Source organism: Vigna unguiculata, chromosome 9 (assembly GCF_004118075.2).
Source record: "Vigna unguiculata cultivar IT97K-499-35 chromosome 9, ASM411807v1, whole genome shotgun sequence".
Taxonomy (NCBI): domain Eukaryota; kingdom Viridiplantae; phylum Streptophyta; class Magnoliopsida; order Fabales; family Fabaceae; genus Vigna; species Vigna unguiculata.
In genome coordinates this window covers 11847484-11919572 of record NC_040287.1, presented here as the reverse complement: position 1 = coordinate 11919572, position 72089 = coordinate 11847484, and the positions used below count along the sequence as shown (strand labels likewise).

The 72089-nt window shown below is 32.8% G+C and overlaps 6 protein-coding genes across 6 annotated transcripts in view; 4 read left to right on the top strand and 2 right to left on the bottom strand.

Moving 5' to 3' along the window:
* LOC114162761 overlaps positions 1–425 on the top strand; it is a 3184-nt gene extending 2759 nt beyond the window's left edge. Inside the window, exon 8 of the mRNA XM_028046733.1 lies at positions 28–425. Within this exon, the coding sequence (XP_027902534.1) occupies positions 28–145 (118 nt within the window). The 3' untranslated portion in view covers positions 146–425. The remainder of the gene's footprint in view (positions 1–27) is intronic.
* Positions 426–14865: 14440 nt separating this feature from the next.
* On the bottom strand, positions 14866–23676 carry LOC114163084. The gene is made up of 5 exons (XM_028047161.1): positions 22136–23676; positions 20568–21551; positions 19664–19889; positions 15865–16007; positions 14866–15338 (listed from the first exon to the last, which is right to left on the bottom strand). Exons 1-5 carry the CDS (start codon positions 23492–23494, stop codon positions 15036–15038), a joined length of 3015 nt encoding a protein of 1004 aa, XP_027902962.1. The 5' UTR covers positions 23495–23676; the 3' UTR covers positions 14866–15035.
* Positions 23677–32035: 8359 nt separating this feature from the next.
* LOC114163450 lies at positions 32036–32497 on the top strand. The gene is made up of 2 exons (XM_028047760.1): positions 32036–32320; positions 32369–32497. The coding sequence occupies exons 1-2, from the start codon at positions 32036–32038 to the stop codon at positions 32495–32497; spliced, it is 414 nt and encodes a 137-aa protein (XP_027903561.1).
* A 174-nt stretch (positions 32498–32671) lies between these two features.
* LOC114163449 lies at positions 32672–33292 on the top strand. The gene has a single exon (XM_028047759.1). The coding sequence runs from the start codon at positions 32672–32674 to the stop codon at positions 33290–33292; it is 621 nt and encodes a 206-aa protein (XP_027903560.1).
* A 10889-nt stretch (positions 33293–44181) lies between these two features.
* Positions 44182–47017, bottom strand: LOC114162466. Its single transcript, XM_028046371.1, has 6 exons — positions 46456–47017; positions 46257–46370; positions 46023–46103; positions 45386–45558; positions 45189–45285; positions 44182–44482 (listed from the first exon to the last, which is right to left on the bottom strand). Exons 1-6 carry the CDS (start codon positions 46726–46728, stop codon positions 44363–44365), a joined length of 858 nt encoding a protein of 285 aa, XP_027902172.1. The 5' UTR covers positions 46729–47017; the 3' UTR covers positions 44182–44362.
* An 11957-nt stretch (positions 47018–58974) lies between these two features.
* LOC114164058 (triose phosphate/phosphate translocator, non-green plastid, chloroplastic-like) lies at positions 58975–62541 on the top strand. Its single transcript, XM_028048533.1, has 9 exons — positions 58975–59322; positions 59754–59876; positions 59957–60109; positions 60556–60641; positions 60762–60846; positions 60948–61067; positions 61174–61242; positions 61911–62040; positions 62147–62541. Exons 1-9 carry the CDS (start codon positions 58975–58977, stop codon positions 62221–62223), a joined length of 1191 nt encoding a protein of 396 aa, XP_027904334.1. The 3' UTR covers positions 62224–62541.
* The last annotated feature ends 9548 nt before the right edge of the window (positions 62542–72089 follow it).

Here is a 72089-nt window from a genome sequence, read left to right as displayed (position 1 = left end):
TACTAATAAGTTATCATTGCTATGCAGGTACTTTGCAGTGGCATTACTGCACATTCCATGCTATGGAATTTTCGCTTTGTTAATGAAGCTGAAACACCATGTTTTGTCAACTCGGTTCCCAGACTCTTATCAATGTGTCAAATGAATTCAGCCTAGGACTACCTTCGATCTTCTTACTCACAATACAAAGAAGGATAAAGAAGTAAAGTGTTAGATAAAACTGTTATTATTTACTAATAAGATTTTACAAATAAAAGCATAATATACTTTCTTTGAGTAATTAGAATTTTGCTCCTACTCTAACTCTTGTCAAGTAGAGAACTCGGTAACTAATTATGAATATTATGAATTCATAAGCACTAAATCAAGGATTCATAAGTGTCGGTTTAAGTATTATAACTATGTGCAACCGACCATTATTATTGCAATCAATGTCCAAGGCAAGCTCTTCACTTTTTTTTTTCTTCTTTCTTTTGGGTAATATTTGCAATGTAAGTGCTTAACTAGTGCTATATAGGGATGGCAACGGGGCGGGGCGGGGACGAGTTTCACTATCCCATACCCATTCCTGTCAAAAAAATTCATCTCCATCCTCATACCCAAACCCAACGGGGTATTAAACTTTGGTCTCATCCCCATCCCCATCGGGTAACGGGTGTAATCTCGTACCCATACCCATACCCGTTTTCTTACTACTTTAATATTAATTTTAATTAATTTTTACAAAAAAATTACGGTAAAGGAAACATAATATTATTAAATATTCAATATTAGGAGTATGGTTGTTTCTTTGATATCAAATACTTTGAAATAAATTATAATTGTTTACATTTTAGATTATAATACCAAATAAAATTTGATGAGAAACAAAACATTTATTAAATTTGCAAACATTAATGAAACCTAGTTGATAAATTTTAAGAATATTTTTTTTAAAAATATAAAAGGAAAAAAATATTTAAATTAAAATATATTTTAAATGTTTGTTTACTTCAATTTTTTAAATTATAATGAATCTATTTTTTACACACTAATAAAAGTTATAATGCGTCACTTGATCAAAATGACGCAAAGAACAAATAATAAATATAATAATAAAATTTTAGCATAGATCTTGTATCTTTTGAATCACAATATATGTTGGATGGTGGTAAAAAAATATTCATGGCAATTACATTAAATTTTTTTATTGTAGTAAATAAAAATTATTTATACAACTTGTAACACTCCATTTAAATAATAACATAATTAAATGAAATCTTACATCGGATAATATAAAGAGCCAAGTTGCGGAATATAAGGTCACTCCTTACAGTTATTCAAGGTACTTAAAAGAAAATACTAAAGCTCACTACAATGCCTACAACCCAAAAGGAGTACGAGATAGCCAGTATTCAATATAAAGCCTTAGGGACAATACACGGGCCTTAGCCCTAAAGAAAAGCCCAAATAAAACGTGAAGTCCAGCCCAAGTAGACTATGCAGCAGAGTCATCTCTCTCTTGTTGACCATGAGTACCTCTCGCATATGCTCCCATCAATAAATTGATGATCATCGCAAAGGTAAAAGAACAACATACAAGGTAATCAAACAAGCAAAGGATAAGCTAGAGCCAAAAAGATTTCATCATGCGATCAGATATACTTTCACAGTCCAATATACACAAATCATCCAAGCATGTTATGACCTTCAAATCAATACACTAAGACTCGACTCGACTCATCCGGATACATATAACTTGGTCGGATTCAGCGGATGCTTGCACTTGTAGTGGATACCTCTGCTCACCCCCGAGCTATGTGTTACAAGTGTTATAATGAATCAATTCCCTCACACACAAGGTTAGCCCTTGATGAGTTTCAGGCCTCCTGCTACTCTCACCACAGGAGTCAGTCTGCTCTAAGTGAGACTAACTGACTCCTTAGAGTGTCAGGATGCAATCCTTACCTTGAATCCTTACCAAGTTATATAGATGGGGCACCACCATGGACACCCACTAATAGGGGCCATGGAATTATGTCCCGACCACTGAAGCACGACCAAGAAGTCTCACCTAGAGACTCATGGATTTACGTATTGACAACATACCAATCACATTCCAAACAAACAAATAATATTGATCATGCATTTAACACCTCACGCCATCCTTTGTAACTCATCCTCATTCATATTCCATGTTGATTTCATACCATCCCATTCTTCTCAATTCGGGGATATAGAACTTCACCTCATACCAATACCATGCCATCAATGTAACATTATTGTTCATACCGAATTCATGACCACATATATAACCAACCATTTCATTGAAATCGCATGCCAAGATTTATCCAAGTTCATCATTCACAATCCATGAATCACATCACTCATGCAAATTCATTTATCTCATACTTTATAAATGCATACCAAGACATACATATATCACAAAATAGTATTCATCCCAAATAAATGAGTGCCAACGTTTAAGTACTTGCAATTCCATACAATCAAGCACAACCCACAACCATAATTCTTACACCAAAATTCCCAAGAAAATTTATTATCACAAAACCAAAATCATTGCAGTAATACGTGACACATTTCTCAAGCTACAGACATCTAATCGACGATCTAACCGGTCAAACCATAAAATAGCATGTTATGAACCACATGTCAAAAGTTGAGCTCAATCCAACGGTTAATGAGTTGGGAAAGTCAATTTTACTAAAACTGCGCATATCAGAAAAATACACAGTCGCCCAACGAGCCAAGGAACTCGCCCAACGAATGTGCGACGCATCAGAATACGAGAAATGATGTCAAACATCACAGTTTCATTAATATTTGAACCTCTAACTCAGAAATATACCAAAACTAACGTTTTCCAATCATTTAAGCATAAAACAGAAACGAAAACAAACCACATGTTTCAAAAACGCGAAAAAGAACCTAGCTTCCCTTACATGGAAAAGGGCTAATATTGGACTTCGACTCTTAAGCCAGCGAAACCAGTAGCTCCAAAGACAAATCTATGAACTGAAACAGTGGCACGACAAAGGAGATTGGATTCACACAGTGAGTCCCGACATAAACCACGAAAACAACTTAGAAAGGCTAGGTTTGAGAACTAACTTACGTGAACGGGAGACGGAGGTTAAGCTCACTTGAACTTGGGTAGATCTCCAAACCCTAGCAGAGGTTCTATGGAGAGAAAATGGGTGAGTTAGGGCACTAATTTTTCTGAATGACTTGCAATTGAGGGACATTGGCTGCTTTAGAGGCCTTGACACCCTATGGGCCAACCCTTTTGGCCCAACAGTGTGACAGCCCTTAACATTAGGACACTAAATAAAAGTGGGTCTTACACAACTATAGTGAAAAAAATTAAAGTATGAATGTAGTGAGTTAGAAAATAAAAAATAATTAGATAAAATTTATCGAAATAGTATTCTACATGATGAAAATAAAAAAAAAATTAAAAAATTAAAAAATTAACAAATGTGTGTCTTATAAACAATTTGGAGACTATTGGAAGGAATCACACAACGGAAAACAAATATATAATTAATGGTATGATAAGATGAAAAATATCTTAGAGATCTAAGAAAACTTTTCAAATATCAACATATATACTCAATGGTTGATAAAAAAATGACGCAAAAAATAAATAATAAACATAATAAAATTTTATCATAGATCTTGTATCTTTTAAACTCCAATATATGTTGGATGGTGATAAAAAAATATTCATGGCAATTACATTAAATTTTTATATTGTAGTAAATAAAAATTATTTATACAATTATAGTGAAAAAAATTAAAGTATGATTGTAGTGAGTTAGAAAATAAAAAATAATTAGATAAAATTTATCGAAATAATATTCTACATGATGAAAATACACAAAAATAAAAATATTAAAAAATTAACAAATGTGTGTCTTATAAACAATTTGGAGACTATTGGAATGAATTGAACAAAGAAAAACAAATGTATAATTAATGGTATGATAAGACGAAAAATATCTTAGAGATCTAAGAAAACTTTTTAAATATCAACATATATATTCAATAGTTGAGAAATAACAAAAATTGTTTTAGCGAAATAAAAGATTTCAAATGAAACAAAAATTAATAATAATAAGTAAATAATTTTTTTTATATTACCTAGTAAATGAAATGTTTATCCTATTAAACACTTAAATTGAGAGTATTAAACATTCTCATGTGAAAGGAAAATATACAATAAATAAAAATATTAAAAAATAATAGAAATATTCAAATGTTAGACATAACTTTTTTTTTTAATTAACATACATCATTTTAACATAATTACATAAATGTTATGATAATATAAAAAATATATTGGAGATGCGAATGAGTTTCATGATAAACCAAATATTTAGAAGAAATAAAAAATAGAAAAAATATATATATATACATATATATATATATATATATGTATATATATATATATATGTATATATATACATATATATATATATATATATGTATATATATACATATATATATATACATATATATATATATATATATGTATATATATATATATATATATATATATATATATATACATATATATATATATATATATATATTAATTGTGAATATTTTATTAATTTAAAAGATGATGGAGATATGACGGGGACGGGTATTATGGCGGGGATATATTCATCCCCATCCCCATACCCAATCGAAAAAATCAGAGATTCCCCATACCCATATCCATATCCAGTCAATGCGAGGATTCCCCGTCAAAACGGGGACGGGTTCGGGCAATATCCATGGGGACGAGTTTATTTGCCATCTGCTATACCCGTGCACGGGTGTTGTGTTTTTTTTTAATTTTTTTTTATTTTCGTATTTGTAAAATAAAAAAATATTAGTTATATTTGTAATAAATAATTATTTTATGTATATCATTATACAATATTATTGTTTATATAAATAATAATAATAATAAATATTAAAGTTAGATATTATTAGAATTAGTATAGATCAATGTTACTTTAGAATTATTTGTTGTTATAGGTTTTAATGGAATTATTTAAATTTGGTTACAAATAACTTTAGATATTTTGTTACTTGAAATAAAAATATATTATATTCTTTAATAGATTACTTTAAAATTTCTTACAAAAATAATCATAGATATTTTGTTAGATGGAATAATAAAATATTATGTTTTTTAATTGCTTACTAATAAATAAATTGGTTACAAATATTATTATTATTATTATTATTATTGTGAGATTTATGTATTAAAATGTCACATGGTTATTGGTTATTATAATCTTTGAAGAGATATATTAATTAAAAGTTTAAATATAGTTGCAAAAGTGAGGAATTGTTTCTTTTTTAATATTTTGGAATACAAAATTACAAACATTGAAAGTAATAGATGGAAAATGATGTTTTGAGAGAAAAAAAAACTGTTTGGTGGATTTGTTTGTGTTCAAAGAAAAAGTTTAACTCTAGATGAGAAAGGAAAAGACAACTTCATAACTATATCAAGAAGATTGTGCACTAAAGAATTCCAAAATTCGTTACTTTGTTTCATCCTGGAAAGATAAGTTTTGTTTATATATAATATAAAAATTCGTTACTTGTAAAAAATATTCAAGAATTTTTTAACAAAATTACATTTTTATAAAAGTTATGGATATTAATTATTATGATTGTTATAATAAAATAGTTATGATCACCAATAAATATGTCAATATAATAATATGTATTTAATTAAAACTAAAAAAGAAAAACTTTCATTGTGATCAGGCATTTATGCTTTACTAAGTGATCAATGTTCTTTTCAAGTCTATAAACTATTTAATTTTATAGGAAAGAGTTCTGTTTTTATTATATGGAATGCATAAAAAAAATTGTTTAAGGATGTTAACTCCCTAAATAAAATTTAGGGTAAAATGATTTACCTATATATAAAGTAATACAAAAAGAACAACAATGTAACTTTATTATTCTCACTAAACAAAAAAAAAATCACATTTACTAACCTTGATATAAGGCAGAGCTATCTATGCTTGTAACCATCCTATATATAATAAAAAATATATAAATATATTAATATTAATATTAGGGTTAAATATGTTTTTAGTCTTTTAACTTTTACTGAAAATTGGAATTAGTCCCTCTTGAAAACTTTAAACCGATTTAGTTTCTCATATTTAGAAATGTGTGAATTTAGTCCTTTAAATCAATATTTTTAAGTTTATTTGACGTTTGAAACACGTTTCTCAGCTAATATTGAAACGAACACGTGTCAAATGGTGTAAACAAAATAAAATACTACAATGAGATGCGTTTGAAACGTCAAATAAATTTACTAAAATTTGGTTAAAAGGACTAAATCCACGCATTTACAGAATTGAGAGACTAAATTGGTTCAAGGTTTCCAAGAGAGACTAATTACAATTTTCAATACAAGTTGAAAGACAAAAACATATTTAACCCTTAAAATTAATATATATATATATATATATATATATATATATATATATAAACATATTTTTAATTAAAGGTAATAAAAAAAAAGTGAAATAAGTTTTTTTATAGATTTTTAAATTTTAATTTTAGCATATGAAAGAAAGGAGGAAGAACCCAATTTATTTTTAATTACAACATCACTTCTCATGATCCCAAATGTTTTATACATATCTTAACCCCACCCTTTCCTATTTACACTGCTATTTTAGAATCTCTCTCTGTTTGTAAAGAAGGGTAATGTGTTTTTATCATTACCAATTCCTTCCTTATATTCATTATAATTAAGGTTCGAGTTACGTTGGTTTTGCAATATGTATATAAATACACAGTTTGTCATATGAAAAACGACTGGAAACATAATTCTTTACACTTCTCTCTTTATTTCCCATCTACCACTCACATAGACACACATCTCTTTTTTACCTCTTTTGAGAGAAAAACAAAAAACTTACATAGAAGGACGCATGAAAAGAAGAAGAAGAAATGTAGTTGTAATGTAGGGAACAAAAGAATGAGATTGATAGATAAAGAGAGGAATTGAAAAGTTTAGAAGGAATGTCATTGTCGATTTTTTTTTTCTTTTAATTTATGCATTCCTAATTTTCATTATATTTTGTTTTAATATTGTACGCATTTATTATTTACACCCAAGTTTGGCTTTTTTTTTTCTCTTAAGCACATTATTTCACTATTTACAAATATCTTGTTCTAAAAGTTATAAAAAGAAAATATTTTGTCCCATTTATTTTAGTGTTTTTTCAGCAGCTGACGTCGCGTTAAACCAATTTTTAAATTTCTTATTTTTTAAAATATATAAAGAACTAAAAATAAAAATAGTTTTCTTTGTTTACTTTTTATGTCTATCCAACCTAAAGAAGAATTGGCAATGTAATTCTTGCTCCTTTATTGTTGGTGAAACCACAATATATATACACAAAGATTACATATCTAGCTACCTTAATCTATGCTAATTACATTTAAACCATTCCTCAATATAATATGTACAAGTTGTCACAATTATAACATATATTATGATTGTAGTAACAAAATCAATTATAATAACATAGAATATTTATGGAGAATATTAGGGAGTATCAACAATTATTAAGGGATATCTCATTACCCCCTTCAAGTTGGGCTATAAGGATTACAAATGCCCAACTTGGAAAGAACACATTCAAATTGAGTCTTGCCTAAAGCCTTGGTGAAGATATCTGCTAGTTGAGCATGAAAAGGCATATGACCAGTAAAAATAGATCCTCGCAAAAGTTTATCACGGACAAAGTGACAGTCTACTTCGATATGTTTGGTGTGTTCATGGAAAACATGATTAACGACAATGTAAAAAGCATATTAATTATCACAATAGAGTTTTATAGGGCTATGGTGATTGATTCCAAAACATGACAAGAGTTCTTTCAAAAATTTTAGCTCACAAATGGTAGTAACAATAGAACAATATTCTGCTTTTATGGAAGAACGAGACACGATGTGTTGTTTTATAGTTTTCCATGAGATGGGTGAATTACCAAGAAGAATAAATCAGCCAATATGAGATTTTCTAGTCAAAGGACAACCGGTCCAATCTGAGTCACACCAAGCATAAAGTTGTAAATCACAATAAGCACTTAACAAAATTCCTTGTCCAGGATTAACCTTCAAAAAGCGCACAACACGTAGGGTAGCCTCCCAATGTTCCTGTCAAGGATGTTGCATGAACTATGCAAGTGTATGCACGCAATAAGAAAGTACAGGCCTAGTAACATACAAGTAAATTAATTGTCCTACCAACCTTGATATTGTTCTAGATCTGGAAGAAGAACACCTTTAGCTAAAGATAGGCGAGGATCCATGGGAGAGCCAACCAAATTAGCTCCTAACAATCCTGCTTCAAATATAATATCCAACACATATTTGTGTTGACACAAGAAAATTCCAATAGAGATACGAGCCAGCTCAATGCCTAGAAAATATTTCAATAGTCCAAGGTCTTTCATATGAAAATAGGCACGCAAGTATGTTTTGAAGGTTTTGATAGCAACATCATCATTGCCAAAAATCACGAGATCATTCATATAGAACAACACATGGAGTTGCACATTTTTACGTTGCAATGTAAATAATGAATGATCGAATGTGAATTGTGTAAATCCATAGTGTTTCAAAGCACCAACAAATTTTGAAAACCAATATCGAGGAGCTTGTTTCAAGCCATACAATGACTTGTGAAGTCTACAAACTTTGCCTAAAGTTCCATATCGAAATCCTAAAGGAAGTTTCAATACACCTCTTCTTCCAAGTCCCCATGCAAAAAAAAAAACATTGTGAAACATCCATTTAATGAAGCTCCCATTTTCTAGCAATTGTAATAGCTAGAAAGGTGCTCACAATTACCATCTTTGAACAGGAGTGAAGGTTTCCGCATAGTCAAGTCCTTCATTTTGGTTATTTCCTAGTATCACTAGATGGGCTTTAAGCCGCTTAATCGAACCATCAAATTTATACTTGATTCGGTAAATCCATTTGCTCCCAATAGCTTTCGTGCTAGGTGGCAGCGGTTCTAATGTTTATGTCTCATTATTCTCCAATGTCTCTATCTTAGTCTGCATGACTTTCTTCCATCTTCCATCTTCCATCTTTCATGGATTTAGCAAATGACTTAGGTTTGACACTTGCTAGAAAATGTATGTGGTGTACAGGGAACTTGTCATAATTAACATAATGTGTTAAAGGATAAGGTGTACTTGAGGTGTGAGAGGTAAGAAACAAAGTGGGAGAGGGGTCTATGTTGTAGATGGCATCCGTCAAAAAACCTCACAGCCGAGTGGACGGTATTTTAGCACGACATTCGTGACCCAAAGGTTGCTCATCCACCTTACTGTTGGAGTCCCCCTGTTAGTTGTATCCTTCTCAGTATCAAGAATGTCAGTAAACAAGTTTTCTAGTTTTTGCGGAGAATCAACCTGCACAATCTCTATTTCATCAGTCTTATCAACATTGTTCATAGGTGTAAAACTACTTAGTTCTATGATAAATCCACCCCAACACCTTATAGCTTGGGCCAATGCCTCCCGATTTTCTTTATTTGCCTTTGTTTTTAATTAAATAAATGTTTATTCTAATTGGGCTTTTTTTTAAATGCAGCCCATTCTGATCCATCAACAAAGCAACACCCTATTTTCTTTGCAACACGCGTGTACAATTTTTTCAACATCCATGCTTTATTGAGTTGGCATTGGGGCTGAAATGTACATCCTTAAGCCCAATTTAACGCATCAATCATCGGCTCTGTTGCCTTGGTAAATATTGGCTTTCGTTCAAAATCACCTACGCGTACAACCAAATGTTGCCCAAACCATCAATGCACAAACCTAAAGTAAAGCATCTGTTTTGATTACACACCATCCGCTAGGTTTCCTCTCCCCACGCGTTGCCCATCCTCACTCCTTTCTTATGGCTCTACTAAGGCTCATTCCTCATGATAGGGTCACCGTCCGTTGTGATCGTAGCTTTCCTTGTTTAAGCTTGTTAGTTCTTTACCATTAACGCGTCACGCCCTTCCCTTAGTTAGGGTATTTGCTCATGTTTTCCCCCTTTCTAGTTGCCTTTCATTCTATAAAAAGGCAGGCCATTTCTTTGTAGTATTTAGTTTTGATGAATATACAAGTGTTGTTTATCCCCTTTCTCAAATCTCAAACTATAACCTTAGATAAGGTAATCACCTCGCCGGGTTGCCTACATAGTGCGAGTCTGAGAGACTCCATTAGTGGAACAAGAACGCTTCCAACAAGAATTTTGGTTTTCCATTGCGATTTGTCGAATTCCACCGAAGGATCGACTTTTGATGGCCTTGCGTGGAGTTTCCACCGATCAGAATATGATTCTGGCTATTCTTCATGAAGTGTCGCTCATCATTCTATGTCTGACAACTTAGATGCTAATGATTGTGTTTCAGCATAGGGAAACATATTTTCAGAGAACATGCATCTCTAGATGTTAAGAACACACCCAATTCTAAGTCATACACCCTCCAACCCTTTTTACCATACAAATATCTGAAGAAAACACACATTCGACTGCGACTTGCAAATTTTTCCCCTCTAGTGTCTTGGTTATGAACATAACACAAGCACCCAAACACGCATAGATGATTGAAAAATGGAGGTTTGCTATAAAGCATCTCATATGGATTTTTTCCATTCAATACAATTGAGGGTGTGCGATTGATAAAGTATCTTGCAGTTAGAACAAATTTGCCCCAAAATTTAATAGGAAGATCACCTTGGAAGCGCAATGCACAAGCAACATTGAGAATATGTTTATGCTTTCGTTCTACTTGCCCATTTTGTTGAGGAGCTCTTGTACAAGATGTTTCATGCACAATCTCGTGATTTTGAAAAAAATAATCCATGAAAGCAAATTCTATGTCATTATCACTACGCAAAACTTTCACTTGTTTGTTAAATTAACACTCCACCATAGCAAAGAATTGACACAAATGTGTGAAAACTTCTTTCTTTTCTTCTAACAAATAAATTCATACAGCTCGTGAATAATCATCTACAATGGTAAAAAAATATTGATCAACACAATAAGAAACAACCCGATAGGGTCCCCACAAGTCACAATGAATTAGTTGAAAAATATACACTGTTTTATTAATACTAAGAGGAAAACTTTCTCAATATTACTTTGCTTTAAGACAAACATCACAAGCTTTATTGCACAATGCATTATTTCTACTAACACCAATATTTGGAATAAGCCATTGTTCGCCTTTTAGTCCACCAACAGCAAGATCTATGGATTTTTCTGCAGGTTTTTCGATTGTTTCATCTATGAACCCAAACTTCTTCCTTGCTCTCAAGGCAATTCTTAGATATCGAGCCCATTCATCATAATTTTTCCCATTCAGTTGAACATCCGCCAGGAGGCTTCCTGGGTTGTTTGTAGTAGTTATATCATAAGGTGAGATTATCTTTCTCACCTTTGCTTCGTCCGTCATTTTGGTAATATCATAGAAGGCTCTGATACCATAAAGAAGAATTGACAATGTAATTCTTGCCACAATATATACACACAAAGATTACATAACTAGCTACCTCATATATGCTAATTACATGTAAACCATTCACAAATATAATTTGTACAAACTGTCACAATTATAACAGATATTTTAATTGTGGTAACAAAATCAATTATAATAACAGAGAAAATTTATGGAAAATATTAGGGAGTATAAGCAATTATTAAGGGATATCTCATTACAGCCACTCGCTTTGTGTGACACTCATTTCCAAATAATTCAAAATACCAAAAAAACAATATACAAAGGTTAAAATTATAAAAAAATAAATTAATAATTTTTCAAAAGGTCTTTTAGGAACTACGTCATCCCTAATTTTCCATTATGAATGGAAATAAGTAGGGGTAATATCAATTCTTGTCGGGTTCACCAACTAAAAATTAAATCATTTCTCACATAGGTTTTTTGATAAAGAACTATGTGGTCCTTGATTTTTCATTTTGATTGAAAATACGTAGGAACGAAGTACATCTTTGTCGGGCCCAAAACTTGAAAAAATATTTTTTTTGTTTCATTTTTAACATTGTTTTCGTATTTTTCTTTGAGAAAATGAAATATTTTGAAAAACACATATATTTTTGCACAATTAATTAAAGGTAGTGTCTTATGACAGACATTATAGGGTGTTGACACTTTTTTAACGTATAACTGATTCCCGAACCAAAAATTTGGTTTTTGCTGACCTTGTCTTATCATTTCGATTTTTCTGTAATTTTAAAGAATAAACTATGGCGACGACTCTAAACTTTATTTTTTTAACTTTATTTTTTTTAAACATTTCAAACTTTATTTTTTGTTTGCCACCTTGTTGCTATGCGACAGATGGTGACTTCGTTGGGATGCTAGAGAGTTGGGCCATTTAATTAAATGTGTAATATTGATGTGGTTTTTCTATATGTTTTTTCTTTCTTTCTTTTGTATGTATATTCTTGTCTCTTTTGATATTTGGAATAGTTGCATGTTTATATTCTGGTATTATAGAAGAAATATAGTTTTTGAAGAATTAAAAAACACCATTGAGCCGAAGAGAACAACTAAATGTAAATAATTCATGGTATCCTGGTATTCTCTACAAAATAATTTTTCCAAAAAATTTCATATACTTATCATAACACAACCCTTTTTATCACGAGATTTTTTGTCTTTTCTCTTCTTTCTTTTTTCTTTTTCCTGGGATAAGATCTTTACAAAAGCTTACCCTAAACTTATTAAATCTCATACCCTAGTAGGGTGTTTATACCCTACCCCAAACTGATCTGGTCTCATATCTTTATTTTACTCAACATGTACGTGTTCTCTTTGACTAAGGTGCGAGACAAGATATATTTTCTTTAATGGCTAAGGGTAAAAGAATGAAATATTTAGGCTCAAAAAAGGGTAACAATACACAATTAACATATATCAAGGTTGGCTATTTTGGCAGAGTAGCTTAAACATGTCAACCAAATGTCTTTATCTTTCTAACCAATTGTGTGGTTATATTAAAAGAATTAGTCAAAAATCAATTTCATGGCAATAACTGCTTTCCTTACTACTCTCTAAACTCAAGCTCACAACACTCGTATGCATTTAACACCCAAATATTTCATACTTAAATATCCAAAAATTTGGTCATGCTCTTACATTGAACAAGGACTAACTAAATATAAACATATCAAACTATCTCACAATCAAAGTACACCACAAGTTATCTCAACTATAAGCACAATTATGAAACAAGAAAATCATTGCTCAAACATATTCTAACTCAATTGACCATCCAAATATTCAATTCATATATTTTGAGGACATGATTAGAACAAGTTCAGAGAGAATTTAATAATTAAGCATTTCTTAAAAATATTGGGTTGCCTCCCACCAAGTGATTGTTTAACATCCAGTTAGCTTGACGCTTGATATTCATAGTTCGTGATTTGTCCTTCTGGTATTTTTTTAAGTCTTCTCTTTATAATGTTATTCCTCCAGGTTGTTCTTTCAATCTCAAGACCGTAAAGCAACTGATCAGCAAGAATCATGCATCTCATGCATAATAAAGAAACACTGGAAAGGACGAGTTAAACAGTAAAAAAATAATTATTTTTATTTTATTTTTTATAAAAATAAAACAAACTTCACCTAAATTGGTGAACAAATCAATTAGCTAAACCAAACTTTAGTCCTTGACAACAACACCAAAAACTTGTTACAAAATTAGCAAGTAACTAAATCGCACAAGTAATACAGTGGACAAGTTCAGATATTGTTTCCCACACAGACTAATATGATTTAAGATAATTGTTTGTTTACAAATAAAAAGTGAGAGTAACGAAACATTTTGAGTTATATAGAATGAATTCAAAATTAAGAAATAAAAAAATTCACATAATGGAAACAATTAATTGATTTAAGAAAATTATATGGTAAAGGCTTCACTAGAATTGGGTTTCATGTTTCCATTGAAAGCTAAAAACAACAAACAATATATTTTTACTTCCTTCTCTCACATTCATACCGTTTGTTGCAATCCTCAATTGTGTTAAGACAAGCCTAAAATTGAATAGTAAAAATTTTATATCTAAATTTTTATTATTAAGTTCGTCTTAATCAACAATATTTTTATATTAAGTTTGCATTAATCAACAATATTCTGATTGAAATAAAATGTTAATCTTTATCTATGAATCTATGCTACGAAAAGAACAAGAAGTTTGAGGTAATAGATCATGACTTACTCAACTGTTTCACTTTATCCCTTTCCTCTGGTTCATGAATTGTGCTGTTATGCTGTATTTTAGTTGTGCGTAGCTCTTCTCTTAAACCGACCAATATTACGTTACCTCTTGTTTAAATAATATTTTCTACGCAACACATACAATAAAAGGGAAAAAAAATATATGCTTTTCCTTAAACTTCATACACAAAATTTTGGAGAAGTTGGATAAGAGCTTTGATTAAAAGTTGTACTACCGAAGAAACAATTTAATTTAATTTCTTAATTTTTATCTTTTGAAAAATTTAATTCAAACAATAGAACAACAATTTTTCGTGTAACTAGATTTAATTTTAGATGCTTCAGTAGAGAATTTTTGAGAGAAATTCGTTGAAAAATTGGTGGAGGTTTTCAATCCAAAAGATTTATTGATGGATTACAAATGCATCAATTTAAGTTGTTAATGCGTTATAGACGATTTGAAGTAGTGATCCCAAATGTGTCATGCATGCATATAAGGGCGCCTAATAGCACTAATAGTATATTATCCTTGAATGAAACAAAAGCAAGAATATAGTAATCGTAGATAAAATAAAATAAAATAAGAGGTAAAACTATACATTAATAACATCATTTTACAAAGAATGACAAACCCAAAATATGACTACATGGGCAAATGCGTTTATTGAAGAAACATCCTAAGATGTAATAAAATGTATGGTATAGCTGATAAACATAAGAAATTGACAGTAATTTTGATGATCATAAAGATGTGGTTGGTAAGGAGCCCATTAAAATAATATTTTCGTCTTTATGGTCCCTAGTCTTCTCTGGTTTTTCTGACGTAAATAATCCAGATAAGAACCTTTGTGAGAACCCAGAAGTGAGTCCTCTGCCTAATAAGTCCAAAGCTCCTCTTGTTTCACCCCTTTGGCTTGCTCTGTTAGTAAAGCTCCTTGTCTCGTTCAATCTGAGTTGAGCACCACAGGGACAATTTGCAAGTTTTCTAAAACAATGCTTGTGGAAAACCAACTTGCAAGCTTTGCACCTTTCAATCTCCTCTTCCTGGTAATAATTTAGATTGTATTCAGACTTCAACTTCTCATTAATATTAAAAGAAATTGAAACTATGAAAATGAAATGGATAAAAAGTGAACCATCTTTACAATTAGAGAAAATCATAATTGGGATAGGATTGATTTCCTGGTCTTGCAGCAAACAACAGGAATGCTATATAAACTCTTTCATAAGACAATAGCATAATGCCCCCTATAACCATTAAAATTCCCAACTCCGGACTACGGGAAAATCCACGGAAAGTAGTAGACTTGGTTGGGTTTTGTAGTTCCAACATCATACAAAATATTACATAATCTGAATACAATATAGACAATGAAGAAACACAATGTGATTTTCTATCAAATAGTCATTTTTCCTTTAGAATAAATTGCTTTATCAAGCAATTTATTTGCTACTGTGCACCAAGCCACTATGGAGCCCGATTAAAATTCGAAAAAATCATTACTCTTCTAATCGATATTATCTAATACAATACTACAGAATCTTATCTTAGCTATTGACAGCTACACACCTGAAATGGGAAAATGAGAGAAGATGGGTCACTGCAATCTTGTCGGGCATTACAGGGGTCTCCCACATCACAACATACAAGGCATTGGTCAGTAATGTGTTCCAGAATTGTCCTTGACACAGTTTCCACCATCACAGGAAGTGCTGCAAAAAAGTTGCTCTTTGTCAAGAACACTAGATATAGGGAATGCTACAACTTCTAAATAAACAAATAGTCAGCTCCGGATTGCATAAAAACAAAGAGAAAAGAAAGATACAGTGTCCATGATAGTTCTACTCTACATAGTTAGAGAGGTCATTTCCTCTGGTTTGGTTGTCACTTATTTTGTTTTACAGTTGTAGTTTGTTACTGTTGGGTTTTTAATAAACTTAAATGTATTAACCACTATAGGTAACTAGCCGTTGTGAGTGGTTAATGCACTAGCCGTTGGAGTCTAGGTAGTTAATCAGTTAGCCGTTTATAGCCGTTTATAGCTGTTTATAGCCGTTGAGAGTACAATGGTGAGAAAATGTGGTCTATAAATATAATGTATTGTAAGAACAAATATAACACAAGAGGTGAATAAAGTTTTTTTCACAAGATTATATAGTTGTTGTCTAACAAAGTGCTAACAAAGTGGTATCAAGAGCCAGTTAGCTTAAGTGTTTGAGTGGAAAAGAGAGAGAGCTAGAGAGCTTGAGTGCTTGAAAAAAGAGAGCTAAGTGTTTGAGAAAAAAAAGAAAGGAGATGGCCAGTCTTACAAATAGTATTTCTCTGCCCAAGTTGACAAAGGCTGTCAATTATGACAATTGGAGTCTCAAAATGAAGGCCCTTCTTGGATCCCAAGAAAATTGGGAGGTGGTTGAAGATGGTTTTGATGAACCAGCCAACACTACAGGTTGGTCAAATGCCCAGCTGAAAGTGCTGAAAGACGCACGTGTGAAGGACAAGGCAGCTTTGTACATCCTGTACCAAGCTGTGGACGAGTCTGGCTTTGAGAAGATTGCAAGTGCCAAATCTTCAAAAGAAGCGTGGGATATTTTTGAGAAGGCGTATAAGGGAGATGACCGAGTGAAGCAGGTGCGACTTCAAACACTTAGAGGCGAACTAGAAAGCATGAGGATGAAAGAGACCGAAGGAGTAGCCGAGTATATTACTCGGGTTGAAACTGTGGCGAATCAACTTAGTAGAAATGGAGAGACGTTGCCCGCTAGCCGAGTTGTGGAAAAGATTTTGAGATCTTTAACGGATGACTTTGAGAACGTGGTGTGCGCGATTGAAGAGTCCAAGAACTTGTCAATGCTCACGGTTGAAGAGCTTGCCGGGTCCCTTGAGGCGCATGAGCAGCGGAAGAAGAAGAAGGTTGAGCCACTTGGTCAATTACTCCAAACAAAGATGTCAATTAAAGATGAGAAAGCTCAGAACACTCAAGGTAGAGGATGATATCGAGGAGGTATAAGAAGCGCTCCTGGTGGTAGAAGCCGAGGACAAGAGAAAGAACAATCCGGTCAACAAAATTGGCACGGAAGAGGACGAGGTCCATGGAGAGGAGGTCAATCAAGCAACTCAAATGTTGAGTGCTTCAAGTGTGTCAAGTATGGCCACTATGCAAAGGAGTGCTACTCGGGCAAGTGTTTCAGTTGTGGTAAGTCTGGACATTTTGCCAAAGATTGTAGATCTGAAAGTAGAAATGAAGAGATGATCAACCTCACAAAAGATGTTGAAGAAGAAGCAACATTGTTGATGATGGCGTGTAGCTCGGGAGCTGAGCATAAGCAAGTGGTGAACTCGGCAAGAAGACCAAGTAGAATGGAGAGTTCAGCAAGAAGGCTGAGTATCATTGTTAACTCGACAAGACAGTCGAGTAGCGTGGATAGGTCAGCAAGACAACCGAGTAGGTTGCATAGGCTGGTGAGACATGCAGATAGCCCACACAGGGTGGTGGAGCATGTAGATACCCTGGACACCATGGTGGAGCATGAGGCCAACTCGATTAACTTGGTCGAATGCCTACATAGCTCGGATAAGTTGGTGGGGCAAGTGGATTACTCAGATAGCTCGGTGGGGCAAGTAGATTACTCAGATAGCTCGGTGGAGCACGTGAAAAGCATGAATAGCTCAGAATTTGAAGAAGAAGAACTTCTAATCCAAAGGTTAGAGATTGCAAAAGGAGACTTGCAATAGAGTATTGAAAAGGAGGTTAGAGACAATTTAATTCTACAAGAAAGTGTAGACAGAAGGAAACAGGCTTTGCAAAAGCGGCGCTTGGAATTTGAAAAAGATGTTTCAAGTTTGCAAGAACAGTTACAAGTTGAGAAGGATCTGAGAGCTGCACTAGAGGTGCAAGATGAGAAGTGGCGACTTGAAATGGATACGGAGATTGAGGAGATTAAGCACAACAATACGTGGGTGTGGTCTGATCTTTCAAAAAGAAGTCGGCCTATTGACAAGAACTCAATTAACGACAAGTTGGTCACAAAGACAAAGAACCCAATGAGTAACAAGTCGGCCAAAGAGAAGAACAAGTTTGCCAGTAAGGATGCAAAAACTGAGAGAGCAGAGAACAAGTTAGTCACAGGGAAAGCGAAGTACAAGTCGACCATAGATAAAGTGAAAGGGAAGTCAGTCATGAAGAAAGCGAAGAACTTAACTACTCATGAAAGGGACAAGCACAATGTGAGGAAGAGTTATTGCACATTGGAAGCCGTGATGAAGAATAAAGGAACAAAGATGGAGAATAAAAGAAGCATTTAAGTTTAAGGGGGAGTTTTGTTGGGTTTTTAATAAACTTAAATGTATTAACCACTATAGGTAACTAGCCGTTGTGAGTAGTTAATGCACTAGCCGTTGGAGTCTAGGTAGTTAATGAGTTAGCCGTTTATAGCCGTTTATAACCGTTTATAGCCGTTGAGAGTACAATGGTGAGGAAATGTGGATCTATAAATATAATGTATTGTAAGAACAAATATAACACAAGAGGTGAATAAAGTTCTTTTCACAAGATTATAGAGTTGTTGTCTAACAAAGTGCTAACAGTTACAACCGATCTTTCTTTCCTTTGCTTTGCTCCTCCATCCATTTATATATATTGGCTTTGCAAAGGTTCACTTTCTCTTAGTAATGAATTCCATTTCTTGTTAGTTTCAATACTCATTATGACGCCCACCTCCAAACAAAAATATGTCCGTTACCAGAGTACATATTGGATCCCACTTTGAGACAGACTACTGCCAGAAATCCCACATCATAATTTGCAGGTATATCCACTAAATAAATTGTCAAAAACTGACACAAGCCACATCCCCGAAGGTCTTATTAGCCATAATTTTAAGATGCTTATTATTGTTGTTACCACATAGTTTTAAGATGTTATTATTTTAGATACAATATGCCTTTTAAACAGATAGCATGAAAGGCATATCTGTTTAAACAGTTAATCAAGAACCGATAAGACTGGGTACCATAGGCTTGAGAGAGCTTCATTGGACCAGATCCAAAAACTGATGTTCTCCAACCACAATTAATTCCTAAACTAAAATAAATCAATCTATATTCACCACACCATGAACATATATTCGACATACATAATGAGTTATAAATTCACCCCATTAGAAAGAGAAAAAAAAATCAGTAATACATTCTGACTGATCAAATTATGCATGTCTACGATCCATCAAAACTGGGTTTTAGATATCATTGAGCAATCAAACGAAAGTGAAACACATGTATGTGGAAACTAATTGACAAAAAATTTCATTTAAAGAACAAATAAACAATAATAATAATAATAATAATAATAATAATATTAATAGAAACTAACCAGCAAAGACTCCTCTGGAAAGATCAATCAAATCTCTAAGAGCAAAAAAGTCATTGCTTTCGAGAAGATATCTCCTGTTTCCAAGTCCTCTGTTAATGGCCCTCCGAAACGGGCAGCGAACATATGGAAGCATTACACCTATCTTTTTTCTGACACTCATAATATGAAGCAGGGCTGGGACCTTTGACAAGAGGAAGGGATTAACTGCAGTGACACAGAGCATGGGCTGCAGAAGAAATTTAATTAATAAAACGGCAAAGTGAATGGTAAGAATATTATAAAATATACAATGGCAAAAAGGACTCGGGGGAGGAAAAGAATAAGATGCATCTAGTATAAGAAAACACAGCACAAATTTCACCTAAACAAATATTTCAATGTCCATTCCCAGAGTTGCGCATTATTTTCTACTTAGAACACTTCCTGAGGACTGCAGGAAGGAAATTTGATCCAAATCCAAGTCAATGACTGGTAAACAATGAAGCGAAAATAGAAAGGCCGATTAAGCTACAGCACTAATCAAGAAGAGCATGAAATTTAGATATTAATATTTAATGAGCCAACAAGATCTTAACAACACACATCAATATGCACAAGTTATTTCGCATCACCTCACGATCTATATTCACAATGCTAATTGAAATTGCAGAAAACCAGAATTTATTCAAATTAGTAATCCTATATCAGCATATATCCAACCTGCAGGAATAAAGAGTTATGCAATGGTAAATAGAACTTTTCAATTCAGAGATTATGTCTCGAAACTTTCTCACTTTCTATTGTGTCTTTACTTTCTCAACCACACAAGTTTTTTTCAAATATTAACTTGGAATATAAACATTCACATAAAAGATTCAAAGGTAAAAACAACATTATAAAGGACAAACATTAGTGTTAAATTTACCTGTTCATATATAGAATCTAGATAGGATTTTGCCAACTGAGAAACATGATAATGAGTAAAATCCCAGTGATGTAAAATTCTGGCTGGCAAGACTGCAGTCTCATTTGTGTGGCAAGAAGAACAAAACAACTGGCCCGTGTATTCACAAAGTCGAGGCTTCCGCCATCCAAATGTCTGTACAAAATCCCAAATCAAAGTTCTTCCATCATCAAAATGTTTATGGCATCCAGCACAGGTGTGATGCTGTGCTTCTAACAATTGTTTGATAGATTTGTTTGGTGGAATTTCAACAATGAGTGAAATTGTCTTTCCTAAATTGGAAATGTTTCGAAAATTTTGCCAGCCTGTAAAGGAAGACTGAGAAACCGGTACATTTGACACAGGTGAAATAGGATACGAATCTTGATGGGACAAAAACCATATCAATGCTCTAGGAGGAGAGGACCTGGAATGGATAATAGACTGTAAACACTCTTGTATGAGAACACTTCTTTTCACAATAATATCTGGAGATGCACTTCTAAATATCTGGGTTTCCTTTTCAACAGAAGACCATGGCAAAGGTAGTTTCCAGCCTTGCTCATTAAATAATGCTTTCATGCAACGATAAAGAGTGAAGAAATCACGATATCGCCTTTCAACCTCCCACTGGTCCTTGCCACTCCACACTTTAATTATATACACAGTGTATTCCTTCACTCCAACCAATCGTTCACTGAAAGAAACATCCCCTTTCTTCTGCCTCGCACCTACCACTTCAATCCTATCTATTCTTCTTGGACGTTGAACTAGCAGGTAAGCATCATCTGTGCTAGAAGTAGAAGCAGTCAACCCACCATCTCTTGAAGGCATAGAAAATTGAGGCTCAACCAATCTGTTACCCATGGAAAGCCTGGCCCGAGGAGAATCCACAGATTCGAGTAAAATTTCTTCCATTTCCTGAACAACCTCGTCATAAAATTCATTTAGCTCAAAGTCTTCTGTCTGCAACATTTAGTGAAACGTCCAATACCAAAATGTCAAATCAAGTATATGAGAAGAAAAAAAAATGAGTTGCTTCAACAATGAGTTTATGACAGCATTTATCATCATCTCTTTTTATGGTATATGGGCATAATAGCAACCTCTCTTGACATAAATAAGTAAATGATAAAGCCAGTTAAATCACACAACCAACCTTTCAAAATTCAAAAAGTAAATTAGATGCTAGGTTTTAGTTTCAATTGCATACATCTTATAGAATGAGTAATAAACAATTTCACTACTCAGCCAAAATAATCTTCGTCAAATGTCAACCCCATGGGTTTACGCAACGCTTTAGATGCTGGACACCATTTGATCCAGCCACTACAATTTGGTTGTAGCTATCACAACTACATCACACTGATAATTCTCCATATTGGCCTACAACAGTCATATTGAAACTATGACCATAACACAACTACAACCCAATTTAAACTACGGTACTACGCATTAATTAAAATTGACAAAATTGAAGTGGCAAATATTAACTGAAAAGGATTGAATTGAAAATGATAACCTGAAAGACAATGGAATGCATTACTCACCTTAGACACCACAGGACTTTTCTCTAAGAGATTTGTTGAAGTGGGTGAACTCTCTAATGTTTTCCTCCTTCCACTGTCTGACTGCTGCGCAGTTGGTTCAACACACTCAAATGATTTTGCAATAACGTTCTCAAGATGGCTGGATGAATTGGAAGAACTCTTATGAAATTGGCTATCATCACTAATGTGATCAAGCCTGAACTTAGAATCATTCAGCTCCGACTTTACACCAGGAGCATCACTAGCTGCAATAGCTTCTTGACTGTTGACATTTCCTTTCTCCATGCTACCACAACCATTAACATCCAAACCCATACTCCGAGGAGCTTCTTTCTCCGGCAGATCCAAATGAACTTCATCCACCTCGGTAACAGAAGAAATTTCAGGACAACTAACTAAATCACCAGAACCTCGGATCGGCATCTTGACACTGCTCGGAGGATCGATTGCTGCAGAACTTTCCTCTAAGTAAGCAGGCATAACAACTTCCCTTTCCCTAACCTTTTCTACGGCATCAGAATAACCTATATATTTAGTATCTTCAACTTCATTGACTATAACCATGTCTTTTACATTTTTGCCTTGCTCCTTTTGACCAGAACCTGGATTCAATGTATCATTCTTTTTTCGCTGACTGTGAAATAGATCAGACATGACAGAAACCGGACCGTTTTGCAGCAAAAAATCATCCAAGTCTCGCGAACCATAGGCCACAGAAGTGTTCATAAACAAAGGGTTCTCGTTTCTCACTTCCCTCTCTTCACAATAACCCAAGTTTTCCGTCAAATAAATTTCCTTTCCACTGTCACCATTACCATCACTGTCATAATTATACATAGAATCATCACCCTCCGATAACTCTTCCAATTCTTCTTCTTCTTCTTCTTCCTCATCTCTTTTATCAATCTGAAATTCAAAACCATTTACACCACCTTCTCCAGCACTCACTTCACCGTTCCCATTCAACTCTCCGATCCGGTTAAACCCAATCAACTCCGAGGAATCGAGCGCAGTCAAAGCAAGCTCCTCACTGCAATCACCGTACAGCTCCAATCCACTGGAACCGTACCGCAGACTCCGTCGTCGGTCGCCGGAGAAATTTGCTTCCGACGTTCCTTTTCCCAAACTGAAACTCTCGAAACCCTCCGCGGAAGAAGCGAAATCGCAATCGGAGAAATCCTGGAAGAGCGTGACAGCGCTGCACATGCTCATGCTGGTGCTGGGCGTTCCCATCACCGAGTTGGCGCTGCAATACCGCTCGAACTCGGAATCGTCGGAGGCACCGTCCGATTCCCGAACCCGTAACGGAGGAAACGAATCCAACGGATCCGGAGAACTGAGTTCACCGCGCACATTCATGGCTTCAAATTCGACGAAAATAATAGAAGGTCACGATGCAATTAATTAAAGATGCGACGCTTCGGAAGGTTCTCGAAGGAACCGTACGGTTAGGTAGAGGAGAAAATCGCACAGTAGGGAGAGAGACCCTTCCCTTCAGAGAAGGCGATGATGATGATGATGACGAAGAGGGAAATAAAAAAATAATGAAAATTAAAAATAATGGAAGAAAAAATTAAAAAAAAAAAAATCTGGTATTTGTTTTTTGTCTTTAAAAAAATGAAAATTAGAGAGAAGAGATTGTAAGATGGGTGAAGAGTGGATTCAAAACTACCGGTATAAATAAATATATGCACGACCATGTATTTATGTGCATGTTGTTTTACCTACCAATCAAAGAAACGACTCTGTTGAACTATCTTTTAAAACAAACCTGAGTTTGACCATGTTTGTAATTTTGAAATAAAATGGTCATATTTCCATAAGATAATGTTGGAATAAAAGCCATATAAAAATATATATCGATTTATCAAATATATTAATTTAAAACTAAACAACTAAACTGTTTTATCTTTTATGAATTTATTGTTACGGATTTATAAAATTATATTTAAATTAAATGTAATTATAATGTTTAATTATAAAATTATAGAAGTTTAATCAAGTAGATCTTGATCAATAATTAGCGCAGAGTGAAAATAATACACTAAAATATTTTGAATTTATTTAAAATTGAATAAAACAAAAATTTTAAATTTTTAGTTATTGATTTTTGAATGTAAATAATTATATTGTCAACAAAAAATTTATTTCTTATTTTCTTTCGAAATCTTGTTTGGATAATCTTCATTGTAAAAGATTATACATGAAGAGTTAAAATAAAATGAATTAGATGATTAGTTAAGCAAAATATCCTTAATTTTTCTGTTATTACGAAATATTGACATAATCTAATGATGGTGGATAAATTTTTCAAACTTGGATGATTAGGAGTATTAATAATGAAATGTTAAACTAATAGTTTCTTTATCGACATACCTCTTTCTTTTTTTTTAGATTTAAGTAAAAAATAATTTATCATAATCTAATAAAAAATTGAAAAGTAATAACTAAATATATATATATATATATATATATATATGATAATCAAGTCACAGTTAAACACTAATTATAAAAAAATACATAGTACATTATTTCTTCTTCAATATTCATACAAAATAAATATACAAAAAACTTATATGATAAAAAATAATGTTAACGGTTAAATTAATATATAAGTATCAAATAAGATAATAGATAATAATATTTTTTTTCCAAGAATATGGAAGAGAACAAATAATAAGTGGGAGTATAAATAATTGATTTGTGTCATCTTTTCTTTAGGAACCAAAAGAAAACAAGTAAGAGAGTAACACATCAATACTATTCGTGAAAAACTCAAAAGAAAACGGATCAAAGTAAGACATCAATATTAATAAATATTTTTATTCTTTATTTTATTTCATTTATATTTAATTATTTATTCTATTTAATATTTAAATATTGTATTTTATAAAAAATAAAAAATATTTAATCTAATTTTCATTGATTCTTAATACACATTATATATGATTAAAAAATTCAGAAAATAATTAAAAATTTTTAATATATAGGAATATAATTTTAAAAATTTAAAAAAAAATTGAGAAACTATGACCCTCCCATCGCTAAAAAATATATATATATATATATATATATATATATATATATATATATATATATATATGAATTTTTACATGTTATAATATATTTATTTATTATATTAGAGTGAGTTTACAGAAATACAATCATAATAATATTAATATTAATATTTTATTGGTAAAATTAAATAATAATATTTTAATTTCTTTGATAACAAGAATGTGTTTAAATTTTTTATATCTTTTTACTAAAATAAATTATATATAATTATTTTAAACAATATATTATGATTGGGTTAACCAAAAATTAAAATTAAAATTCAAGTTTAATTTGAATGTAAAAAAAAAAAAACCTCTAAAAATATAAAAGTGAGCTTATGTAAAAAAAAAGAATAATTTGTTTTATCTCATACATGTATTATCTGATTGTAAAAATTTTACTTAAATTTGTATCATTTAATTAGTGTAAATACGATTTTGTCTCATCAGGTCGACGATATCAATTTGTATCATCTAATTAGAGATGTCAAAATGAATTTCAACCCGTGAGCCAATCCGGCTCACCACGGGTTCGAGCCGGATTGGATTGAGAAAAATTCAATTTTTTCAAAATTCAACCCGGCTCACTTAACCCACGGGTTAAACGGGTTCGAGCCGGGTTGAAGGTGGTGGGTTGGCCCACTTAACCCACCAACATTTTTTTACAATCTTTTTTTTTATTTTTTTAATAATTATTTACTACTCCTATTATATTTGTTCACAATTTCATATTTTTAAATGTTAGAATGTTGCTTAATTATATTTGAATAATTTGAATGTTTAATTAATTTGATTGTCAAGTATGTTGATACTTTAATCTTTAACTATAATCTTTATAGTAAATTACTCAAGTAACCGTCTTATAAACATTTTTTTCTAAATTAGCATCAAAAAATGTATAGCTCGTAGTGAGCCAACCCGTGTGAGCCGGGTTGGCTCACTTTGACATGTCTACATCCAATGGACATTGTTTTTGTGAGAACTTTATTTATTATTTATATTCTTCATTATTAATTAATATTTTATTTATATTTTTGAGTATCGATTTATTATGTATATTTATATTTTTATTTGTTATAATTTATTATTATTTATTGTAAATCATTTTATTACTATTTATTATATTTTTTATATTTATTAATTTTTATTATTTATATTTGTTATAATTATTATAATATATATATATATATATATATATATATATATATATATATATATATATATATATGTTCAAACTTACTTTTTTAAAATAAAATCTTAAATAATAAACAATAAAAAATATATATAATTATTTGTTTAAAATATGTTTAGACACCAACTTTAAAAAACTAAATGAGGAAAAAATGAAAAGAAAAGCGAGGGGAAAAAAAGTTATAAGTTGCTTCACAATCCTATTATTCAAAAAGCATGCTCAATGTACCATTCCCCTCAAATACCTATTATACAAAAAGAAAATATATATTAACACATCAAATTTGACAACTTATCTCACAATGTGCATTGACAATTTCTTTTTTCTAAACTTTTTTTCAAATTCCATATTGGTTTTATTTGAATGATAACAGGAGGCAACGAAGGCAGAAACCACGAGTGGCGTTGTTGAAGTGGAGAAAACGTTGGTCGTCGTCCTTAATAGTGAAGTGGAAGTCTACAAACGATGATCTTCTTCTTCAACCTTTGTTATTCGGCTTGAAGCCCTTCATTCGAAAAAACTCTTTTCTTCTTCATTTCCGTTTTATTGTTCGTTGCAACGGTGTGGGTTTACCCATTGGTGGAAAGCTCTATTGGTTCGTCCTCCATATTGATTGTCGTGGAAAGGGGCCATTTTTTGTGTAGTGGCTTGGTGACCTTCCTTAGGTGAGAGTGTCACTTTCGTCTTTCTCATTGAAGGTTAGCGGTGTCTCTTATTCCAGAGGAAGTTGGTGGTGAGTTAAGTTTATTTCTGGTTTGGATTGTGATTATTACTTCTTGAAAAGGGCAAGTTGAAGCTTGTTTTTTGTTAGGAATGTGGGTTGTTTAGGTTAGGGTTAAGTATTTATGTTGTTAGTTTGTATCATTTTTGTTTATGAAATTGTTCCATTTCCTTTGAAAATGTGTGCCTACATTTGTTGTTGGAATAAGTTTATGGGTCTTGTGTATTTCATTGTTATAGAAGAATATTTCAGTGAGTGTACTTCAAAAAGACATCATAATTGAATCCCAAAATAGGTCCACTACTTCTCCTTTTCTCAACTTACAAATAATTTCATGTATTCTAGTATTTCATGTATGTGTGAACCACAATGCAAATAAATGCAAACCCTGGTATTAACTTCTTCACAAAGTCTATAGAGTGCCAATTCCCACTAATAACCTTAAAGTTCTAGTACTTCAAAAAGACTTCATAATTGAACTTCAAAATAGGTGCACTACTTCTTTTCCTTTTCAACACCTGCAAATAATTTTTATACATTCCAATATTTGATATATGTGTGAACCACAATGCAAATAAGTATTAACCTTGGTATTAAATTTTTCATGAGGTCAATAGAGTGCCAATTCACATGAATTTTTAACTTAAAGTTCTTGTACTTCAAAAAGAGTTCATAATGGAACCCCAAAAGAGGTCCACTACTTCTCCTTTTCCCAACTTACAAATAATTTTTATACATTTTAGTATTTGATGTATGTGTGAACCACAATCCAAATAAGATCTAACCATGGTATTAACTATTTAACGAGGTCAACAAAGTACTAATGCACACTAATTGTTAATTTAAAGTTCATGTACTACAAAAAGACTTCATAATTGAACCCCAAAATAGGCGCACTACTTCTTTTCCTTTCTAACAACTATAAATAATTTTTATACATTGTATTTGATGCATGTGTGAACCATAATGCAAATAAGTCTTAACCCTGGTATTAACTTCTTCATGAAGTCAACAGAGTGTCAATTCACACTAATTGTTACCTTAAAGTTCTTGTACTTCAAAAAGACTTCATAATTGAATCCCCAAATAGGTGCACTACTTCTTTTCGTTTTCAACACCTGCAATTAATTTTTATATGTTCCAGTATTTGATATATGTGTGAACCACAATGCAAATAAGTGTTAACCCTGATATTAACTTTTTAATGAGGTCAATAGAGTGTCAATTCACACTAATTTTTAGCTTAGAGTTCATGTACTTCAAAATGACTTCATAATTGAACCCAAAATAGGTCCACTACTTCTTTACCTTTTCAAGACCTACAAATAATTTTTATAGATTCCAATATTTGATGTATGTGTGAACCACAATGCAAAAAAAGTGTTAACCCTGGTATTAACTTTTTCACGAGGTCAACATAGTGCCATTCACTCTAATTTTTAGCTTAAAGTTAATTAACTTCAAAAAGACTTCATAATTGAACTCCAAAATAGGTCCACTACTTTTCTTCTTTTCTCAACTTATAAATAATTTTTACACATTCCAATATTTCTTGTATGTGTGAACCACAATGTAAATAAGTACCAACCATGGTATTAACTTCTTTATGAAGTCAATAGAGTGGCAATTCACACTATTTGTTACCTTAAACTTCATGTACTTCAAAAGGTCTTCATAATTGAACCCCAAAATAGGTGCACTACTTCTTCTCTTTTTGTCAACTTACAAATAATTTTTATACATTCCAGTATTTGATGTATGTGTGAACCACAATGCAAATAAGTGCTAACCCTGGTATGTCACATGTAGTTGTCTAATTAATTCATGAACCCAAGTCATAAAAGTGCCACTTCTGAAATTATCCAATAAAGAAATATTGATGTGAAAATCATTTGTCTTGGGTTAGTAGTTATTCACTCACGAGTTGTCACGTACTGTGGGGATGGATTAATATTTTCATATGGATTAAACTTAGTTAAATGAATCCCTTCAATGAGCACCATATACTCCCCACTGGTAATGATGGCAATGAACAACAAAAAAGGTTTCATAGAACCATTCACACAAGTTCAAAACCAATAACACGGGTTAGCACTTATGTAGGCATGGGTAAGCAAAAACAGTTCAGACTATAATTAAACAATAAATAATGGAACCTTTTTTATTCAAAAGACAAAAATGGATCTTGGACTCTCTTTAAAAAATTGGAGAAGGAAGATATAATGTTATGACATGAACTCAAGGCATCACAATGTCATTTCTCAAGTTATTCAAGCATGACAAATTCATGTGCAAACCATTTGACTTGGCTTAGCAGTTATTATTTGATGACTCAACAAGTACTTAGGTCCTTCTGTTCATAATGGATAACTAAAGTACTAGGTATAATTAAACTACGTAAATAATTGTCTACATAGGTGAAAAATGGAGTTCATATGACTTGACTCCTGAAATATTTCTTTGGTTCATCCTTCATCGGTAATACAAATTACTACTTTGGGATTGCTCAATCATCATTTGTTTGAATTCTACCATCGATTTTCGTAGTTCCATAATTTATGCTTCAAGTTCTTGAATTGTTTATCTTAACTATTGTTCATGTTCTTCGTCCTCCTGAAATCTTGTACCATATTTTTGAAAAGCTTCCTTCATAAAGGATTGTGAAAGCTCAAACTTCGACATAGCAAAATCAATAACAACCTGGAACATTTGCCGAAAACCAATGTATAAATTCAGATAGAACTTGTATAACCAACACAAACACAATCCCAAAATCTTATCTAATCAAACATACCATGTTGTTATTCAAAGCACTCTTAATATTGTCGTTTGATACTTTCATATCCATCTAGTGCAATATTCGGGGGAACTTTGTGGTTGATTTTCCAAACTTAGATTTTGGGATAAAAAATGCTCTAATGACCATAATTGGAACAAGTACACAGAAAGACATGTCCTCAATAATGTCAATTTAATTGAAAAACATCATACATTAATTCAAAGGGATTTAACAAGAAATACATGTAACAAATACACCTAACCAACAATTAGCAAACTAAGAAGTGTCCTAGAAATTTTTATAGATCCTTTCAACATATTGAACCATCCAAATGATGTTCCTTCAAGAAGAGATTTTTGTTTTGTAGTTAACTTGTTATTTAATAAACCAATGTACTTGGTTCGACAACAATACCTAAAAGTCTACAAAAATTTATCAATAAAACTAACCACTTCACTTTTTTTTAAGTAAACAAAAAATTATAATTAATCAGAACATACCTTCCTTTGAGCTTGTTTGTCACCACCGCAATCATTGTCTTCACTATAATAAACCATTATAGTATACCTTACTCAAAAACTGATGTAAGCTATTGTCACCATAATTCATGAAAACAATTATTTGTAGTCCAGATAGCCAACATAATAAGGTTGCTATATTGTGCATTTCAATCACATAAATGAGGTTTATGACATCAAGAACCTAAATGTAAAAAAAAAATATGTATATGGTATGAATTGTATTTGTCATATAATTGTACTATAAATAAAAGACACCCAATAAATTCACTAGTCATTAAGAACATTATAGGGTATAACATTTTACTGAATAACCCAAGCAAACAATATGAAACATGGTAAACATAACAACAACATGGATTCACAATGTGCAAATATTATACTATGGGTTAACACTTCTTAAGTAATTACTTGATAAGCCAACCAATCAAAGTCATCCTTGCTTATCTTTTTAAGTAAAAATAAAATCTGATGTGCAAATAGTATACCATTAGAATTCGCAGTTATGAACTCTTAACATTTGAAATCACACCTACACAACTTTAACCATGGCTTCAAAATTCTAAATTCTTAAGTAACCTCATTTTTGGATTTTGAAATTACATGTACTCTAACACAACCAATGTAACATGCTTATCAACAACACAACCAATGACTACAACCAAATTGTAAGGCCCAGGAAATTCATATAAATAATAACTAATAAAGTACAAGTAATTGTGGGTTGAGAATAACCTAAGAGAATTTCTTAACAAGTATTAGACAAGAAATAGTATTAGCTCAAGTGGTTGAGAGTACTTAGTTGTGTAGAGAGGACTTGGGTTCGAGTCTTGTATGTGCCAGTAGTGTGATATTTTAATTGTGTTTTATTTTACCAATATATTGAATGCGGAAGCATGGTTTAAGCTTATATATATGTGTGAATCAACATGAATCATGTGATAGTTTGTTGGGGAAATCAGAAAAGTAGTAGTCCAGAGGGAATTGCATTTATATTGAAAACTTGAGGCTGCTATGAGCGGGGAGGTTCATAGTAAATATTGGCTAAGATAGATCGGGTTTGGGTTAATTTTTATTATTTTATTGATTGTATTATTTTTCTTTCTCAGCTCACCCTTTCTGTTTGTGTTTGGCGATGATCGTGTGACTTGTCACGCGGGAGCATATATGAATCCAGGTGAAAACGCCGATGCATAGTGATAGAGCGGGGCAGACGATAGGGGATTTTTCTCTATGTTTTATTTTCATGCATTTTGTAATAAATTTTATGATGCTTTTTCTCTATTATGAACATGTAATAAAGATGGAGTAGTGTGATTAAACTATAGCGAGATAAGTTTTAAATTTTCCCGCGCTTGGGAACTTTATATAATGTCTTAATTCCAAAAGAAATTTTATGATATATGCTTTATCTAGTAATATCCATATAGGGTGTTACATTTGGTATCAGAGCATATGATTTCAAAATGATTTTTGGGCCTTGGGAAGTGAGCTTATCGCGATTGTGAGATTAGTATAAATTGATTGAATTGTAGAGTTCTTGAATTTGTGTTATTGTGTGGTGTGTATTGTTGATGAATTTTCTAAAGATAAATTGTAACGGTGTATGATACCCTATGTTCCAGAATTAGAAAATGACTGGCGGAAGAGGTAGAAGAATTGGTGCCAATAACTCAACTGATGAAATTGCACATGCAATTCACCGATTGGTCGACGCTATGCAACCACAACAGGTGGTGCTACCACAACCTGCGCCACGACCAGTCACCATGGATGATTTCATGAGGCACAAACCAGCCAAGTTCAATGGCAAGGCCATTCCTGATGACGCAGATGCGTGGATCAGGGAGTGCGAGAAGATATTGCATATACTAGCTTGCTCGGATGAACAGAAACTGGCATATGCTACTTTTCTCTTGGTGAGTGATGCGGAATACTAGTGGGTTGGAATGCAACAACAAATGCAGACCAGGGAGGAAGAGGTGAGTTGGGAAAACTTCAAGAAGAAGTTCCTAGAAAAGTATTTTCTGGATAACGCTAAGCATGGGAGGGAGGCTGAATTTCTGACTCTACAACAGGGTAATATGACCGTATAGGCATATGTTAATCGATTCGAGTATCTGGCGAGGTTTTATACGCAAAATATCACAAAAGAATGGCGTTGTCGAAAGAGAGGTTTGCGACATGAGCTGCTCAAAGTTCTGGTACCACTCAAGATCCGAGAGTTTCCCTTATTGGTGGAGCAGGCGAGAAGTGTGGAGTAGTTAGAGATGGGGCCTAGTCGAGTAGTCAAGCCACAGAGGAATATTGTAGAGGCTAGACATCAGAAGAAGCCTTACAACCGACCACAGACCTTGTCACAAGGGTTAAAGTGTTTCCAATGTGGGGGAGAACATTTGAAGAGAGGCTGCCCCAGACTTACTAGAAATGTAGGGGCTAGTGTCGGCGACCGAAAATGCTTTGTATGTGATCAAATCGGCCATTTTGCTGATAAGTGTCCCAATAAGAAGACAGTTGCAAAGCCACGACCACAGTTGCCTTCAATAGAAAGGCCTAGAGTTGCAGGAAGGGTATTCGCCCTAACCAGTACAAAGGCAAATCGATTAGGTAACCTTATACAAGATATATGTGTAATGTTGGGTCAGAATGTGTGGGTGCTTTTTGATTCGGGAGCCTCGCACTCTTTTATTTCTAATGCTTGTGTGGGGAGGTTAAGATTGGAGGTTTGTAATTTGGGGTGCGAGCTAGTAGTCTCGACACTAGCGTTTGGGAAAGTTACAACCAATTCTAGTTGTCATGGATGCTCGATCAAAGTGGCGGGTCGTAGGTTCAAGGTGAACCTCATCTGCTTGTCGTTGGAGGGTTTGGATATGATATTGGGGATGGACTAGATGTCTAACAACCATGTGGTAATTGATTGTGGACGGCGCTGATTGGTATTCCCAGAAACTGAAGGAGTTAAATTGATTTCAACTCAAGAAGTCATGAAGGAACTAAGGGAAGGAGCTACTTGTTGTTAGGAACAAGGCAATAAAGGAAAGAATAAAGGAGAGAGAAATAGACACAGAGAATTTAACGTGGTTCGGCGTACAATGTGTATGCCTACATCCACGACTACACTAGGAAGTATTTGTATTTCTGGTGTATCTTAAAGTTTTACATAGAGTCTCTTATATAGTAAAATAGAGAACCACATCTCACTATTCTAAGCGATGTGGGACTAAATCAAGCACCATAATACTAACAATTCTCCCACTTGGGGTTTGATTTACATTACCACCTAGTGTAGTGCCTTCATCATCAATTTTCTCGAAGGCCAGTTGAGGCATTGCAAAGCCTCAACTTAGTTATTGTGACAGTCTTGGTCAACATATCAGCTGGATTCTCTGCACCTGGAATCTTCAACAAAATCAAATCTCCATCATTTATCAAGTTTCTGATAAAATGATACTTCAATTCAATGTGTTTGCATCTGGAGTGAAGAATTGGATTTTTAGCAAGACAAATGACACTTTGACTGTCACTGAACAATGAAGGTTCATCTTGCCATTTTCCTAATTCTTTTAGAAGATTCTTCAACCATATCATCTCTTTTGCTGCTTCTGAGATAGCTATATATTCAATTTCAGTGGTTGAAAGGGAGACTCTTCCTTGAAGTTTGGACTTCCAACTGATAGCTGTGCCACCCAACGTAAAAATATAACTTTTTGTGCTCTTTCTACCAACCAAATCACCTCCCAAATCTGCATCAGAAAACCCTGTAAAGTGAGATTACTTCTTTTAAAGGACAAATGCATCTTTGAAGTGCCCTTCAAATATCTCAATATCCACTTCACGCCTTCCCAATGCTCCTTTCCGGGATTGGATAGAAACCTGCTCACAACTCTCACTACATGTACTATATCAGGTCTGGTGCAAACCATAGCATACATCAAGCTCCCTACTGTAGATGCATATGGCACTTTAGACATGTGATCTTCTTCTTCCTCTGTTTGAGAAGATTGCCTTTTTGAGAACTTTAAGTGAGTTCCCAAAGGTGTATTCCTGGTTTTAGCATTTCCAACATTGAACCTGCTAAGCAATTTTTCTATATATTTTTCCTGAGATAAATTTAGAATACCTTTAGATCTATCCCTGGAAATTCTCATACCAAGAATTTGCTTGGCTGGACCAAGATCCTTCATTTCAAAATTTTTTGACAATTGTTTCTTCAACCTGTCAATTTCTGCCATATTAGCACCAACAATCAACATGTCATCAACATACAAGGCAAGAATGATATAACTATCAATATATTTCTTCACGTAACAATAATGATCTTCTTCACATTTGTGAAATCCTGAGTTTCTCATAAACTCATTAAACTTCTTATACCATTGTCGCGGTGCTTGTTTCAACCAATACAAACTTTTATGAAGCTTGCATACAAGATTCTCTTTGCCTTGTACTTCAAAACCTTTTGGTTGTGCCATAAAGATTTCTTCCTCAAGATCTCCATGTAGGAATGCAGTTTTCACATCTAACTGCTCCAGATGAAGATTTTCTGCAGCTACTATACTCAAGATAACTCTGATGGTAGTCATCCTGACAACAGGAGAGAAAATTTTTGTGAAGTCAATTCCTTGTCTCTGTTGGAACCCTTTCACTACGAATTTGGCCTTATATTGTTTGTTGCCATCTAGTTCTTCTTTTAACCGATAGACCCACCTGTTTTTCAAAACCTTCTTTCCTTCTGGAAGCTTGGTTAAAGACCATGTCTTATTCTTCTGAAGAGACTTTATCTCATCTTCCATTGCTAGCTCCCACTTAATAGATTCACCTCCCTGCATAGCCTCAGCAAAATGCTCTAGCTCACCAGCATCAATCAACAACAAGTAATGCAATGAAGGGGGGTTCCTTTGTGGTGCTACAATTGTTCTGCTTGACCTTCTAGTCGGTAATTCAGGAGTTACTGACTCTACTATCTGTTCAGGTTCTGACCCAAACTCTGACTCGGGCTCTGACTCAGGCTCTACTTCTGTATTATGCCTTCTGTTGGCTACATCACTTTCTGAAATTTCTTCTAATGATACCTGCTCTGACTTTTTATTTGCAAATTCTGTAGTTCTGTCCTTATAGAACATATTTTCATTAAAAGTAACATTTCTACTTCTGATAATTTTCTTGTTTTGGTCATCCCAAAACCTGTAGCCATACATGTCAGATCCATAGCCAATGAAATAGGATCACTTTGCCTTAGGGTCCAATTTATCTCTACTATTAGAGTTCAACAAAATATATGAAGCTCAACCAAAAACTTTCATATGTGAAAGGTTTACCTCATTTCCAGACCATACTTCTTCAGGTAACTGATAGCCTATAGGAATTGATGGTCCTCTATTTATGAGACAGGCTGTTGTGCTTATTGCATCTGCCCAAAATATCTTGGGTAATCCTGACTGGATTCCCATACATCTTGCTCTCTCATTCAAGGTTCTGTTCATTCTTTCTGCCACACCATTTTGTTCTGGTGTTCCTGGAATCGTCTTGATCATTCTGATCCCATTCTCTGAACAAAACTCCTTGAATTGATTACTGTCATATTCTCCACCATTATCAAACTTCAAATATTTAATCTTTAAACCTGTTTGAGTCTCAACCTCCTGTTTCCACCTTTTAAACACAAAAAACACATCAGATTTATTTTTAAGAAAATAAACCCATACCTTTCTTGTAGAGTCATCAATGAAGGTTACGTAATACTGTGAACCTCCAAGAGATTTCATTGAAGCTGGCCCCTAAACATCTGTATGCACTAGTGCTAGTCTTTCAACTTTAGACGACTTACTTGTTTTGGAGAAGTTAACCTTTTTCTGCTTTCCAAAGATACAATGTTTGCAAAGTCCAACGTCAACATGCTTCAAGTTAGGTATTTTACCTTTTGAGACCATGAGCTTCATTCCTTTCTCACTCATATGCCCAAGCCTCTTATGCCACAAAGAGGAACTGTTGCCAACTTCTGCAACTGATATCATATCCTCATCTGCAATCATGTAAAGAGATCCTCGCTTCTTTCCACGAGCAACAACAAGATTACCTTTCATTACTTTCCAGTGTCCATCTCCAAAGGTGGTGTAATGACCTTCATCATCCAACTGCCCTATAGATATTAAGTTTCTCTTTAAGGTAGGAATATGTCTGACATTGTTCAAAGTCCACACACTTCCATTAGAGGTTCTGATATTGATATCATCTCTTCCTATAATATTAAGAGAGTTTCCATCTGCAAGGTAGACCCCAAACTTTCCTGGAACACAGTTAGATAATAATTCTAAGGAAGGTGTAGTATGAAATGACGCACCTGAGTCCATAATCCATGAGTCAATAGAACTATCTAGACTACATAATAGTGCATCTTCAATTTCATCACTTGCTGCATTTGCTGATTGATCACTATCTTGCCTCTTGTTGTTATTGTTCTTCCTTGGAGCCTTACATTGATTTGTAAAATGACCCCTTTTCTGACAATTCCAACAAGTGATATCATTCTAGAATTTTGGTTTTGATTTCTCTCTAGACTTTGATCTGCCTCAGCCTTGATTACGACCTTTCTGGCTACTTCTTCCTCTAGTTTCAGTACTCAATGCTGAACCAAAACTAGAACTGGAAGATTCCCCTGAACTTTTCCTACGAACATCTTCGCTTAAGATCAAGTCACGAATGTTACCAAGCTTCAACTTACTATTACTTGCAGAATTACTAACTGCAGTAACAGTTGCACTCCAACTTTCCGGAAGAGATGATAATAAAATTAATGCTTTCACCTTATCATCAAATGTTATCTGCACTGATGTCAACTGCGCAATAATTGTATTGAATTCACTAATATGATTAGTAATCGAGTTACCTTCACCCATTTTTAGGTTGACTAGCCTGTGAATCAAATACACTTTATTGGCTGCAGATGGCTTCTCATACATATTTGACAATGCCTTCATCAAATCTACGGATGTGTTCTCGTTCATGATGTTGAACGCAACATTCTTGGCTAATGTCAATCGGATCACACCGAGTGTCTGCCGATCTAACAAATCTCATTCTACCTGCTCCATGTCGGTTGGATTCTGCCCTGTTAAGGGTAGATACAACTTCTTTTGATACAGGTAGTCCTCTATCTACATCTTCTAGAACTCGAAGTCGCTGCCATCAAACTTCTCAATCCTCACCTTCCCTTCTTCCAATGCCATTGCTCTTGCTGCTTTGACAAAAGCTCCTGCTACTTTTGACTAAAGCTCCTGCTACCTTTGACCAAAGCTCCTGCTGCAGCTTTTGACCAAAGCTCCCACTACTTCTCTAAACTGAGATCCCCAAGAAGAAAAATAGAAACCAAATCTTTTCTGATGTGGAAGATTAGACAATGCTGCAACATAATACTAACACTTGTTTCATGATGATAGCTCAGTCAGAGAAGAAGAGTAGTGAAGAGCAAATACGTAGCATATGTGTGGTGGCCAAATTTGTAGATGTATTTCCTGACGAAGTTCCTAGATTACCCCCAAGCAGAGATGAGATTGGGGTGTAATGTTATCAAGAAGTTAATAAACTAAAAATTGGCTAAGATAGATCGGGTGCGGGTTAACTTTTATTATTTTATTGATTGTATTATTTTTCTTTCTCAGCTCACCCTTTATGTTTGTGTTTGGCGATGATCACGTGACTTATCACGCGGGAGCAGATGTGAATCCAGGTGAGAACGCCGATGCATAGTGAAAGAGCGGGGCAGACGATAGGGGATTTTTCTTTATGTTTTATTTTCATGCATTTTGTAATAAATTTTATGATGCTTTTTCTCTGTTATGAATATGTAATTAAGATGGAATAGTGTGATTGAACTATAGCGAGATAAGTTTTAAATTTTCCCGTGCTTGGGAACTTTATATAATGTCTTAATTCCAAAAGAATTTTTGATATATGCTTTATCTAGTAATATCCATCTAGGGTGTTACACGAACCCTCACTACCAACGACACCATCAATGAAATCAAACTTCCTAACCAATTACCAATGAACAACTTCCACTACCATAGCAGCCAATAGTCATGGACAACGACAAAATACCAATCTCACACTACCAACGACAACATCTCCAAATAAATTCAAATAACTACACAAATAAGGTCACGATAAATAACCCACTTGAAAACATAGAAAGATATTTATATTAGGTTTAAGGATTTGAAAACTTACGGAGTAACTAGGGTTTAACAATCTTATGCAAATAGGGGTTCAAAGATGAATACAACTTTAAACAATAGCGGCTGCAACAACATCAACACCATTCAACCTTCAAGATAACGTGATCCAAGATTATGTGTTACAAAATAAAGAACAACAGTTTCATTTGAAAAACTACATTGCACACCAATACTACCCTTTAAAGAACTTTGCGCGAGGTGAGGAAGAAGAAGACTAGTTGAAGAAGACGAATGTAGTTCAAAATGGGATTAACACTCACTTTCTTCGAACAAACCTTCGTCTTCTAAACCCTTTGTGCCATTCAAACAAAACAAAGGTGAAATTTGAAAAAAAAATTAAAAGAAAAAGAAACAGTCAGGCCATGTCATGTCGTGAGATAAGTTGTCAAATTTGGTGTGTTAATATATAATTTTCCTATACAAAACTCTTCATCTATCTTCCCAGACCCCATATTCAAAATTTATCATTTTCTCCCCACTTAGAAACCTAACCCTACCACCACTAAAAAATGTATTATTCAAAAAACTCCATCTTCTCTACATTTTTTTGTTTCTTTGCAACCTTGTTCCTTATGTTCTATCTTCATTAAACTTCATATTTTTTGGGTCAAATAATCATCTTTCTCCGTTATCTCATTTTCTTTTGTGTTTATGGTCCTCTATTATGGTCAAACTTATATTTTAACCTTTTTTTTTAATTTGAAATTGTCAATATTAACCTATGATGTCCTTTGTCCCTAAGAAAATTCTCAATTAGAAATTAATTTTAAAAATAAAAAGTAATTAGGCACTATAGTAACTAATTTAGATACCAATTTACAAAACTAAAAATTATTTGTTGCTAAAATAATACTATTATGAATAAAAACTTATAATTTGTCACTAAATTTGTCACTAATTAATTAGAGACTAATTTAGAAACTGATTCTTTTAGTAGTCAAAACTTTGGTCGCTAATTTTTAGTGACCAATTTAGAAATTAATTCATTTGGTAGTCAAAATCTTGGTAACTAATTTTGGACACCAATTGTAATGTTTTATTCATAATAATGACTATTTTAGTAACCGATAGTTTTTAGTTTTGTGAATTAGTATTTAAATTATTCACTATAGTGACTAACATTTCTTGGTCACTAAAATGAGTTATTATTTGGGAGTTTTCTTGTAGGGTGTGGTGTGGTGTTTTTCTTTTCTTTTTCTAAGGTTTGAAATTATTTTTAATTTGTTTTTGTTTTTGAGATGCAGAAAATGTTGGAGGTGTAGATGTTGCAACAAATGCGCCTTGAGAAGGAAAGGACCGAAGAGCTCTTAAAAGTCAAAGACACTGGCTCTCAAGCATAGAAGGAGGAAGGTTTGATTTTCATCATTTCTTTATTTCTTTTTTTTATGGTGGGTGTTTCTCTTGACCCTTTTTACGGGAATTTAATTGATGGTGGGTGTAAATCTTAGGCTTTCTTTTTATTTTTGTGATAGATGATTTAAATTAGTGTTGTTGTTTTTTTCTTGTATCCTAAAGTATGAGTTTGCTTAGATACTATTTTTTTTGTCCTAAAGTTATTTTATTTTTATTTTTTTCTTAATTTTTTGTAGAGAGAAATTTTGGAATGAAAACAAATAAAGACCTAAAACAAGCGAGTTCTCCCAGTCTTGAGATGAGGAAACCCCTCAACAACAATGACTGCTACTATTGCTTGCTTATTGCACTCAAAAGAGGATGATCAGATTTATCTTACTCAATCAAACCTTGATGCCAACCTCTTACTTTTATCGAACAAATGTTTCTTCTTTCCCACAATAATCAATGCACCATTCATTTTATATTTTTACCTTTATTATTGACAATGCCAAAACAATAATCATTCATTTTGGCCCTTCCCATTTATGGCCCGTCAAAAACAAGTCAGGTCAGGCTGACCCGTCAAACAGAAATGACCCAATAATTATAGCCGTCCTGTATAGGACGGGCTAATGGGCTGGCTTGTCAAAATTTTTGTCTTTTAATTTTTCTAACTTTTTTAATTTGTTTTCAATTTTTTTAAATTTTTTATTTTTAAAATTTGTTTATGTATACATATAAATTAATATTAAAAGCATATTTAACTAAGTAAGATATTTTTTTAACTTTAATCGATTAGTTAATGTTTTTAATTAGATAAATTAAAATACTTATTACATTTACACATTAAATTCAATTATAACTAATAATTGAGACTTAATTTATAGGTGTTAATGATTTAAATTACAATACTATTATATATTTACATATTTAAAAACTATAATATAAAAAATTAATATTTTTCATTATTTTTTTTTTAAAACGAGCAACAGGCCGAGATGGACTGCCCCATATTTTGGCCCATCAAATTAATAGGATGGACGGGATAAGCCAGAACGGGCTGACAGGTTGAAACCTTTAACCCAACTCGTTCCTTTTAATACGGTCTGACAGGCTGGTCCATTGGGCCCAACTTGTTTTGTCACCCCTACTAGTCCAATTTATTTAACTATATTTACCTCTGGTTACATGCTAGTCAAATTTATTTAATTATATTTACATCGAGTTACACATAGGTCCCATTTATTTAATTATACTTATCTTTAGTTACACACTTGTCCTGTGTATTCATTTATACTTATATCTAATTAGAAAAAAAATTTCTCTCTTTTTTTATTTTACTTAGGTATGTTATGATTTTATATGATATTTTTCTCATTTATATATTTTTTTGTTGTGTATAAAAGCCAAAATTTAATAATCTTATCCTAAATAAAGGGTTGCACCAAACATACATGATCCTTTCATGCAAACGTAGTAGCGATTTTTTTGAGAACTACATGGCAAAAAAATGTTTCAAATAATTCAATAATGTTTTAGGAGGCGATTTTCTCTATCCTTACTTTTTGTGTCGGCTACAAACACACATATAGTCTTAGAAGGACAATTTGGAGTTTTTGTATGCTCCTACAACTCAAACAAATCCCTTTTTAACTGATTTCCTCGTAGTGTTTGCAGATCGATAAAAATATTAGACAAAGAAAGAATAGTAAATAAATAACATTCATTCCCCATCTTCTATTACTATAAAGGTATAAGATGTGATATATATATATATATATATATATATATATATATATATATATATATATATATATATATATATATATATATATATGTGTGTGTGTGTGTGTGTGTGTGTGTGTGTGTGTGTGTGTGTGTGTGTGTGTGTGTGTGTGATGAATTTTTTTTTGAATATGTAAAATATGATGTAAAAATTGAAATGTATATAAATAGGTATGATTACATCTTTAAGATTACATTTTTGTTTTATCAAATTTCAAATTAATATAATTATCTCTTAAATAATAATTAAAAATTAGACTATTTATTATATTTGGGAAGGAACTTCTTAATAAACATCATTAAATTAAAATACTTGAAAGATAATAAAATAAAAAATTGAATGAAATTGGTCTAATGTTTTATATGTACAAAAATTGAATGAAATCGGTCTAATGTTAAGTTGTGCAATGATTTAATATACACGATATATGTGTTTGGCTTTTAAAAAATATATTTTCTTTTTTTTTTTTTAAATATAGTTATTAGTTTTTAAAATACACCAATTCATAAGTCTACGAACGGACCTGGCCTAAGTCTCTTCAAGTCCTTGCTTTAACTGACTGAATTATTTTTAATCTATTCAATTTAGATCACACTTCTTTATTTTTTGTCAAATCTAACCTATTTTGTAGGCTTTTCAAATCAACTCATCAAGCACTTTCTTGTATATAGTGATTCATTCTTTGTATGATTAGAAGCTCATAACAAATTTGAAAAATGATTATGTTGTTTAACTATGTTAAATGTGCTATATAACAAGGATGAAAATCTTTTGATTTCCATGAGATGAGCTATTTGTTAGGTCTATAAAGGAAGTTTTACTGGAGAGATATAAGATCAATGAGACTTGAGCTCAACCACATAGGAAAGGAGCCCAATATCCAACAATTTTGTCCCATCCCTATTTATGCTTAAGTATTGCATCATTAGCATTAAGGGAGAGCTTAATATACATGTTTGTTGATTTCTCATGTAAGAGTACTTCCTTCAATGAACCAAAGTTCACCAAATACTTGTTCAAGGTGTTTCTTCAATTCTAACTAGATCATTGTTAATATAAGTGACAAATGTGATGCTATATGTAATTGTAGTACTTTTTAAATTAAATAATTCAATCGTTTGATATATGCTAATAGGATTCCAACACGAAGCAACATGCAAGTTACTTCATGTTTATTACAAGTTAATCATGTCATCAATTCTTTTTCCATCCATTTTTCATCACTTGTGTTTTTCTTTACTCTTGAGTGTTCAAGTACAACACAACATGAATTATCAATAATATAATTAAACACACAAGAAATGATTTTTTTGTGAATCTTGGTGTTTTGTTTTTTAGAGAATTCTCATTGTATTAAATAGAAGATTTTAATTGTTATTACCTTAACTTAGCTCTTTTTGTAGATTTGCAACTTTGCTAAAGATATCTCCCTGCTAGCATTTGTTATGAAGATCTTTTTATACATTTGAAACTCTCTCTATCAAAGAATTGATTCATTAAATGAACATTGAAATCATGATAGGATCATAATGTTCATATATCCCAAGGATCATGAAGAGAATTATTTTGCAAAGGGTTTTCAAACTTCCATCAACAAATTTCAACTTGTTCTTTGATTTGAGTCCAAACTTCAAAGCTCAAGCCCAAGCATGATAGTTCTTGCCATCCAATAGGGGAGAAACCAAAACTAGGGCTGAATTGTCGTTGGAATGACGAAAAAAAGGTTTTGGAGCATGGTAGTTGAATCTCGATACAAATTATGCATTACAGAACTTATATTTCGTATCATAAATCGTTTCATAACGTGAATTATAAGATTCATAAATATTTTAAAAATGTAACATATAAACATATATAATTAATAATAACCATATTAAAAAAAAGTGGTTGTATAAATGGACAAATTAGATTAATATTATAATGGTCGGATTGAATTGGATTTTATAATCCAACTTCTTTCTTAAATGGAAAAAATAAAATATTTGGGCGATAAATATTTGGGCCAAAGAGAGAATAAGAAAGAGAAGAGATAAAATTAGAGTTGTCTTCTCGCATGTCTTCACCGTCTCTTCATTTTCTACGGCCATTTTCGTTGCCTTTTCCCTTCTAACTAAAAAATGCAGTTAAAAGAAAAACTAACCAACAAAAAGTAACCGACAATTGTCAACTCCTAACAAACTCCTACAAACTAATATTTAGTAATAGGAAAATGAGTTTTTCAAAATTAAATTTTGATAATTTTCTAGTGATAAATTTTAATTGATTTGCCATTTTTCATTTACTCATTTTTTTATATTCTAAAATTATCTAAAAAATATCAACTTAAATTATAAAAGAAATTATTAAAATTTAATTGTCAAATAAATTATTTATTGATCTTACTTAATGGAGTCCTATATGCAGGAAACACATTTGTACGGTTCTGTCCCAAAAGAAATAAATAAATAAATAAAATGAAATACAAATTTGTACAGCAAAACAGTGACAATGTCTCGTTCTGCTAACCAAAATGTAAATAGTGAGCTTTAATTTCTTAACATGGCTGTAAAAACATGTTCTGAATGCTTATTTGGTGCAACACGAGAAGGTGATGCTGCAATTCTACCTCAGATAGCTTCACCATCGTCATCATCATCTCCGAGTAGAGAGAGGGAAAAAGGGGCAACAGCCACGTTAAATGCTCTTGGACCTACTCGATCAACGTGTATCAGCTCAAAGTCACCTTCCTGCATTATAGGAGATGAGATTTAAATATCTGGTTTTCTGCCCAATGGGAACATAAGAGAATAAGAAATACTTGTAAGTTGAAATCAATCATGAATCAATGTACTAATGTATTCACAACACTCATATAAAAGAAACCGTATCCGACCGAATCCAAAGAAATCCTAAGAAAATTTGAGTATATGATCAGGTTGAATTGGATAAACGAGTTATGTTAAATAAATAAAATTGAGTAAAATGAATAATTGTGCTCAAAATTCAAGTAATATATTGAAACTTTGTGAATACCTGAATCTGACTAACCTGAGACATAAATAATCCGATAAAAGTTTTAAAATATTAAATTTGGGTTATAAAGAGTTAAGTTAAATCCGAATTCGATCTTACATATCATTGAAAAGTGTCAAAAATAATGAAAGACATAATATGTTTTTAATCATTGCACTTTGATGAAACATAAGTCAACATTCTTACACTTTTTTACTGATAAAATTGGTCTAAACAATATAAGAATTCTTACAGAAAAATAAAACTAAATCCCACGTGATTAATTTAACACCAAACCAAATTCATTTGATATGAAAGTAACGTAATATTAACCACCTTTTACCCAGAGTGTAGAAGTAGAAATATGTTTTTCCATAAATATAATAAGCAATTTTTATTCTAAAAACACAACCTGATAAGAAACAAAAGAGAATTTCTTACCATTCTACCATTTTGTGCGTTTAATGGGCATGTAGAAGAGAATTCAAAACTACTTCTAGGAAATATAGCTGGCTGTTCACCACCAACCCCAATTCCCCTGTACGTGGAAAGTGAAGAGCAAAAAATACATTAAACTTGAATTCACACGAGTACAAAGAAAATGAAAAGCTTAAGGAACACAAGAATAGTGAACTCACCAGAAATTTTCAGTTTTTCCATTAGCATCAGTTATAATCCAGTGCCTTCTCAGAAGTTGAACAGGGCGGTTTGTGTTATTGGTAATTCTTATTTTATATTCAAAGAAATATACCTCTTCTGTTGGTTGACTTCTGCCCTCTAAATACACACTCTTAACTTGAACCCGAATTCCCTGAACAAGTTCAGAATTAGCTGTGAAAGTTCATTTTTTACTCTGCAATTATGTCATACCCACATGAAAAATGAATTCATCATTTCTTTCCTTTAGGAGTCTACAGAAAAATATAGATTTTCAGCTGTGTTGTGAAAGGAATAGAGACTATTTCAAGGGACTGAATCTTAAACAAAAGTTCCAAACCCACTTGAAAACTGTGTATTCCATTGATTTCCAAGAGAGCCAGCATAAAGAGTCGTGTAAGGTGGCTTAATAGTTAAATGGAAGGAAAGGAAGGAAAAGATCATGATTCGGTTTCATGCTAATAATTTGGAAAAATAAGGTTGATTTTATGGATCAGAAGAGAGGGTGAAGTAAGTTAAGGATTCAATTTTTCCCACTAACAAACGGTCTGAAGAGATTATACCAAGAAAAAACTATTTATCAAAGTAATTGTTTGTAAAAGTAAGTAGTATGCATACCAAGGTTGTAGAATCACTTGAACATTTTAAGAGAGAATGTGGAGCAATTTGTTTGAGCTGATCACGATATATAGCTGCATCCTGCATGTGCAGAAAAAAGAGAAGAAAAATGAGAAGCCAAACTCATACCTTCATTCGCACCACACTTAAAAACTGGAACATGACATAAACAAAAATGGTCTTAAAAACATGTAATTAACATGCAAAAATGTTGGTTTAAAAACGATAATTGACCTGAAATCTCTCATCAGCAACAGCTTCTTTCAACAGCCTCCGCAGACGCAGAACAGGAACCTCGTCCTCGAAGCATTTGAGCGAGTCACGAAGCCTTGCAGCCTCTTCATAATACTACCACCGTTTCAAATTCAATAAGAAGCCTCTTTCCAACACCGAGGAGCCACATCAAACAAAAAAAAAAAAAAAAAACACTAACCTCGGACTTTGCCGCTATCTCCATCCGGTGCTTCAGGATCGCGTAATTGTGACTCGGAGACAAAAACGACTCCGAATTCAACCCTTCACTCGCGCCAATTCCATCGTTCCCGTTCTTCTCCGAACCGCACGACACAGCCACATTCCTCCAATTCCTACTGTTCCTACAATTCACGCTTTGCATCATCCTCCTCGAACTCCTTTCCTCGGAGTTCGCTATAACCGGTGACAGCACACCCACGCATGTCTTTGCGTTCAACAACGAATGCATCATTCTCCTTCAAATTTTCTTTTTACTTTTTGTCTGATAAGATCTACAGCTTCTAAATCGAATCAGATTGTGAAAGTAGAACGGAATCTGATTGATTATTACCTTCGGCAGCTTTTATTGCTGTGTGCTACCACGATTTCCGCGGTTTTTTTTTTTTCTTTCCTGGATTTGGTTCTGAAACCATGTTTTGCGGCTGATCATAGATTTTTGTCTGAGTGCTATAAATAAATACAAAATCCTAAATATCTGAGAAGTGAAATGCCAAATTAGCCGTAGCGTATTTTTGGGGATTTTAGATTTGGAACAAGGAGCAGCACATGGAGGTTCTGCTTCTTTGTAGAGGAATATAGTAAATTTACATAAATTTAATTTAGGATTAATTAACTTTTAATTACCTTATAAATTTTAATCGGGTATTCTATTATAAATTTGTTTCATTCTAAATCACTATTTTTGTTTAACTATTTCATTTTTTTAGTTAAACTAATGAGGTATTTCTAATTTGTTCATAAAGTTTATTTACTTTTTTTAACTTCTCACTCAAGTCACTATTTTCGAGTTTTTATTTTAAGTTTAATTAGTAATTTAGTTTTTATATTCAATTTTTTTTTCATTTTAGTTTTTACATATTTTTTTTTACTCAAATGCATTTTTTTAATTAAAATAAAAATCAAATGTAATATTTTTGTATTAAATTGATTTAACAAGTTTTGAAAATTTTGTTCATCTTCTATTTTAGAATCTTTCTTCTTCTTTTTTTTTCTCTCTCCCCTTCCTTGTTGAATATGATAAAAATATGTATCTTGTAAAGTCTCATTTCTCTTAAGATAAGTAAAGGAGTGACTGTTCATGGTTATATAATGAACTCTAAGTTCATGTTTTTAGTTGTCCTAAGTCAAAGATACTTTGAGTTAATGTTTGACTTTTTCTTATACCCTTGTAAGTAGAGTATTAAGGTGTAGTTAAATTCTTGCTCTGAAGAGTGTGAATGTACTTGGGGTCAAAAGATTGAGAGTTTTTTTCTATGTGTTGTATAAATTTGCACATAGTGATTATTCTCTAGTTGTCTTTTGGATAACGGTCGTGGTTTTTTTCTCCGTATTTGATTAGATCATCTTGCATTTTAGCCCATTTTTTCATTCAAGAGTTTTTATCTTTAGAATCAATAAGCCTATCATGCTTCAAACATGTCTTTAGAACTAACAAGCTTACCACACGCTTTAGGCGTGTTATTAATTAATACCAATTCTATTTGGAGCATTATTAATTGGTATATATGATTTAATTATTCTTTTTATGTTAGTAAAAACATCTAGTAATTGATTGACTAATTTTGTAAGTAATTATCATTTGAACTTCCTTTTGTACGAGAATTGAAACAAGATAATGATAATTCATTCTAACCAATATCTGTTTTCAATTATTTTCTTTCTCCCCTTCATGTTGGAAAAAGTTATTCATCAAAATGACAATCGACAAAACGATCTGTAAATAAGTCTCTTGCTGATACATCAAGATATTTTATTATTGATGGAGAATCATATATAACATATATTCTCAATTGTCTTTGAAGACCCACCATAGTCCCTTTTGATTGGGAGGTTGGAACATTTACACCTCACCTAAAAATGCTTAAATGAGAAAAATTAGGTTATTAACCAAAAATCAACTACATAATAGAGTATTTGTAATAATTTGTTGGCTTTATGCGAATCAATATTGCAGCATGCAAAATTGCATATCCCAAAGTAGCTATTGGAAAATTAGCTATCATAAGTAATGATCTTACAACCAGTTTTAGACGTTTTATTAATGATTATGCAAGTCCATTTTGAATATGAACATATGCTACTGGATGTTCAACTTCAATTCCAATTGATATATAATATTCATGAAAAACATAAGGTGTAAATTCACCCGATTATCAAGATGAATTTTCTTAATCAGATAATTTGGGAAGTGAGCTCTTAACTGTGCTAATAACTTTACAAATGCCTAATTGCGAGTTGATAATAAACAAATATGTGATCATCTAGTTGATACATCAATTAAAATCATGAAATATTTAAATGATCAACATGATGGGTGTATTGTAATGAAGCTCCATGGTGGAATTTGATGGTTGATTGAAGCTTCCTTGCAGCAAAATGGATGAAGCACCAAAGGTTGGATATGTAGTGGCAACGAAAGTGGTTTGGTGAAGGAAAACACCCACTTTCCCATACTCATAATCATTATGAGCTTATGCATGTATTATTGATCATGGAACTTTCATGTGCTTCCACGAACCTCCTCGCTCGCGGTCCCACCTACGAGCCTATCTCGCTCGTAGTCCTTCTTCACGGACTCCTCGCCCGTCATCCGAACTCCTCGCTCGGACCCGGACACGCATACCTGCCTTTCTTACTATGAACTCTTTCACTCATAGCATTCTCAAGTTCGAGCATGAAATGAACTCCCTCGCTCACTCATCCCAAACAAGAGTACCTCCGGTGAACTAATTCATTCACATTCCGCATGCGGTCCACCCAATCACGAACTCCTTGCTCATGACTCAAATCAAGCACATCCCATATCACCTATGAACTTAGTCCCTGAAGCCCGACATCATAAACATCAAAGAATCGTTCAACCGCAGCCATAACCACCTAGCTCTGCTAATGCGTCGTCGGGTGAAAGATCACACCTATCGTCTGGCACGAATCAACACGCTGCCAGGCGCCACACCACAATCAAGGCCATTGTTTCACCTCTATCGCCTAGCGGAACCAACTCAACTACCAAGCGCCACTCACATGTGTCTAGATCTAGATCTAGATCTAAGATCCAAAAAAGTGGATCACATGCCATGTGGCATGTCACACTTTCCTTATCCATCGCCTGGCGGCTCACCTTGAACCGCTAGGCGCCATACCAGTAGCACACTGCTACTGGTTTTTGGCACATTAAACCAGTCCCTAATGGACCTCTAACACCCCACACGCAGATTATGGTACATTCGTACTTAAGCAGACCCCATTTAAACTCCTATAACAGAATTTCAAAGCATCACCATTCATAATTTCACAATCCAAGTAATGCTTATACTTAAATATAATGCAAGAAATCATGAATTCTTTCGTTTGCCCATTAATATTGGTTAACATTCTTTGTAATTCAACATCCCAAGGAATACATAATCACATTTCAAAATATACAGTTTACCACATTTGGACAAGGAACCTTCTAATTCTTTCATGCATTTGAATTCACACTACTCATCCTTATACGCACTAACATTTAACTCCCTCACATGTTCAAATTAATACATCCTTTAACAACTAACCCAATTCATGACAAAATATATAGCCAAAACTCCAAAGAACGCAAATCACAAAGCCACTCAAGATGCCACTATTCTGACGTGTCGCTTGGCGGTAGTCTAGGTGCTGCCAGGTAGTGCGTGACAATTTGGGTATTATGTCTCCATTGGTGGTAACTTGATCTCGTGGAAAAGTAAGAAATAGATGTTGTAGCAAGATCTAGTGCAGAAGTAAAATATAGAGTTATGGCCTCAGCTGCCTGTGAACTTGTTTGGCTTAAGCAATTGCTTAGAGAGTTACAATTTGGAGATGTTACTCAAATGATACTTGTGTATGACAATCAGGTTGCTCTTCATATTAGCTCTAATCCTGTATTTCATGAGAGGACCAAACACATTGAGATTGATTGTAATTTCATTTGGGAAAAGATAATGTCTGGAGACATCAAGACTGAGTTTGTTAACTCAAGTGATCAATTAGCAAATATTTTCACTAAGTCTTTACGGAGGCCTAAAATTGATTATATTTGTAATAAGCTTGGCACATACGATTTGTATGCTCCAGCTTGAGGGGAATGTTAGATATTGTTTAGATATTGTTTGATATTATTAAGATATTGTTAGATATTGTTAATCACAATATCAAACAATATATTCTATTTACTCTAATTATTTTCAGTTACTCTTTTTAATTGTACCTCTCTCTATTATAAATAAATTACCTTATGCGTGATTTATACACAAGGAAGATTAATATCAAACCATATTCTCTTTATTCTCAACAATTCAAAATGTTTCTTAATTCCTTAATTTCACTGTGGTGCAATTTTATTTTGAAAAGAATGAAAGATTAAAAGTAAAAATTGAGATAAAAAGAGAAATGTGAGAAAGAGATGAAATACAAAATAGAGAAATGAAAAAAAGAAGAAAATGATAAGAGAACGTGCATGATGTTTTTTTAATATATATATATATATATATATATATATATATATATATATATATATATGAAAAATTAAAAGAAAAAATTTGGGGATGTGACTCCCTGTGTCATGAAGAAGGTCTGCTCGTGGACATGAGATTTTAGTCCAAGAGAACTTTATGTTGGTAGGTTTTACATAATAATATATTAGAGATTAACTTTTGTTTTTAATTGGCTTATTTGATTATTACATTTTGGATTGAGTTTGATTTTGAGATTTAATAAAGATTTTGAAATTTTCATTCATAGTTAAGTTTTGATTATAATTAAACAATTTGACAAGAGATTAATGGCATCCCAGATGGTGTTACAATAAAGCTTCGTGATACTAATTTTACATTGAGAAATTATTAGGAATTAAAATTACAAAAATTTAAGCTTCATAAAAATAAGGGAAAGTATATTCATATACACATATGTAGACTCATACGAATCATCCTGTTTATCATCTAAAGCCATCATGACAAGCTATTACAACACATGGACGAAGCATTGAAGTACAAGACAACACTTTAAAATTAATAAGCTTTATACATAAGGAACGATCGTCAATTCATTATTTGTGATATTGTTAGTTGAAAATATGATATTTTGAAGTGTTATTTCTTAATAAATTATCTTTTATTCTTACTCAACCATATTTTTCTTCAATTTCTTATTTTCTTATTTTTCTTATTTATTTTTCAAAGTGAGTTATTCCCTCTCTTTTTTCATTCTTCCTCTTATTCCCAAATCTTCTCTTTTTTCACATATTATTATAAAATCTTTTAAAATTTAACTTATTTGTTTATGTATAATTTTTTTAAATTCTCTATTTAATAATTTCTAGTGTATGGAGTTATGTTCATATTCCACCAAAAGCTTTTATTTATATTACATGTTATCTGCCATATAAAAAAGAAAAAAAAAAATGAGAAAATGACATTTTTGTTCTTCACTTTTCTATTTTATTTTCTCTCTATCCATATAAAGGTTGACACTAGTTCAACATCAACAATATTGGAACACACTAACAGCAATGGTATAATCGGGTGTTTAAAATATTATTTCTTAGAACTTTTGTTCAGAATGATTTGAAATTGTAACTAAAATCCAATCATGTTACAAGTTATTAATGTGGATATGATGGTGCCTATTGGTCACAACGAAAGAGACGACAAATATTTGGTGTAATTTTATTCGTTCAAAGGAATTGTTTCTTCCTTTCGGAGAAATTTTAGGGTTTATGGTTCTTGGTAGAAATCATCAACACAAGTGTTTAGAGTATTTATTTAAGGTTAAAATACTCATTTGATCTATGTTTTTTTGAAAGATCTCAAATAGGTCCTAAGAGAATTTTTAGTCTCAATTAGGTCCATATTTTTGAAAATGTGTAACAATTAGACTCATTCCGTTAGTATAGAGTTAACGGTGTTAAAGATGTGTCACGTGTTAGCTCCACATTTTTTTGAATTTTTTTAAAAATTTTTTAATTTTTTAAAAAAAATTTTTTTTGAATTTTTTGAATTTTTTTTTGAAAATTATTCATGCAACGTGTCACGTCAGTATTGTGCCACGTGTCAAGTCAGTAAGGTGACACGTGTCAAATCATTGTTTGAATCTCAATTTGGTCCATATATTTGTTATTTTTATTACATTTCAGTCCATTTTTTAAAATTTTTTAAATATATTTATTTTAACTTTTTACAAAATTGTTTTAAAATTTTATATTTAAATTTATAAAATTGTTAATTTTAAACCAACTCTAACATTTGTATATAAATTATTTAAAACAATTTTGTAACAAGTTAAAATAAATATTTTAAAATTTTAAAACAAAATATAAAATAAACTTAATATTATTAAAATGTTTAACAAAAATATCATTATAAAATTTATATAAAAGTTAAATTTGATCTCAATTTGGAAATGATGAAATTGAAAATTAAAAAAAAAGTGGACTGAAATATAATTAAAATAACAAATATATGGACCAAATTGAGATTCAAACAATGACTTGACACGTGTCACCTTACTGACTTGACACGTGGCACAATATTAATGTGACACGTGGTATGAATAATTTTCAAAAAAAAAATTAAAAAAATTTAAAAAAAATTTAAAAAAAATTTAAAAAAATTTAAAAAAATTTTTAAAAAAAAATTAAAAAAATTCAAAAATTCAAAAAAATTAGAAGCTGACACGTGACATATCCTTAACACCTTTAACTCTATACTAACGGAATGGGCCTAATTGTTACACATTTTCAAAAATATGGACCTAATTGAGACTAAAAAAAATCTTAGGACCTATTTGAGATTTTTCAACAAAAACATGGACGAGGGGAGTATTTTAACCTTTATTTAAAAGAGTTTCACATTGTTATAATTAATATTTTTCCTAGAATATTAAATATGATATAACTTTATTTTCTCTTTCTTTTTTTCAATAATTAATTTTCATCAACAATTTTGAAACTAAAATATTATATAAATTAAAAATAGTTTTAACGTTTAATATTTATAAAAAATTATTATAATTATTTTTTTTAGCAAGCCAATTCCTATTTTACTTTTGACTTAATTAGTAATCTGAGATTTATATTTAGACATATTGTTAGACCTTAAGAACAACTAGAGGTAGAGTAAACGAGTCATGAGTAGATGAAATGCATGATTATGTTGGATAGACGAGTTGGGTATGGGTAGACAAGGTGAATAGTGGTTAGACGAGTCTAGCGTTAGATGAGTGGAGCATTAGACGCTCAAGGACGTTAGACGTTGTGTGAACAACATCCATCGTGGTTGACGTTGCATGACTGAGCTTGTTAGACAAGGTCTTGTGTTTAGGAAAAGCTAGAAATAAATACAAAGGAAAGACATGTGGAAGATAGAGAAAAGATTTAGAGGGAGAATGTGGCCTAACATTTTGATATGTTCTTGTCTTTTCTCAAGATAAAGCTAACCCAAACAATAATATGATATTGTTTTGTCCCCCTAGAAAGGCAATATCAGACTATATTAGGTTGAAGGAAGCTTAGTAACAAGTCTTATTTTCCCACATTTGTCAAGTTCTCTTCCTTTTCGATTCTTCTCTTCTTTGCTCATGTTGGTTGTGCTTGTTGAGTCACAATGTAGGGGTTTGATGTGCTTAGAATCTTTGTCTGAGGAAGGTTATGTGTGAAAGGAAGTTGAGTTGAGCTTGTACCCATGTTGTGTACTTGTGAGAAGCTGAGTTGAGAAGTAATGGAAGCTAACGATGGTTGCAGGCTTATATATGATGTTTTGTTTAGTGGAAGTGATTCTAATATTGCGGATAATGTCTTGGTGTGTCATATATATATATATATATATATATATATATATATATATATATATATATATATATATATATATATATATATTGATGTTTATCTTGTTATTCATGCTAGATGATAAAGAGATGTACGGGTGACAAAACGGGTTAGCCTAGCCCGGCCTGTTTTCACTCGCCCTACCCCTACCCCGCTAAAAATAGGCCAGGTTGGCAGGATGGTTCGCTAGCCCACCACTTTTTTTTTTTAATTTTTAAATTTTTAAATTTTTATTTTTAAAATTTTTATTTATAAAATTTGTTTGTATTTATAATTATAAATAAATATTTAGAGCATACTTAATCATACAAATATTTTCTAAACTTTTAATTGATCAAATAATATTTTAATTGGATACATTAAAATAATTATTACATTTACATGTTAAATTACTCTATTATAACTAATAATTGGAATTTAATTTGTAAGTGTTAATCATTTAAATTATAATAGTATTACATATATACATTTATACAAAACTATAATATAGAAAAAATATTTTTTTAATTATTTTTAATTTTAAAAAATTAAAAAAATCAAATCAAATAAAAATGGGCTAGCAGGCTAGGGTCGGGTTGGCCCGCCAGTTTAGTGGGCTAGGTGGGCCGAGTTAAAACAGGTTGGTGGTTTGAAAACTCCAACCCGACCCACCCTTTTCTTGGTGGGCTAGCGGGTGAGGCCTGCTTTGACACTTCTAAAGAGATGAAGTTTATGTGTATATGTTGTATTTTTGTTGAGCATGTCAGTATGCCATAACATGTTGGTACAAGGATTTAATGATGTGTTGAGAATGTGGTGGTGTTTGCATGAAATGCTTGAATGTTGTGTTGTGTGACGACATGAACTTTGTTATGGTTGCCACCATGTGTTGCATTGCAAATAGGGGATTCTAGTGGAGGACTCTGAGTGGTTCTAGCTAAAACCTATTAAGGTATGGTTTTGGGGGTAATACTAGAGGGATGAGATAGGTGAGCCATAATTGAGAAGAGGAAGTGTGGAGTATAAAATTGCTTGGTTGGGAGGATATCAATGAGTAAGCCAAACCAAACACCTAACATTGGATGCGAGATTTGATGGGCAAGTGTTAATCTAGTGGGGGACCAGACACGGTACCCATTAAATAACCTTGAGCCATTAGACGACATGTACTAGTAAAAAATCTTGAGCCATTAGATGATCCTGTGAGAGGCAATTATGAACTCATGCCATGGTTGTGTAGAGTCACTAGAATATATGTAAACTGGGGTTGAGTAGTGCCAAGGATAAGCTAAAAACTACCGAGATGCTTGAGTAAGGGTGTTAGGCTAGAGGCTCAAAGGGGAACCAAGTGAGTGGTTCATGGCAGTTCCACATATATAGTGATTGTTGGTGAGACTGAGTAAATCTTGGACAAATGTTACTTGTGTAGGCATGGTGAGCATGTTGTGGTGACTGCATTGATAGGTATTCCAAGGGAGAATGACTCTCATTGCAATGGTGAAAGGGCAAAGTAAATAGGTTCCAGAGAGAGCTATCATGACTCGAGTAGACACATATTATCAGTTAGAGAAAGGTGGCTATAGTGTGAAATCCGCACGAGGTCTAGGTGGTAAGTAGTTGTAACATGAAAAAAAGGGATGAACTGACATGCAACATGATTAACCTTGTTACAAGGGTTGCGACTTGGGCTTCTTTCAACTTGGGACCATGTAGAGCCCAAGAGTGGCATCTTCAGAAAATTTATTGGCAATATAGCATACTTGTGACAAGTGCATGACTCTTGTTGGATTTACTTACCTATATATATACCTTTGGGATATTTGAAATCACATCATATTTTAAACATTAATATCACCAAAAATCCATTATTTATAATAGATGACACTATGAAGAAAATAAGACAAGAATGGACAACATATCTATTAGAATGATGAAGTTAGGACTCACAAAAGCATTAAGATTTTGCTTGAAAATTGCCCATGACAAGATTTTGATTATGAAAGTTTTAATTTTGTCTTAATAGTTTTACTTTGGTTAGCTTTAGTGTTAATAGTTACATTCTGTGTTAATAACTTTAGTTTTGATATATAATATGTTCTGATAATTTTTTTTGAGTTGTGTTGAAATATTTTATGCTTTTTAGGTTTGGGTAAATTGTAAATATAAACAAAACTTAAAGGACAAAACATTTGACGTCAAATGTTATCCAATTTTAGTTTGAAAAGACGCTAATTTGACAATAGTGTATTGTGACATCTATTGTTAAGGAACGTTGGACCCTTACTTGACCGACGTTCTTAAACGTCTGTTTTGAATTCCAACATCAATTTGACGTTTCTAGATAAAACGTCAAAATAAAATAAAAATTAGCAGGCGTCAAATGCTATTTTTGTGTTAGTGATAAAAACAAAGTAAATCGTATGATTAAATATATACACTAAAATACTAATTGAATATTTTTTATATATATTATACTATTTTTACTTTATGCGTAAATAAAAAACGTCTATTTTTATGTATGTTATACTATTTTTATTTTAAACATAAATAAAAAATACAAAAGAATTATACCTCTTTAATCACTAATAATATTATTAATTATATTTCTATTTTCAGAAGAAAAAATGTAAAAGATAATAGATTCAACAATAGAGGTGGAAGTAAAACTTCCGAATAAGATACATCTCTTGCGGTACAAAGCGGAATTTTGCAGAAAATCTTCAAATAGAATTCGTTCTTATTGAAAAAATTAGGTATATTAAAGTGGCAGCCATTGATAGTGAGTGACTTTTATAGGTTCAACTACTCTCACCTACCACTTTTCTTGTTACTTACCCAATTACCCCAGTCACATGTAATCTTTTATATTAATAATATTAAGATCGGTTTCGTTTTCAGAATACGATAATGAGATAAAAACATGACTCTCTTTGACAGAGAAGACAATAACATGACAAGAACAAGAAAATTTTAATCTTTGATGCTTCATGCACATTATATAGTATATTAAGATAATAATACTATATCATTTAAATAAATTATGTTTAAATGATACCTTTTTTATTTTCTAAAATTACATATTTTTTGTATAAATTATGAATTAACTAAATTATAGAAAATTATAATTATTCATGTTTTGTAAGCATATTTTGTATACAATCTTCAAACGGTTTTCTGCAATCTGTAATAATATTGTTAATTTTAACCAAACAATAAATTCTTGTTTATTTATCCCACAAAGTTTATTGTTAAATTTATGCAACAAGCACTTAATGAATGGAAAATACGACAAGACAAACCTAACCATATATACAGAAGCATGTTAAAAGCTAAGGAGATATATCATTTGATTTATAATCTAGAGGTTCACATGACTTGTTTTTCGACAAACACAATAAAAGGAATTGTACAATACGATTTATTTGGATTCTAACATTTTCACTTAATTTATATGATAACTATTAATTTAACAGAATACGATGCCTTTGAACGCCATTGATTACGAAATACGTGTTCTCTACAACTTCTTTAAATACGTGTTCTCTACAACTTCTTTCTTCTCAGAATCAAAACATATCAGAAAATTTATCAAAAAAATAATATCTGCTTTTGTTTTTAGTTTTAAAATTTATTATTATTTTTGCATAGACTAAAGGAAAGTATAAAAATTATTTACACTATCAATAAAAATGATTTTATTGCAACTAGGTTCAGATACAGATACTTCCGCCAAACAAAGTGCCGATCCGTCAAATTTGAAAAGTTTTTAAATAAATTATTTTCTGAAAAAAATATGTTCTCTTTTTTAAATTACCTAAATAAAATTTTATAATCGAAAAATCGAAAATTAACTGATAAATTACATAATTTAAATTCCAATCACGTTATTTTATATCTTTATACATCACAGTACAAAAATGACAGTCTTTTGTACTTCTACTTTAATAAATTAATTTTTGGAAGCCATACCAAAATGAAATGGAGCACTGAATATAATACGTCATAACGTCAAATTCGACTGACTCACTGGTCTATTTGATTCCATTTATTTGTTATTCCTAACAAAAAATAAAAAATGACAAAAAATTGAATTACACACGTTTTGATTCAATTTCAACAGAATACAATTTTATAGGTGGATGAAAAACTTTTGTTAGAATTAAGCTTAAAATATAAGTAAAAAGGTATAAAACACATTAATAAAAGGTGTTAAAAATGTTTTCATTTTATAATTAATTTTTTTAAAAATTAGGAATCACCCATAAGCATATTCGACATTTTAGTATCAAGATTATAGTTTTTTCTTCATTTTTCCGCTTTTTTGTCCAATAATTCTGATTTGATTTTCAGATACATAGATTCATCACAAGCAAAAGTATCTTTTAAAAACACCACCTACCTCCATTCATTCATCACTCGCTCTCACAAACACATACCAAAACAAAAACCTTGGTGGCGGATACTCCTAGGGACTCTCCCTCTCTTTCTCCCTTAAAAGCTAAACTTAACATAACAACTCAACCCAACCCCTCCGACAACACATCACAGCCACCAACCGCAACACAAGAGAAGCCCAAGCTCTTGTGTTCCGTTTTTTTCTTTCACATTCATTCGTTCCTTTTCTTTCTTTTTCTGTGTCTTTCTCAGATCTCGAAAATGCAGAGCGCGGCTTTCACTCTCTCTCCGTCGCTCTCTCTTCCTCTCCGCAACACTTCTCTAAACGCTTCTAGACCTTCTCTCCCTGTCAGACTTTTCGCCAAACACACAGAAGGCGTGAACTCCAATGGCGCCTCTTCCACTTCTTTCCTCCGCCGATCTTGGACTCTCTCTTCTTCCTCTTCCTTCAAGTTCCGCCCGCTCCCTCCCTCTCCTCCGCGCGCCGCGGAGAACGCAGTTCCCGACAGCGCGCCAGCCGAGAATTCGCTCTTCAAAACACTCGAGCTCGGCTCCTTGTTTGGCCTCTGGTACCTCTTCAACATCTACTTCAATATCTACAACAAACAGGTACTTCACCAGATCTCTTCTTTTATGAAACAATTGAAAAACGATTTTGCCGAAACGTTGTAGTTTGCCAAACACGTTCTTAGATTTGTCGTAATTTATAGCGCAAAACTTAAAGGTGTTTCCGTGTGTGTGTGTGTGTGTTTTTTGTTGGAATTAGAGTTTCACTTCGTTATTCAGCTTTGATATTTGATAATAACTTGGTGAAACTTCAATTCTGATTGATAATCAACACTTGTGGAACTGTATGCTTCTGAGTTTTGAGTTGTCGATAGTGATAGAATCCTGTAAGTGGATATTTCGATTGTGGTTTTGGATTCTGTGATAATGTTCAGGAATTGTAAACGGCAATATTTGTTTGATGCGAATTTGAATTTAATTTTGGCTTGATGTGTGTGTAGTTTTGGTTTTATTTTGGCTTCTGTTGTTTGTAGGTGTTGAAGGCGTTTCATTTTCCGGTAACTGTGACTGTTGTTCAATTTGCCGTTGGGACTGTGCTTGTGGCGTTTATGTGGGGTTTGAATCTCTACAAGAGGCCGAAGATCAGTGGTGCTATGGTATTTTGGTCTCTCCCGTGTTGAATTTGTGTGTTTATTTTATTGTGTTTTGTGTTGCTAAGGTAGAATATTTATGGCAGCTTGGAGCGATTTTGCCACTAGCTGTGGTACATACTTTGGGGAATCTTTTCACTAATATGAGTCTTGGGAAGGTGGCCGTGTCTTTCACTCACACTATCAAGGCCATGGAGCCTTTCTTTTCAGTGGTCCTTTCTGCCATGTTCCTTGGAGAGGTTAGATATGTAGTTCAAACTATCTTGCTGAATGGGATTAATCGAAAATAATTTTTCCTATGATAGTTAGCTGCTTGTGCTGTGGTTTGAACCGTCTTTATTGTTCATGAAATTGACGATAATTATCATGTTGGTATATTTTTCATATGAGAAATGACAAATGCTTGTGAGTGTCACACTTTCTAACATCTTTACTATTAATTGGAATTTATGAAAAATGACAAATTTTTGTTGGTATCTATGATGATCTTTGTAGTTTTGAAGAAATTTTAATAACAGGATATTGAACGGTAGAGAGAGAGTATGTTGCTAACACTCCTCTTCTCATAAAGTAGTTTGTGAATTGTTATAGGTATTCTAGGCCTTTCCTCTAAAGGAAAAATAGAAATATTTGGTACATTGAGAATTAATATTCTTCGATCTTATTCTATGTCTCTCTCTCTTAGTTTCCTACACCGTGGGTGGTTGGTTCCCTTGTGCCTATTGTTGGTGGAGTTGCACTGGCGTCTGTTACTGAGGCCTCTTTCAATTGGTAAGATCTCTGTTCCTTGCCTTGTTCCTTGTAGAGAAAGAAGACAGGTTAGTTGATGGGATTTGGAAAGAGAAGTTTTGGTCTTGCAAATTGTAAATGCTTTGGTGGAATGGTATACAGGGCCGGGTTTTGGAGTGCAATGGCATCAAATGTGACAAATCAATCCCGTAATGTTCTTAGCAAAAAGGTTATGGTTAAGAAAGAGGTATAATGATCTGTGACCACTTCCAAATGTTGACATATTTCATTGTTTATATCCATCTTTACATTTCATAACAGGAAATAACAATAATGTTTTCTTCTCAGGATTCTATGGACAATATCACTCTCTTCTCTATAATAACAGTAATGTCCTTCTTCTTGTTAGCACCAGTGGCTGTCTTCATGGAAGGTGTCAAATTTACCCCTGCTTACTTGCAATCTGCTGTGAGTAACTTGATGGTTAAAATATATACTATTGTCGTTACCATTGCTACAGTCAAAATATATAACTGTGTTGAGTTTGCCAGTATTAATGCACATTTCTTGACAGGGATTAAATGTTAAACAACTTTACATCAGATCTCTTCTTGCCGCACTCTGTTTCCATGCGTATCAACAAGTGAGCCTTGCTTTTCTATGCATTATGTTTTTACTTTTTGAGATGCTTTGAAGTTGCAAGTTTGCAACTTGCTTGCACCTAGCAAGGGAGGGGGTTAGATGGTCTAGTGGAGATTGAACCCTCCAACATCAACTTCTGTTCAATGGTGCTTTTATGTTGTTCCCAGGCATTTTTAATCTTTTGACTGCAAGATTAAATATAATTAACCATTCCTTATTGGGAAACAGTAAATTGTATGATGTGAAATGCTTAACATAGTACTAATAGAGTAAACTCCCTGGTATTTCTCTCACGGTGTACTTAGACGACCAAGAATATTTTAGAGAAGTTAAGCAACAGTGCGACTATTATGCTTTGAGATATATTATGTGCTTGCATTCTTTTGTGTTAGTGAAAAGGGGTATTTACTTATCGGGCTGTTAACTATTTCAATTGAATTAGAAAGATGACTTTTTTTATCTGAAGAATTGGGTGCTTAATAAATAAATATTTTTTCATGCTATAAATAAAAATCCAAGATTTAAATTACGATTCTACTCGTTGCTTCTTGTTTTCTATGCCCTAGACAAGGTCTTGTACTATAACTGGTTACATGGCTCTGTAATAGTTAAATGGTGTTTTGTATCCTGGAATGATATACTGATGATTTTCTGTGAATGGGCTTGCAGGTGTCTTATATGATATTACAAAGGGTATCACCTGTTACCCACTCTGTGGGCAATTGTGTGAAGCGAGTTGTGGTCATTGTGAGCTCTGTCATTTTCTTCCAAACACCTGTCTCACCTGTGAATGCTTTTGGTAAAGTTGCTTCTTTTTTGTTTGAACTGGAGACATTTGTCCTTAAAATTTCTTAACTATTCAATATCACTATTCACTCCCGTTGCTACGATTTTTTTCCCTACAGGTACTGCTATAGCTCTTGCTGGCGTGTTCCTCTATTCAAGGGTGAAGCGAATTAAGTCAAAGCCAAAAACAGCTTAATTTTCATTGGTGAAATTTTGTTAGGTGCATCTCGAAAAGCCAAATAGCTGCAACCAGGAATTCTAATTTCTTTGTAGGGGCGATATAGAGAATATGAGGATTACCTTTATTTACCCTCGTTTGTCCTTTTTTTGTCTTGTGGATTTTATGTCTGAGTAAGTACCTATTGATTTTGCTCCACGAAAAAAAATATATTTTGGACAAATACCACTGCAAGGTGTGTTTTGTTATGAATCATTTTAGTATGTAATCAGCCATAAATTTTCTAAATGTCTGCAAGTTTTATCAGTAATGTTGCGTACTGAGTATTCTTTTTTACTGATCCCTGTGCATTAAATTGTGAATCTAATTGCATCTGAGTTCTGGTTGTCTTAAACTGTTTAGTCAAGATTTAAGATGCAACCACAACACTATTTTTTGAGTACAAATTCTGCAGTGTGGCTTCGGCAAGCCATATTTCCAGTAATACCACATCAATGGTACAGAGAAGACCCAAAAATGTCAGAGGCAAAGTGTACATGAGGCCAAAAACCTAGAGTTTTTATATGTCCCGGTAGGGTAATGCGGTTCTGAAGTTCAAATAATAAATAGAAGAAAATATACTATCAAAAGAGGATTGAAATGGTATTTAAATAGAATTACGTATACACTATAAGAATCTTATTGAAAGCCTATAAAAGCGGATCCTCGTGTGCACACTTCCAATTCTTCCTTTCAAGAGGGTATTATTAGATGACATCGAGGTCTTCATATGTGAAGATTGATTTGAAGAAGAGTCAGAAGATGAATTAGAATGAATTGGAAAGTGAAATGTGTTTTTTTTAAGAGATGTGTGAAAGTTTGTCAATGATTTGAATAATGTGATAAATAAAAAATAAAGTTTTAATAGATTAGAATGTAAGTGTAATAATCCAGAAGCAATACACAACCATGGGAATGTAAGTCTGTCCTATATACAAACTATGCACCTCTCAATGCTCCTAGATCATGTATCTTGGAATCCCGACCCTAAAGAAGTTTTAGAGCCCACTAGATGCTGATATGAACAAGTATTGCAGGTACTATCGTAATAATGACCATACAACAGATGAATGCTCAAACCTTAGAGACAAGTGGAAGAGCTTATCAGGATAGGACATCTTAAGCGCTTTGTCAAAAGAGAAGATGAAGGAACATCGAGGCATGATAAAGCCAGGTATCATAAGTACGACAATAGAAGGGATGATAGACGACAAGATTGTCAAGAGGATCGACAACAAGACCAAAAGAACAAAAATACCATTATAGTAGGATGATAGGTGGCAAGGCTGGTAAGATGAGAGACTACCCTTGAGAGGTGTCATCAACACCATATCCGGAGGGTTTGTCAGAGGAGGCTCTTCGTCAAGGAAGAAGCACTTGTGGGTCCTACAAAAAGCAAATACCCCATCACAAAGTGAAGTTTTACCCTGTACGCTTTAATTGTACTTTCTTACTTTGAGAGTGTTTGTTGTTATTTTATTTGAGAGTTTTTAATCCCAGGAGAAAATTAAGAAGGTGATACATGGAGAGGTTGAAATTTATGGTGACTTGAAGAGGTTGATACTCGTTGTAACCTAAAAAGGGAGATACATGTTCTAGTCAAGAGTGTTGATTAGTTAATATCTTAAATGGGTTGCTTAAGAGACTAACATTGTATGTTATTTTCTATCGCTTGCATCTATATATATATATATATATATATATATATATATATATATATATATATATATATATATATATATATATATATATATATATATATATATATATATATATATATATATATATATATATATATATTTTGTGTGTGAGAGAGAACATCATATGTTGGTAGCATGGTTTTTTGAACTTGTCACGGTTGTACGAATCTTTGTAGCACTTGTTATTCTTCTTGAGGACTTGCCTAATTTCTTGTAGTATTAATCTAATGTTAGTTTGTCTACTTTCGCCTTTTATAATTCAACCATGACTTGTATCTCTAACAAAAGGCTTATTCTTGGTCATGATCAAATGTTATCTCTGGCTTCTATCTAACAACAAGATCACTTTGTTTGTTATAATTAGCACTTAGGTGTTAAATGATAATACTTAAAAGATTAAAAATTTTTGTGCGATAAGAACTTAACCATTTTTACCTTAGCAATACACAAACATAAACATACATATATACATATTAGTACAACAAGTATTTTGTCATATTTTATATTTAGTGCAACATGAAAAAAAAATTACAATATTTGTACACAATTTTTAATTTAGTTAAACTTGTTTGAACTCTGTTCATTGTTAATGTAATTGAACACGCGTTTGGTCTTAAATAAATATTATATGTATTTATTGAAGAAAATAAATTAATGTTAATATACAATTAATCTTGAAGGGAGCTTTTTACTCTTTGTTTTTTGTTTTGTAAATGTAAAACCCTTACTGGTTAAGTTTAATTGCATATTAACATTAGTTTTTCCTTAATAAATACACATGACAATTACTAAAGATTAAACACCTTTAATGGAGTTCAAACAAAATTAGTAGAATTAATTTTTTTTGTAATATGATGGTAATTTATTTATTGTACTTAAATACAAAATATGTTAATACTTGTTGTACTGAAATAAATATTTACTCTATATAGAAATATGAAACTTGTAATTTAATTTGTTTTCTATAGAAAATGTTGGTGCAAGGTGACCCTAGAAAAGGGGGAAGGGTAGGGGGTGTGAATAGAGCCTGTAAACATTTTATAACCATTTCATGCAGACCTAATATAAATAACATAAAGAGTAAGGTAGAGAAGAATGCACACAAGGATTTATATTGGTTCATGTCACACCTACATCTACTCGCTTAAACACCATACTTAAGAAGTTTCACTAATCAAATGCCTTGAATATAATGAGTATCAACCTCTCCAGGTTACAATGAGTTTAACCGTTGATCTGAACCAGTATAAATACTCTTGTGCTCTCCTACAATGTGCTTTCCATTTAGAACATAGTCTGTCTAGTCTCATAACACTTTGTTTTACTATGTTTACATCTTTCTCTACTAAATATATCCCCACTTAATGCCTAAAATGAGGTCATAGGTCTTTATTTATAAACTGTCCAAGGCGGTGCTCCACTCTAGCTTTGGCGCTTGAGTCATAGAGATTTTATTCCAGATCTTTCCTAACTGTCTTTCTTAGGGCTTAAGCCAAACTTTTTGGGCTCAAGTTGTAAATGTGAAATTCTAGATATTTCCAAAGGTGGGTGCTTGAGGTTTCCTCATTATTAGGGTTTCCTTAATCGCCTTTGTAGCACTCAACACAATTTTCCCAAAATTGACTGATTTTAACCTAATTTATCTATTTTTTAACTTTAACTATCTTCTGATGCTTAAAACTACAAAATAAGCTAAATAGGGGTGAATTAAGCAAAATTTAAACAAAATAAAAACAATATAAGTGCTAAAATGATTTAAAATTCGCTTAATTTATGCATTTATCACTACACTCCACTTTAAGTATGTTTTTGTCCTCAAACAAAGCACAAAATCAATTTGTAAAGAATGGTTCATTGTAGATATCACCACTAAAGGAACAAAGTAGTTTTTTCATTAGTTGGCACAAGAACTCGTATCAAATCTCAAGGCATTGCTGACAATACTAAATGGTGTCCATTCAAAATATTAAGATAAAAATGCAAAATCATTACACAATTTTGGTTCTCATTTAAATGAAGAAGATTTTCCTCCCCAGCTGAGTGTGTCACTCTAGGCAACCTTGCAAGCTTCCACTTAGTATCGTTTTTTTTGTTTCCAATCACTATGTACACACAATGAGCATGGATCACTAAGGTCTTTGAAGGGTTGTAATGTGGCTCGATTATCAAGAAAATATGATTAGTTGTTTAACTCTAGGCAAAAAGTATTCAACAAAGAACTTGCCTTGATCCATTCCATGCTTCTCGTGCTTAATAGAAATCAAAACTTGATACAAAACCAATGAAATTACTCAACACGAATGCCTCAATCATCTCACATGTGTTTGGCTCACTCCTCTTACTTGGTGGATTCACTCATTATGTTATACTATGAATTCTATTTGCAATGCATCTTGAACCTTTAAGCACTGGGACTTTCCATTTTTTCTGATTTTGAAACTCCCTAAGGCTTTTAAAGTTCAAAAAGGATTTGTCTAGTTTTTCTCATAGTTCTTGTTCCAATCATAAGTCCAGAAAAATTTTCTTTGCAATTCTAAATAGATATCAATTTTCGAAAATGTCTATATCTAGTGATGAGTAGATAAAATATATGTGCATTCATGCATTATCTTAGGCCATTTTTATTCACTTTTGCATTATTGGAATGATTTCATCATGCCATTATCTTTGTTTCAGATCATACAATTGGGTTCGTGCATTGTTTGTGTAAACAAGTGTTTTGAGGTGCAATTATATTTGGAGGGAGTTAGTGTCAAAAGTGAAGGAAGCAAATCAGTAAGTTCCACATGTGCCTGGTGGATTTTTCCACGACCTGTGGATTTGACTTCAAAGATGCAAGATAAAAAATAACAAGTTCCATAAGTGGCTGATGGATTTTTCAACGACCTGTGGATTTGGCTCCATGATAAAGAATGCAAACCAATGAGTTCCACCGGTGGCATATGGATTTTTCCACAACGTAGACTAACAAGGATTTAAAGGAAAAAATAAAATAGAAGAAGGAGAAAAATGGGGAAACAGTTAAGGGGGAGAGGGAACCACCTGAGAAGGATACTAGGGGGAATCGTGCACGAAAAAAGTCTCTATTCATCTTCATCATTTTCTCTACTTCCGCTAGTATTAGTTTTTAAATTAGGCAGAACTAATTTTCCCTTTTTGTTGGAGGATTGATGTAAGACTTTGGATTATAGTTACTATTTCTTGACAATTAATGTTCGTTAATGTTGGGTATTGGGCTCCCTTCCTATGTGGAGAAAAAGGCCTAAAACTTGAGAAACTCATGTCTCACTTAACCTAGTGGAGAGAAGGCTGCAAAATAAATAGAGAGGGAGAACAATAGAGTCAAAATCTACTAAAAACCCTAGCACATTGAGAGAGAGGTAGAAGGAAAAATTTGTTCACGTTTTTCACAGTGCTGCCACCGTAAAATCGGCACTGTGTTCAAAACTCATTGTTCTTCATTCTGATTGATCGGATCGTTGATACGAGGTTATAGTTGGGAGAAATTAATTTCGCACTACAACACTGATTTTATAAGTTTTTCTTCTCTTTGTTATTATTTATTTGAAAGCTTTGTTGTTTTTCTATTTGGTTGGTTGGGTGTTGACACTAATTTGTGCAGTTGATTGAGACTCATTTGTACTCTTGCTGATTATAGTGGAGATATTTCTTTGGTCTAGACGCCTTGTGGTTTTTACCCTTAATTTGGGAGTTTTCCACGTTAAAAATCTTGGTGTCTTTATTTGTGATTGTGGTGATTTATTATTGTTACTCTTTGATAGTTGCTCCTCATAGATTCTTACAAGTTAGGGGAAATTATATCCAGTGCATTCTCTAGTATATTTTTTGTGTTGTTTTCCCCATTAGAATGGTATCAAAGGTTTTGGTTGGGCTATATTTACCTTCTTGAATGATGGAGGCAAATGCAAAGATGATTCCATTGAATGGTTCAAATTATCAGTTGTAGAAGGGCAAGATGAAAGACTTATTGTTTGTGAAGAAGTTGCATCTTTTCCTATTTGCTACATAGAAGTCAGATTCTATGTCTAATGAAGAATGAGACTTTGAGCACCAACAAGCATGTAGTTTTATTCGGTAATATGTTGAAGATAATGTTTATAATCACATGGCTAATGAGACACATGCTAGAACTTTGTTGCAGAAGATTGAGTCTTTGTATGATTCTAAGTCGGGCAATAATAAACTGTATTTGTTGAATTGCTTGATGAATTTGAGGTACAGAGAGAATTCTTCAATTTGTGATCATTTAAATAAGTTTCAAGGGCTCCTAGATCAATTATCAGGAATGGATATAAACTTTAATGATGAAGTCTTTGGACTATGGCTACTGAATGCTCTACCAAAGTCTTGGGAGATATTTTGAGTTTCAATTACAAACTCAGCTCCAAATGGTATTATTTCTTTCTAGATGGCAAATAGCAGTGCTCTTAATGAAGAGATGAGAATGAAGGCACATGGTTCTTCATCTCAATTTGATATGTTTGTCACAAAAATTATTCAGAAAAAGGAACCGAAAGGTGGTAGAGAGAAAAGCAGGAGTAATTCCAAGTTAAGATACAAGAATATAGAGTGTCGATAATAAAATAGGGCACATTTAGAAATACTTTTTTTAAGTGGAAAAAGGATAATGCGAACAAGAAGGCCAAGTAGAAAGAGAATGATCGTGGCAATGATAGTGTCACTACTACTACAGGTGGTGTGATCTTGTTCTTCTTCGTGACTTTGAGTTCGTTAATATTGTATCTAATGAGAGCATGTGAATTATTAATAGTGGTGCTACATTGCACGTTATACCTAGGAAGGAGTTCTTCACATCTTACACTTGTGGTGATTTTGGAGTGTTGAAGATGGGTAATGATGGTGTGTCTAAAGTGATTGGTGTTGGTGATGTTTGCCTACAAAACAACATGTGAATGTAATTGTTGCTTAAAGAAGTCAAACATGCTCCCGATGTCCATTTTAATTTAGTCTTTGTGCAGATGCTTGATGAAGGTGGTTTTGATAGTCACTTTGGTTCTAGAAAGTGGAAACTCACCAAAGGCAATTTAGTTGTGGCCAGAGGAGAAAAATCAGCCAAACTATATTGGACAAAAGCTTTGGTTGCTAAAGACACTGTGAATGCCATGGATATGGAGACATCTTTGTGACACCAGAGGCTTAGTCATATAAGTGAAAAATGGCTGAATTGTTTAGCTAAAAAGGATGTTCTTCCAGGGTTAAAAAGTACAAAATTTGAGAGATGTTCTCATTGCATGGATGGTAAGCAAACTAGAGTATCCTTCAAGAAATCTGACCTTAAAGATGTCAGAGTTGTTACAATTGGTGCATTTTGATGTTTGTGGCCCGTTTAAGGTAAAGTCATTTAGTGGTGCACTTTACTTTGTTACCTTTATTAATGATTATTCCAGGAAGCTATAGGTCTATGCACTTCAACAAGGATCAAGTACTTGATAAGCTCAAGGAATTTCATGCCTTGGTTGAGAGGCAATCAAAGAAGAAGCTGAAATGTATTTGTTCTAACAATGGTGGTGAGTATCGTGGACCATTCGATGCTTATTGCAAACAACATGGTATTGCACATGTGAAGACTCCTCCTAAAACTCCTCAATTGAATGGTTTAGTTGAGAGGATGAATAAGACATTACTTGAGAAGGTGAGATGTATGCTCTCAGATGCTAAATTACCCAAGCATTTTTGGGGTGAGACACTATACACGGTGGTGCACATTATCAATCTCACTCCTACTGTAATTATGGACAGTGAAGTGCCAAATAAAATTTGGTTTGACAAGAATGTAAGCTATGATCATTTGCATGTCTTCGATTGCAAGGCATTTGTTCATATTCCAAGGGATGAAAGATCTAAGTTGGATTTGAAGACAAGGCAATGGATCTTTATTGGCTATGGTGAGGATGAATTTGGCTACAAGTTTCATGATCCGGTTGACAAGAAGCTTGTTAGAAGTCGTGATATACATTTCATGGAAGACCAGACCATTGACAACATTGAGAAGGTGGAGAAGACCACACCTAAGAATGATAGTAATCTCACTGATGGTAATTTGATGAGGTTGCTCGCTCACAATCTGGGGAATGTTGAAATTAAAGCTCAAGATGATGAGCAACATGGTGATGTTCATGATCAATAGGTTGGAGATGGAGTAGAGGTTCTAATTGATGATGCTCAAGAGGCACATGATGATGATCTTGGTGATATACCTGAACCACCTTAAGTGCAACTTAAGAGGTCTAACAGATAGAAACAACTTTCTACACGGTATTCTTGTGATGAGTATATAACCTTGACTAATGGTGGAGAACCTAAGTGTTTTGAAGAGGCTTTGGCGAGTGAAGAAAAACAAAATTGGTTGGATGCAATACAAGATGAAATGAAATCTTTGCATGATAATCATACTTATGACTTGGTGAAATTGTCTAAGGAAAAAAGGGCTTTAGAAAACAGGTGGATCTTAAAGGTGAAACAAGGCCAGATTGGTGATGAAAGGTTTCAAATAAAAAAAAGGTGTTGATTTCAATGAGATTTTCTTACTTGTGGAAATGTCATCCATCAAAACTATGCTAAATTTAGCTACTACTCTTGATTTGGAGGTTGAGTAGATGGATATGAAGACAACTTTCCTTCATGGTAATTTCGAGGAAGAGATATACATGAAGCAACCTGATGGTTTTTTTGTTGAAGGCAAGGAAGATTATGAGTGTAGGCTTAGGAAAAGTCTATACGGTCTGAAGCAGGCTCTAAGGCAATGATATAAGAAGTTTGAGTCTTCTATGTGTGAGCATAGCTACAAGAAGACTATTTCTGATCATTGTATCTTTATTAAAAGTAAGGGTGGCAAAACGGGCTAGCCCTACCCGTTTAGCCCGACTCGCCTTTAGCCCGCACAAAATGGATCGGGCCGGGCTGGCCCGCCATATGAAAACGGGTTGCGAACTTGGATCGGTCCCGCCAATGAACGGGCTAGCGAGTTGATGGGCTGGCCCGCCCTATTATTTTTGACATTCATCTTGCTGAATTGTGTAAATATGGGTGTGCAAAGAGTAAAACACATGGATTGGGCCTCTGATACATTTATTTTATCTATTATATTTTTACGCGAATCTTAAAAAACCTTAGATAAAAGCTTCAGAGAGCCTGTTCTGTTCTCCTTTGTACTCTCTGTCGCAACCACCACACTGAGCTTCATTGTTGTTCACCATGGTCACTCTGCCATTCAACCAGTGAAGGTCATCGTCGGTGATACCACCGTCTCATTAGGGTTCTCAATTGAAGTCACTGTTAGGTTCTTGATAGCGTTGTCATTGACGCGATCAAATTAATACTACTAAACTATAGCAACTTCAGTATTGCTAAGATAGTAGTCAAGAAAATAGAAAGGGTAAAGTAACCCTAAGTCGTCTCCCAACAAACAAAAAATTGCTTTTTAACAAATTAGTTCTTATAACATCTATACAAAAGAGTTAGTCAAATAAAATAATAAAAATATAAAAGGATTAAGATAAACAAAGAAAGTAGTAGAAAAGATAAAAAGAGATAAAAACAATAGTAAAGAAAATAGATTGATTCCATTGCTTTTTCAAAATAGATCCATCATCGATTATCTAAAGATTATTGCTCAATTAATTATTGTTGTAGATTTGTAAATTAATCAATGTAAAGTCTCAATTAATTTGTTGGCGTTCTCACTTTTAACCAAAGTACAGTATCAATTAAAAGTGAGAACTTTTAGATTATCCATAGTAAATTCAACCAAAGTATAGTCTCAATCAAATTTTACTATGCCTAATCATGTCTATTCTTTTATCTCCTCACCAAATAAAAAACTTAATTAATCAAAGTAAAGTCTCAATTAATTTTCGTTAGAGTAAATACCTTTAACCAAAGTAAAGTCTCAATTATTGGTAAAAACTCATTTAATCACATGAAAGTTTCTAAATAAAACCAAAGTAAAGTCTAAATTAAATTTAAAAACCCTTGAACTCATATGATCAACATTTATATAGATTTAAAATCATTACCTTTTACGTGATTCAAAGTTAAAAGACATAGATGAATTAAAACCTCAACAATAATAAAAAAGGAACAAAGAAATTATTTCATTCGAAC

Bases quoted from the DNA above. Each gene is read 5' to 3' on its own strand.
- LOC114164058 (XM_028048533.1), top strand. From the start codon at position 58,975: ATGCAGAGCGCGGCTTTCACTCTCTCTCCGTCGCTCTCTCTTCCTCTC. The intron at 59,323-59,753 runs GTACTTCACCAG...TGTTGTTTGTAG, and splicing joins TCAATATCTACAACAAACAG to GTGTTGAAGGCGTTTCATTT. The intron at 62,041-62,146 runs GTAAAGTTGCTT...TTTTCCCTACAG, and splicing joins CTCACCTGTGAATGCTTTTG to GTACTGCTATAGCTCTTGCT.
- LOC114163450 (XM_028047760.1), top strand. From the start codon at position 32,036: ATGACTGGCGGAAGAGGTAGAAGAATTGGTGCCAATAACTCAACTGAT. The intron at 32,321-32,368 runs GTGAGTGATGCG...CAACAAATGCAG, and splicing joins CATATGCTACTTTTCTCTTG to ACCAGGGAGGAAGAGGTGAG.
- LOC114163449 (XM_028047759.1), top strand. From the start codon at position 32,672: ATGGGGCCTAGTCGAGTAGTCAAGCCACAGAGGAATATTGTAGAGGCT.
- LOC114163084 (XM_028047161.1), bottom strand. From the start codon at position 23,494: ATGAATGTGCGCGGTGAACTCAGTTCTCCGGATCCGTTGGATTCGTTT. The intron at 19,890-20,567 runs GTAAATTTAACA...TTTCTTCTGCAG, and splicing joins TAGATTCTATATATGAACAG to CCCATGCTCTGTGTCACTGC. The intron at 15,339-15,864 runs GTGTGTAGCTGT...AATTATTACCAG, and splicing joins CTCTCATTTTCCCATTTCAG to GAAGAGGAGATTGAAAGGTG.
- LOC114162466 (XM_028046371.1), bottom strand. From the start codon at position 46,728: ATGATGCATTCGTTGTTGAACGCAAAGACATGCGTGGGTGTGCTGTCA. The intron at 45,286-45,385 runs GTGAGTTCACTA...TTCCACGTACAG, and splicing joins GGAAAAACTGAAAATTTCTG to GGGAATTGGGGTTGGTGGTG. The intron at 44,483-45,188 runs GTAAGAAATTCT...CCTATAATGCAG, and splicing joins ACGCACAAAATGGTAGAATG to GAAGGTGACTTTGAGCTGAT.